Consider the following 71188-nt stretch of genomic DNA (forward strand, 5'->3'; position numbering starts at 1 on the left):
AAATTTCTATTTTCATTTTGCAAAGACTTAATTTCTGAATCTGCACAGGGGGGTTGTGTTCTCTTCACACCCATTATAATGTGCATCGCACTGCCCTTGAGTGGTTCTGGAACCTTGTTTTTCCAGGGCCCCCCTCAACTGCACAATCTTATCCACATCAAAGGTTCCTCCCAAAGGAAATTGCTTGGATGGGTGGTTTCTGGTATCAAAATGCCATTTCTCCAGAAACTTACAACTCCCGGGACCATAATTTTCATGCATGTACCGTGCAGGCATCCCCACTGGAGGTAGAGTGACCTGTTTGCTCTGACCTTTACCCATGGTCCCCCAAACCTAGGTTCTCCTCAATTGGCCAATCTTCTCATCCCTTTAGACCCACGCCAGAGTCGGGACTATACTCTTACCCTTAGCTGAAGCTTTGCACCGGTCCCTGCCACTCGAGATTTCAGTCACTAGGACCTTGGTCCCTCTGTGATGGGCAGCTCCCGTAGATGACGAGTGCCCCTTTGGACTAGACCCACAGAAGTCTCAAGTCTTTTCCCTAAGCTTCAACCAACCCTGATATTCATCTCTTGTATACCTTACTCCTGGGGCTGGGGCCCCGCCTTTGTTTCTCTCAATCAAGAAAGTGTCTGGATTCTTTTGGGATCCTGAGCGGTCTGAGAGGTCTCGATTGAAATCAGCCAAGGAGTGGGTGGGGGGTTTAGCAAAGCAAGGGTCCCTCCTTGAGGCGCCTTAGAAACTCACCTCACTCAGCTGACCGGCGAGATTCCTCCTCGGGTGTTGACAGGACCCCAGGCAAGCCCCCAAGAAAACTGCCCTGGCCCCAACAATCGAAGACACTTTCAGGTACAATACACCTTTATTTTATAGAGAGAAAACTCTGCAGCAGGAGGAGTTTATTTCAATGCGCAGGGAGTGAACTCCTCCCACTGCAGTGTTTTCTCTCTATCAAATAAAGGTGTGTTGTTACCTGAAAGCGTCTTCGATTGTTGGGCCAGGACAGATGCAATAGACTACTCTGGAAGTTATTCAAACAAGCTTTTCCTGAATGACCAGCTATGGTTTTATTGATACAAATTGATTTTAAATATTCTTATCCATTTATATTTTGATCCCCACCCCCGCCTTCAATGTTCACCACTTGGGAAACGTTTTTAGAAGTAGAGTGGTTTATAAATGTTGTAAAAGTATTTATTTGAAGCATTTTTATCCCATGTCTCAGTATGTGTGTATACACACACACACACACACACACACACACACACACAACATTTCATTTCTGTACCACCCAATAGTTGAAGCTCTCTTTGGCTACTGGGTGAAAAAAAGCTTCTGGGGCCCTTACAACTGGCAAAACAAGACAGTCCTTGCCTGCATGTTACAATCTAAAAAAAAAAGAAAAAAAGATGCAACATACAAGGAAAAAGATATGGGAAGGGAAGAGGGAAAAAAATTAAGGCCACAATCCTATCCACACTTACCCAGGAGTAAGTTCTGTTGAAGTCAATGGGGCTTACTCCTGAGTTGACCTGTATAGGATTACAGCCCTAGTAGTCTTGCTTGTTGAATAACAGCATTTTTACCCCACTTTTCAGCCAAAAAAGGCTCCCAGGGTGGCTCACACTTATTTATTTTATTTAAGGTACTTATATACCGCTTAATAGCATGAGGTCTCTAAACAGTTTACATAAGAGATACATAAAAAATATGATATAAACATAATAAATAAGTGAATAATAAGACAGTGCCTGCCCTCAGGCTTACAATCTAAGGGTAGAAGACAACATATGTCCTACTTAGACTAGACCCATTGAAATGAGTGGGACGTAATTTCAGTGGGTCCTGAGTTAGTCATGACTAACTTAAGTACTATTCATTTAAATGGGTCTACTCTAAGTAGGACTTATGTTGGATTTTACCCTGGAAGGTCATTGGGAGGGAGGAGGGGGAAAAAAGGAAGACGCAAAAGTCAGTGATGAAAATTAAATTAAACATCTGAAGGAGAGGGGTTCCAATGATCCTGGAAGTGTCCTCCGTGTTGTTCTCTCTAAGGTCATAGGTTTATGAATGGCTGCTGGTAACGAAAACGAAATATCTGAAGGAGAGGAGGGAAAGTTCTAATGAACCCGGAAATGTGCTCCCTGTAGTTCTCTCTACAGGGTGTAAGTTTATGGAAAGGAGGAGGGGAGAGAGCTGGGCGTGGGTGCGGCCTGTTGCTAGAGCAGCACGCGAGCCGGCCTGCCGGCGGCGTGCTCATACTGTGCGTTGCGTGTTTCCCGGCGTGCTCCGCGCGCGGTCCGTTTCCCCTACTTCCCTCACCTACCCAGCCGCCCTGGGAAGACGCCAAGATGGCGGCTAGCAACTACTACGGGTTCTCCGCCGGGCCCCAATACAGGTACGTGGGGGGCGGAGTCGCCCTGTGGCGGCGTTGAGGGAAGGTGCCCCGCCTTCGCCGCCACGGTCCTGCCCGCGTAGGGGAGGCTCCCACAGCCTTCCCGATCCGTTATTTTCTCAGCCGCCCTTCACAACAACCCTGCCAGGTGGGCCGATTTTGTCAGCTGCTGGAAAGGGTGGTTCTTTTTTTGTGTGGGGTTGGCTGGTTGGTGAGAGGATAGATCGGCCTCCCCCAACCTGGTGCTCTTTATTCAATGGGATGTTCTCAAACTGGAGAGAGGTAACGAGTAGGGTCATAGAATCATAGAATAGTAGGGCTAACGCACCCAGGCAACTCTGCAGGTGTGTTGGGCTATCGCTATCATGCTGGGTGGAGGATAATGGAATTGTACTTTGACACAGCTGGAGGGCCTTAAGATAATTGGCTCAACCAGTTGGGTGCCCTCCTAATGTAATGGCCAGCCAGTATGATGGGAGCTGTAGGCCAATGCACCTGGAGAGCTGCCTGGCCTATCAAGATCACTTCGAATTTTGTTTGTATTAACTATCCCACCCAATTTGGTGTCATCTGCAAATCTGACCAGTGTTCCCTGCACCTCCTCCTCCAAGTCATTAATAAAAATGTTGAAGAGCACTGGGCCCAGGACTGAGCCCTGCGGTACCCTGAAGATTCAATGGGATCTTCTCAAACTGGGGGGAGATAACGAGCGGGGTACTGCCCAGCTCAATCCTGGGCCCAGTGCTCTTCAACATTTTTATTAATGACTTGGAGGAGGAGGTGCAGGGAATGCTGATCACATTTGCAGATGACACAAAATGGGGCGGGATAGTTAATACAAACAAAATTCGAAGTGATCTTGATAGACTGGAGCGCTGGGCAGAAAACAACAGAATGACATTTAATAGAGAGAAATGCCAAGTTCTGCACCTAGGATAAAGAAACCAAATGCACAGTTACAAGATGGGGGATACGTGGCTCAACAACACTACAAGCGAGAAGGATCTGGGAATTGTTGTCGATCACAAGCTGAATATGAGCCAACAATGTGATGTGGCTGCAAAAATAGTAAATGCTGTTTGGGGCTGCATTCATAGAAGCATAGCTTCCAAATCCCAGGAAGTACTAGTTCCTCTCTACTCAACACTGGTTAGGCCTCATCTGGAGTACTGTGTCCAGTTCTGGGCACCACACTTTAAGAAGGATGCAGACAAGCTGGAGAGGGTTCAGAGGAGGGCAACAAAGATGATCAGAGGACTGGAAACAAAGCCCTATGAAGAGAGACTGAAAGAACTGGGCATGTTTATCCTTGAGAAGAGAAGACTGAGGGGAGACAGGATAGCGCTCTTCAAGGACTTGAAAGGTTTTCACAGAGAAGAAGGCCAGGATCTCTTCTTGATCATCCCAGAGTGCAGGACACGGAAGAATGGGCTCAAGTTACAGGAAGCCAGATTCCAGCTGAACATCAGGAAAAATGTCCTGACTGTTGGAGCAATACGACAACGGAACCCATGATGTAGGGAGGTGGTGGGCTGTCCCACACTGGAGGCATTCAAGATGAGGCTGGACAGCCACCTGTCAGGGATGCTCTGACTTGGATTCCTGCATTGAGCAGGGGGTTGGACTCGATGGTCTTGTAGGCCCCTTCCAACCCTACTATTCTGTGATTCTATGACCCTGCTTGTTCCCTCTCCCCATTTTGAGAAGATCCCATTGATAAGCACTCTGAGTCCCATTCTGTAGCCAGCTGTGGATCCACCTGATAGTTGTTTTATCTAGCCCACTTTTAGCTAGTTGCCCACTTTTAGCTAGTTATCTCAGCCCCGCTTTCACCTGCCACACTTGCAGAGAGGAAAAATATTCTATTTATTTATTATTACATATATCCTGCCTTTTTCCCCCAAGAAGGCATACACAATCCTCCTCCTCCTCTCCGTGTTATCCTCACGACAATCCTGTGAGATAGGTTAGGCTGACAGTAACTGGTCCAAAGTCACCCAGTGAGCTTCATTGCCACAGAGGGACTAGACCCCAGATCATCCCAGTCCAATACTCTAACTGGCACACCACACTGGCTTTCTATTTGGCAGTTGTAATGCTAGCCAACCTGACAGGGCTGTTGTGAGAAGAACCAAGATAAAACAGGCAAATGGCCTATAGATGGCTATTTGTCCCCATTCTCCCTTCCCCTGCCATGGGCAGGGAAACAGAGAGGGCTGGGAAAACATGACATTCATAACCCCAACCTACCTGGCAGGGCTGTTGTGAGAATGGCAGAAGCAGACAATGCCTGCTGAATTCTTCCAGCCCTAGCCCAGCTCTCACCTGGAGGGACTCAGGACAGATCAATGACTCTAGCCAATTGGGTGCCCTCCAAATGCAACAGACTACAGCTTCCATCATCCACTGGGCAGCTCTCCAGGTGCATTGGACTACAGCTCCTGTCATGCTGGCTGGGGGAAGATGGGACCCATAGTCCATTACATTTGGAAGGCACCCAATTGGTTGAGCCAATTATCCTGAGGCCCTCCAGCTATGTCAAACCACAACTCCCAATATCCCCCCCCCCCCCCCCAGCATGATGTTGTACTAGTTCCCCTCTACTCAGCACTGGTTAGGCCTCATCTGGAGTACTGTGTCCAGTTCTGGGCACCACACACTAAGAAGGATGCAGACAAACTGGAGAGGGTTCAGAGGAGGGTAATGAAGGTGATCAGGGGACTGGAAGCAAAGGCCTATGAGGAGAGACTGAAAGAACTGGGCATGTTTAGCCTTGAGAAGACTGAGGGGAGACGTGATAGCGGTCTTGAAGTACGTGAAAGGTTGTCACGGAGAGGAAGGCCAGGATCTCTTCTCGATCATCCCAGAGTGCAGGACATGGAAGAATGGGCTCAAGTGACAGGAAGCCAGATTCCAGCTGAACATCAGGAAAACCTTCCTGCCTGTTAGAGCAATGCGACAAGGGAACCCATGACGTAGGGAGGTGGTGGGCTCTCCCACACTGGAGGCGTTCAAGACGAGGCTGGACAGCCATCTGTCAGGGATGCTTTGACTTGGATTCCTGCACTGAGTTAGGGGTTGGACGCGATGGTCTTGTAGGCCCCTTCCAACCCTACTATTCTATGATTCTATGAGAACAAATAATCTCTAGAGCATTTCAGAACACTTGGCTGTGAATTATCTCAGCCCTCCTTTACCACAGTCCTGCTAGGTAGGCCAATTTTATAATGATTATTTTTTTTCCACTCCAATATGACAGATGGAGAAGGTGGTGGGGAGAAAACAAATACTCAAATAGTCTATTCCAGTCTGCTTAACATGTCTTATTTCACCTGTCCTTGCAACAACCCTGTGAGGTAGGCTAGTAATAATTCCCTCCCCCATATTGGAAGTGTGGGCCTGAGAGAACATTTCCTCATCTCTAGCCCATTTCAAGTGTTGAAAATGCATTGTGATCATTATGCCAACCCTCCTCATAACAGCCCTGCCAGGTAGGACAGTATTACAATGATCATTCTCCCCTCTCCCCCATATGGCAGGGGAGAATGATCATTTAAAGTTTTTGAAGGCATGCATTATTTCAGCCATCTGGGCAACAGCCTTGTGAGGTAAGCCAGTATTATAATGATCATTAACACCCCTCCCCCCAATATGGCAGGATTGGAAGGCAGGGGCGCTCAGAGAGGAAATGATGTTTGTTGTCTAGCCCATTTCAGAGTCCTTCATATTCATTATTTCGACAATCCTTACAAGAAATCCTTCAAGGTAAGGCAGTATTATAATCACCCACCAGATTGCATTTTATTTTTATTTTATTTTGCAACTTCTCTGCTTTTCTTTACCAATACATTCCAAGTGGCTGGAAGTAGAAGGGAACTGTGTGTGTTGGAAGCCTGGGGCTGAGAGAACAGACAGTCACATTTGTTTATTTCTTTTAATCTCATTTTGCCAAGCGTTCAAAGCGTGTCGCCATCTCAGCCGTCCTTCCAAATGCCCTGTGAGGTTGAGCAGTAATCCTTGTTGCTATTTCATGAATAATTATAATGATAAGGGGAGAGGTCCCTGCCTGGAGGAGTTTACAATCTAGAAAGCAACACAAGAGAGATGACAGAGAAACGGGGGGGAAACGGAAGCAAGGTAAATGGGGGAAGAATATGACATCCTTTCACTTGCACGTAATGTTGTGTTATTGCAATTATTCCCTGCATTGCCGATGGGGAGAGAATGGATAATTATACATCGTGTATTTCAGGGGTTCAAAGGGCTTTGCATATGTTACCTTGTAATCCTTTCCGTAATGCTTTGAGATAGGCCAGGAAAGGGGCCATAGCTCAGTGGGAGAACCCTTGCTTTGCATGCAGACCATCCCAGGTTCGGTCCCTGGCATCTCTAGGCAGGACTGGGAAAGGCCCCTGTCCGAAACTCCGGGCAGCTGCTGTAAGTGCAGAAAATTCTGAGCTAGATGGATGACTGGTCAGACTTGCTGTAAGGCAACTTCCTGGATTCATAGTTAAATCATTCTTATTCAAGACCATTAGCACTATAATCTTTAGCTTTAGAGGAAGGGCCATAGCTTAGTGGCAGAGCACCTGCTTTTCACTCTGAACATCCTAGGTTCAGTGTCTGGCATTTCCAGGTAGGGTTGGGAAAGACCCCATCTGAAGCCCTCGAGAGCAGGTGCAAGTCAGTGTAAGCAATACCAAGCTAGATGGACCAATGGTTACATTTGATAGAAAGCAGCTTCTGATGTTCACTTTTAATTTATTTATGGGAGATTTAGGCCAGCAGTTTCCCAGGTCACAGTCTTCGTTGCTACAGGAAGACTAATCATATATAGCGCACCGCAAATTGCTGTGCTGACATTAAGTCAGCCCTGCTTACAACACCCCTGCAAAGTAGTCCAGGATTAGAATGGTTGTCCCCCATATTGGTTTCCAACTAGCCAGCCACGCCCTATTCCAGGACACCCCATTCCATTCCAGGTTTCTCCCATCAACAGAAAGCAAAATGTGGCCACTGATCATGCCTGGTTATGACTGGGCTGTTTTGGTAGCCTTTTGTTGTTGTTGTTGTTGCTCCTCCCATAGGTTTCCCCTGCAATATGTTTTTTGTACTTCTGGAAACCTTGGGGTTCCCCTGAGCATGCAGATACCTCCCTCTTGTTCCTCAGTGGGCCTGTTTTGGATGCCGTCTTGTTGGCACGCACCACCTGAGTTCACTATTAGAGGGAGTGCTAAAAGCTACAAGGGTCAAGATCTGTTCAGAAGAGTCCTTCACCCTTCCTGTCCATCCAAGACGGAGGTGCCTGTTGCAGCAGCGTACAAACATGCTTCGTTTCTTTGAAACGGCTGCTTTTTTCCTATGCAAATACATTTGATTACTTCCCATGATTGTTTTAATTGGGTGACAGCCTTATACGGCAAGGTGCTGGGGCATAACACTCTGGTTTCTGATGTGACACCCTTTCCCCTTAATCCTAGTTGTGTGAGGACTGGTGCTGGTGGAAATAAACCTGGGGGCCAGACATAGAAGGCAGCCTGGCTCACAGTATTTGCAGGGTTAGGCCCTGGCCCTGCAGGTGCTCCTAGGTCCTTGAATGCAGACCAGCTGGGAGCCTCAGGGAGCCCTATGAAGAGCTGCTGCTTCCTCTCAAACCTTGCCACAGCAACACGAGTCATTGTGATCACAGCATCGTGGTCCAGTTGCTCATTCCTGATCTTTGCTATGCCTGGCCAGTTCTTGACCCCTGCCTGCTTGGACTCTGCTTTCGCCTCTGCCCCTGCCACACCTTGTTTGGGTCTGACCCTTGCCCAGGGAACCTCTGCTCTCTGCCCACCTCCATTCATTCATTCATTCATTCATTCATTCATTCATTTCTGTGCTGCCCAATAGCTGAAGCTCTCTCCATCCCTCCTGGTCTCAGGCTTCTCGCCCAGGACACCTGCCACCCACGCCTTGGACCTGACAGTTTGCTGTGGCCAAACCTACTCCCTGACCAGGGTTTAGAATGGAGGTGGATCTGACAAACATCCTGCAAACTCTGCAGGCCCAGGTCTCATAATTGCAAGCCAAGGTCCATGCCTTCCATGTGGCTCCTGCAGCCCCGCCCCCAGCACCCCTTCCCCATCAAGCCCCAGCCACTCCCCTGCCTGAACACTTCAGTGGTAAATGGAAGAATCTGCAGGGTTTCATTAATCAATGTCAGCTGTTGTTCCAGATGTGCCCAGAGGCCTACCCTATGCAGCGCAGCCAGGTGTATCTGATGGTGAGCCTATTTTCAGGGGCTGCTCTGGCATGGGCAGATCCGTTGCTGGAGGCCGATGACCCTTGGTTGGGGAACCTGACTGACTTTGTGCAGGCATGTTTGGAGATATAAACTGGGCCCACACAGCAGAGCTGGCCCTCCAGACCCTAAAGCAGGGTCGCCGGATGGTTGCTGAGTATGCTGCCGAGTTCCATTGCTTGGCAGCTGACACGCTGTGGAATGAGGCGGCCCAGTGGTTCCATTTTCGTCTCTGCCTGAACTCTACCATCAAGGATGAGCTGGCCCGAGTAGACCCTCCTGCTACGCTGCCAGCATTCATCACCCTCTGTGTCAACATCGACAATTGCCTAAAGGAAAGGGATGTGGAATGACATGATGGATGAGTCCTGGCAGAACTTCCCCGGTTTGGGTCGGGGACCCAAGACACTGCCCCCCAAACAGAACCCATGCAGGTGGATGGATCCCGGCGCCAGTTGATGGATACTAAGAAGCGGCAGCAGTGAGCCCTGGATCTTTGCCTCTACTGTGGCCAGTGGGGGCATAGAATCATAGAATAGTAGGGCTGGAAGGGGCCCACAAGGCCATCGAGTCCAACCCCCTGCTCAATGCAGGAATCCAAGTCAGAGCATCCCCGACAGATGGCTCTCCAGCCTCGTCTTGAACGCCTCCAGTGTGGGGGAACCCACCGCCTCCCTAGGTCATGGGTTCCATTGTCGTATTGCTCTAACAGTCAGGAAGTTTTTCCTGATGTTCAGCCGGAATCCGGCTTCTTGCAGCTTGAGCCCATTATTCCGTGTCCTGCACTCTGGGATGATCGAGAAGAGATCCTGGCCTTCCTCTCTGGGACAACCTTTCAAGTCTTTGAAGAGCGCTATCATATCTCCCCTCAGTCTTCTCTTCTCAAGGCTCAACATGCCCAGTTCTTTCAGTCTCTCTTCATAGGGCTTTGTTTCCAGTCCCCTGATCATCTTTGTTGCCTTCCTCTGAACCCTCTCCAGTTTGTCTGCATCCTTCTTAAAGTGTGGTGCCCAGAACTGGACACAATACTCCAGATGAGGCCTAACCAGTGCTGAGTAGAGGGGAACTAGTACTTCCTGGGATTTGGAGGCTATGCTTCTATTAATGCAGCCCAAAAGAGCATTGGCCTTTTTTGCAGCCACATCACACTGTTGGCTGATATTCAGCTTGTGATTGACAACAATTCCAAGATCCTTCTCGCTTGTAGTGTTGTTGAGCCACGTATCCCCCATCTTGTAACCGTGCATTTGGTTTCTTTTTCCTAGGTGCAGAACTTGGCATTTCTCCCTATTCAATGTCATTCTGTTGTTTTCTGCCCAGCGCTCCAGTGTATCCAGATCACTTTGAATTTTGTTTCTGTCTTCCAAAGTATTAGCTGTCCTGCCCCATTTTGTGTCATCTGCAAATGTGATCAGCATTCCATGCACCTCCTCCTCCAAGTCATTAATAAAAATGTGGAAGAGCACTGGGCCCAGGACTGAGCCCTGCGGTACCCCGCTCGTTCCCTCTCCCCAGTTTGAGAAGGTCCCATTGATAAGCACTCTTTGAGTCCGATTCTGTAGCCAACTGTGGATCCACCGGAACGTTGTTTCGTCTAGCCCACTTTGAGCTAGTTTGCTCATCAGGATATCACGGGGCACTTTGTCGAAAGTTTTGCTGAAGTCGAGGTATATGATGTCTACAGCATTCCCACGGTCTACAAGGGAGGTTACTTGATCAAAAAATGAGATCAGATTTGTCTGGCAGGACTTGTTTTTCACAAATCCATGTTGGCTTCGAGTAATCACGGCATTGTTGTCAAGGTGCTTACAGACTGATTGCTTTGTCATCTGCTCCAGAATTTTCCCAGGGATTGATGTCAGACTGACTGGTCTGTAGTTCCCAGGTTCCTCCTTTTTACCCTTTTTGAAGATAGGGACAACATTAGCCCTCCTCCAGTCATCGGGCACTTCCCCCGTCCCTAATGATTTCTCAAAGAGAATATACAGCGGTTCTGAGAGTTCTTCTGCCAGTTCCTTCATTACTCTAGGATGCAGTTCATCTGGCTCTGGAGATTGGAACTCATTCAAAGTCATTAGGTGTTCCTTGACCACATGCCTATCGATCTCAAGCTGCAATCCTGCCCCTTCAGCCTGCACTTCGCCTTTGCCAGGGGGGTCATAGACCCTCTTTTGGGAGAAGACTGAGCCAAAGTAGGAATTGAGCACCTCTGCCTTTTCTTTGTCCTCTGTTATCATGTTGCCATCCTTATTTAATAGCTGAACCACCATTTCTTTCCTCTGCCTTTTACTATGCACGTAGCTGAAGAGAGCCTTTTTGTTGTTTTTAGCATCTCTTGCTAACCTCAGCTTGTTCTCAGCTTTAGCCTTCCTGATGCCATCCCTGCAATTCTGTGCTACCTGCCTGTACTCTTCCTTTGTTACTTGGCCTTCTTTCCACTTCCTATATGTGTCCTTTTTTGTTTTCAGGTCATCCCTAAGCTTTTTGTGAAGCCACATTGGCTTCTTCTGTTATCTTCCACCTTTTCTTCTTCTTGGAATTGTTTGTGATTGTGCCTTGAGAATTTCCTTTTTTAGAAGCTCCCACCCATCTTGGACTCCGTTTCTCCTTAGCGTCGCTTGCCATGGGACCCTACTGATCATTGTTCAGAGTTTATGAAAATCAGCTTTCCTAAAATCCAGGGTACGCGTTTGACTACACTCGGCTTTTGCTTCCCTTAGAACCAAGAACTCAAGTGCAACATGGTTGCTTTCCCCCAGAGTTCCTGTAACTGCTACTTTATCTACTAAGTCATCTCTGTTGGTTAGGATCAAGTCAAGGATAGCCGATCCTCTAGTTCCTTCCTCTACTTTCTGTAGGAGGAAGTTATCCACCACACAAGTCAGGAATTTCCTGGAGGGGCGTGTTTTGCAGAATTTGTCTCCCAACAAATATCGGGGAAATTGAAGTCCCCCATTACTACTACATCATGCTTCCTTAAAACATTGGCTATTTGCTTTTCAAAAGTTTCATCCTCGTCTTCTCCTTGGTTAGGTGGCCGGTAGTAGACTCTGACCACCATGTTCTGTTTATTCTTTGCTCCATTTATTTTGATCCAGATGCTCTTGATGGGGCTACCAAGCTCATCCTCCTGTATTTCTGTGCAAAGATATGTATTTTTCACATACGGTGCAACCCCACCTCCCTTTCTGTTCCTCCTGTTCTTTCTGAACAAGTGATATCCTTCCATTGCTGTATTCCAGTCATGAGAGTCATCCCACCAAGTCTCAGTTATACCTATCAGGTCATAATTTCCCTCCTGTATGAAGAGTTCAAGTTTGTTCTGTTTGTTTCCCATACTCTGGGCATTAGTATATAGACATGGAAGACCATGTGCTTCATAGTCTGGCTTTCTTCCTACATGTGTCTGAAGACTATTATTGGGCGCTATCAGAGGTGTTCTTTCCATTGCAGTGCATTATGCCTGCCCTGCTAAAGTCCGGCACCAGGGAAATCAGCCCGCCCCAGCAGCAGTAGGGGGAAGTCTATTGGGGTCCCCTACTTCCAACCCCCATTTTTTGATTCCGTTCCAGCTTCTCCCGCAAGGCAGGCTTATCCAAGTAGAGGCCATGGTAGTCTCTGGGGCCTCCTCCAACTTCATGGACTTGTCCTTTGCGAAGGATTTCCATATCCCTTGTCAAGCCAAGCCCACTCCTGTACCAGTGGAGGGACTCGATGGCTCACCCCTGTCATCTGGGCCTGTCACGCATGAGACGTGCCCCTTGGTGATGCTGGCCACTCCTGGTCATCAGGAACTGTTAACTTGCGACCTCATCAGGACCCCACATTATCCAGTAGTTTGGGGGATTCCATGGTTAACCACGACCGCACCATTTCCTGGAGCCAGCAGGCCCTCAAGTTCGAGTCTCCCATTGCCAGGCGATCTGCTTCCAGTCAGCGCTTCTGTCCCCACCGAGTATGAGAGCAGGGAATCTACAAGCCCTGGGTGCACCTCCACCCATGTTCCATGGTACCACTGTGGGGGAACCCCTGCCCCAAGATCCAGTCACCCTCCCAGCTCAGTACCAAGACCTTGTGGACATTTTTGAGAAGAAGGGGGCTGAGACCCTGCCTCCACATTGGCCCTACGACTGTCCCATCGATCTGCAACCAGGTGTGGAGATTCCATTTGGGCAGATATACTGGCTTGCAGCCCCCGAATTAGAAGCTCTGCAGGAATACCTCCAAGATAACCTGGCTAGGGGGTTTATATGGCCTTCAACTTCCCTAGCTGGAGTCCCAATCTTCTTTGCGAAAAAGAAGGATGGGGGGGTGTTACGTCCCTGCATTGACTACTGGAAGTTAAATGAAGTCACTGTCAAGAACCAGTACCTCCTGCCCCTTATTCCAGAGCTCTTTGAACGACTACAGGGGGGCAAGATTTCCACCTCCACCTCCTCCGCGCTCGAGGGGCATGGAGCAGTGAAAACGGAGCGTTCCTGGGGGCGGGGTGGGCGCAAGCGCTGTTCCGACACTTCTTATGTGTCGGCTGGTGTCTCCCCTGCCCCCTCCGCCTTCCCATGGCTAGACAGCTGAAATCGGCTGTCTAGCCATGAATGCAGGGTGGCTGAAGTTTGGAGGTGGCCGCCTATCCCAATAGGATTGCGCCCTTAGAGGAGTAAAAAGCTCCCACTCGCACATGGCAGGAACGATAGGCACAAATACGGATATAAAGACATTTTCTCTAAAAGCAGAAGCAAAATCGAAGTTACCGAGTACATCAGACACATTATTCACATTCATGCGACTTGCTTGATCTAGATCTTTGTGGCACCTTCACCCCTGAGGGGGCTGACTCAAGTCGACTCTGCCCTTCTTATCTGCTACTGCAAGGCGGGGAAGAAGGACCATGGGCGCTACCGGGCGGCCGTCCGCGGAGCACCACAAATGGTCAGTGTACTGAGGACAAGCAGCCAGTCTCCGCTCCTCTTTTTCAACATCTGGGCCTGATTTCGGAGCTGTGCATCACCTTCAACAGTTGCCATGGGAGACTCGTTTATTGCTGAAAGGCATGAGGCAGCAGCCCTAGCGAGGGCGAGAAGTCTTGCCACTTGAGCAGAAGCACAGTTAGGCAAAAGAGTTTTGTTCTGTTACAAGACGGGGAGCGCAGACAGCATCTCTCTTCAGCGTTCCTTTGACAGGACGCTTCCACAAAGTACACACCATCTACCTTAGTCAGCGGCTCTTCTGACAAGTCTGGACGTGGCTTTGCTAGGTGCTCAGCCACCTCCAAACAATCGTAAGGGATACTTTCAGAAGCATCAGGCAGCAAAGAAGCAGGATTTAGAGTGGAGCAACGCTGCACTGTAACATGACTGCGAGAGAGACGCAAAATGTCATACCTGGAGAGGCGTGACTGAGATAGGTGCTGAGCCTTTGCTTTAAGTGGAAGAGCTGCCACTGGGCGAGGTACACAAGGAGTTAAGGGGGAACGTAACACAGTATTTTCGGAGGCTGGAACAAGGAGGGCAGCGGCTGCAGCATCAGGGAAAGTACCGTAATGTGTTACTGGTCGGTTCTTATCTCTGTTTTTAGGTAAGCACACTACGAGCACAAGAGTCGTTTTTTCTCATAACAGAGGAGAGTGAACGGAATAATCGGGAAGCCCAAGTTGTTTTAGCCCAGCGCTTGTTTTGGAGCAGCGGAAGCAGATTCAGCTTCGCAAGACCCGGGAAGTGGCTCAGGAGTATCTGAATGTACTCCGTCAGGCAGCAAAGACAGTGCGACCAAGCTCACACAGAAGGTCTCTCTGGTCAATAGAAAGAAAAGTTGCAAACCTCTGGGCTCTCTTAGAAGTGCGGGGGAGGAGGGGGAGGTGTGAAGTGTTTCCATCGGCTGGCCAGGCCAGTGGGGACACTTAGTTGTCTTACGCTCAGCTTGGCTACAGAAAAGTGGCAGCAATGCTGGAACGTATTTCTGATGTGCTCTTAGCCTTTCAGTTAAGACGCCGCTCCCCGGGACTTAGTTGACCTTTTTGCCGTCTCAGCACACCAATCCAAGAATGCCTTCCCATTGACCCTGTGCCACCTTGGACCCCGACTCCCAGGCCCCCTTTAAAGGCGCAGTTCTGTCCAAATCAAAGGTCCCAACCAAGGGACATTGTTTGGACGGGTCAAGTCCCATTGGTCCCAAACTTGCAAGTCTTAGGCCCGTAATTCCTGTACATGTACATTGAAGGCGTCCCTTTTGGGGCTGCGGAATTTCTTGGAAGAATCCGACCCCGCCCTCAATTCACGCAGGAAAGCCATCAGGAGGTCTCCACAGGTTGCGAGAAAGGAAGGGCGCTGCCAAATTCCGAGGTACGGTCAGACACCGACTCCCACTGAACCGGAGGCACGGTCAGTCACTCGTGGTCCAGGGAGCTCGTACCACGGCAGGGAGTGAAGGGAAGGTCGGGTCACGCACTGCCACCTCCGTTCATTCAGGAATGATTTATTCAGGAGGTCCGTGCCTTGCCGGCCGGCTCATACCATGGAGGGAAGGAGGAAAACTCACTCTCACAAGGCTCCAGTGACTATAATTTGCCCTGCTCCCTTTTACCTCAATTCATACCAGGCAACTCTCGTTCAGTTCTTTTCCTCAGTCCACACAAGGCAACTCCCATTCACCTGATGCCATGTCCTACGGACCTCTGTACCCCGCCCTCCAGCCTTACCAAGTGCTTAAATTACTGACTATCTCTTTAAAGGCAGTATCTCGTCAGCCGAGGCAGAATCGTCCCATGGGCAGTCCCACACTGAGTCCCAGATGTAGAGGTTTCGAAAGGTCTCTTACCTTGGTGTGTGCATCTGGGATGTTCAGTGAGTGGCGGTCCAAGTTAGTTCGATTCTCCTCAGCATTTGGGATCCAAGTCACGGCACCAAATTGTTAAGGAAATATCCAAGGCAGGTTAGGTTGAGCAGTCAGAAATTTTTTAAAGCCCATCTGTGGGAGAGACAGACGAAACTGTGTCTCACCAAAAAAAGAAAACAGGATGCATTTATACAGACTGAAAGTTGAAGAACAAAGAAAACACACTATGCATGCTCAGAAACCAGTTAGTACTCAGTAACAGTCTTATCCCCCTTCATAGATCACTGCCTTGTTGTGGCAAAGGGGCTTGCGTAATTCAGTGAAGCCATAAGCTATGCCGTGCAGGGCCACCCAAGACGGACAGGTCATGGCGGAGAGTACTGACAAAATGTGGTCCACTGGAGAAGGAAATGGCAACCCACTCCAGTATTCTTGCCAAGAAAACCCCGTGGAATGTATCACAAGGCTAAAGGATATGACGCCGGATGATGAACCCCTCAGGTCGGAAGGTGTCCAATATACTTCTGGGGAAGAGCAGAGGGAATTTCCAAGCAGCGCCAGAAAGAGTGAAGCGGCTGGGCCAAAGCCGAAAGGACACTCAGCTGTGGATGTGTCTGGTGGTGAAAAGAAAATCCGATGCTGTAAAGAACAATATTGTTTAGGAACCTGGAATGTCAGATCAATGAAACAAGGTAAGCTGGAGGTGGTCAAACATGAGATGGCAAGATTGAACATGGACATCTTGGGAATCAGCGAACTAAAATGGACAGGCATGGGCGAATTTAATTCAGGTGACCATCATATCGACTACTGTGGGTAAGAATCCCTTAGAAGAAATGGAGTAGCACTCATAGTCAACAAAAGGGTGGAAAAACAGTACTGGGGTACAATCTTAAAAATGATAGAATGATCTCAGTACGAATCCAAGGCAAACCATTCAACATCACAGTAATTCAAGTCTATGCCCCAACCACTGAGGCCGAAGAAGCTGAGGTTGATCGGTTCTATGAAGACCTACGACACCTTCTAGAACTAACACCAGAAAAAGATGTCCTCTTCATCATAGGGGATTGGAATGCTAAAGCAGGAAGTCAAAGAAATCACCGGGATAACAGGCAAGCATGGCCTTGGTGTACAAAATGAAGCAGGACAAAAGCTAATAGAGTTTTGCCAAGAGAACATGCGGATCATAGCAAACACTCTTTTCCAGCAGCACAAGAGGCGACTGTACACATGGACATCACCAGATGGTCAATATCGAAATCAGATTATGTCCTTTGCAGCCAAAGGTGGAGAAGCTCCATACAGTCAGTCAAAACAAGACCTGGAGCTGACTGTGGCTCAGATCATGAGCTGCTTCTTGCAAAATTTTGGCTGAAATTGAAGAACGTCGGGAAAACCACTAAACCATTCAGCTATGACCTAAATCATATCCCTTATGAATATACAGTGGAGGTGAGGGATAGATTTCAGGGATTAGACCTGATAGACAGAGTGCCTGAGGAACTATGGACGGAGGTCCGTAACATTGTTCAGGAGGCAGCAACGAAATCCATCCCAAAGAAAAAGAAATGCAAGAAATCAAAGTGGCTGTCTGATGAGGCTTTACAAGTAGCTGAGGAAAGAAGGGAAGCAAAAAGCAAGGGAGAAAGGGGAAGATCTATCCAACTGAATGCAGAGTTCCAGAGAATAGCAAGGAGAGACAAGAAGGCCTTCTTAAATGAACAATGCAAAGAAATCGAGGAAAATAACAGAATGGGAAAGACTAGAGATCTCGTCAAGAAAATCGGAGATCTCAAGCGAACATTTTGTGCAAAGACGGGCATGATAAAGGACAAAGAAGGCAGGGACCTAATAGAAGCAGATGAGATTAAGAAGAGGTGGAAAGAATACACAGAAGAACTGTACAGGAAAGATCTTAATGTCCTTGATAGCCATGATAGTGCGGTCACTGAACTTGAGCCGGACATCCTCGAGAGTGAAGTCAAGTGGGCCTTAAAACTATGGCAAACCTAGACAGCATAGTAAGAAGCAGAGACATCACCTTGCCCTCAAAGGTCCGTATAATCAAAGCTATGGTTTTCCCAGTAGTAATGTATGGCTGTGAGAGCTGGACTATAAGGAAGGCTGAGCGCCGAAGAATTGATGCTTTCGAACTGTGGTGCTGGAGAAGACTTTTACGAGTCCCCTGGGCTGCAAGGAGGTCAAATCAGTCCATCCTAAAGGAAATCAACCCTGAGTGCTCATTGGAAGGACAGAGACTGAAGCTGAAGCTCAACTATTTTGGCCACCTAATGCGAAGAGAAAACTCTCTGGAAAAGACCCTGATGCTGGGAAAGACTGAAGGCAAAAGGAGAAGGGGACGGCAGAGGATGAGATGGCTAGATAGCATCACCGATGCAATGAATATGAACTTGAGCACGCTCCGGGAGAGAGCGGAGGACAGGAAGGCCTGGCGTGCTATGGGCCATGGGGTCACGAAGAGTCGGACGCGACTTAATGACTGAACAACAACAACAACAACAGTCTTATCAGTACAGCATCATTATTAGTCTTACTAATCTTTAGGGATGAGTTACTTTGGTGGATAGGAGATCCTGCTTATGAGCAAGTTACAATTACCTTCTCATGGTCAGACACACACTCTCTCAATTCCATTAGGCACCTCGCCTGAACGAAACTACTTACAGGGCCTAGTCAGGCCTACCTTCACAGTTGTTCTCGGTCGTTTCGGCTCCTCATGGGGAAAAAAAGAAGAGAAAATTCCAGATGAGGCTTTTATCCAGCAGTAGCCCTGCATCATTCAAGGAATTTTACAGGGTGTTTAGGACCATCAGCCTGTTCTGGATCGGGCTGCACTCTTCATGAAGGAGGAGGTTCATAGCTTGGGTGTTCTCCTGGAGCCATCATTGTCACTTGAGGCTCAGGTGGCCTCAGTGTTACAGAATGCCTTCTATCAGCTTCAGCTGGCAGCCCAGCTACGCCCCTTTCTGGGCGGGGATAACCTGGCTTCAGTAGTCTATGCTTTGGTGACTTTCAGGTAGGATTACCGCAGTGCACTCCATGTGGGGCTGTCCTTGAAGACTGCTTGGCTGTTGCAGCTTGTGCAAATGTGGTGGCCAGATTAATAGCGGAGACCAGACGGTCTGAGCACGTAACACTGACTCTGGCCTGCTTGCGCTGGCTGCCTGTACATTTCTGAGCCCAATTCAAGGTGCTGGTTTTGACTTATCAAGCCTTACATGGCTGGGGACCAGAATACCTGACAGAGTGCCTCTCCTGGTATGAACTTACCCATACACTGTGATGAACATCTGTGGATCTCCTCAGAGTGCCTCCTCCAAGGGAGGTTCAGAGGATGGCAATGAGGGAGAGGGCTTTCTCAGTGGTGCCCCCCCCCCCCCAAACGCTATGGAATGCTCTCCCCAGTGAGCTCATCTTTGACTTTCTGGCGGCAAAGGCGTATTTCTTCAGAGAGGCCTTTGACCTGATAAGCCAGCTGTTGTGGCTGCTGCAAATATTGTAGTCTGGTCAACTGGCTTGTTTTTTATTGGTTGCATTGACTTCATTGATGTTTTACCTACTTGTTTTTATGTTTGCTGTTTTGTATTTGATTTTGTCTACTCCTTTTTCTTTTAATCCTCCTTCCATCTTCTTTTTCAGTGCCCAGCATGCTCCAGCTTACTCCCACCCTCCCACAGCTGCAGGCTACACTGTCCAGCAGATGCCGGGGGTGGACCACACTGTAGCACTTGCCTATACCCCATCTGTGCAGGCTGCCAGGCCAGTGGCATCTGCTGGCTACGGAGGCTACCAGCCCCCCTCAACGCAAGACTATGGTTATGGGACACAGCAACCAGAGCTTGCCCCCCAACCTGCTGTCGCACAGAACTATCAGGTAGCTGACCAGGTTCCCTACGTTGGTCACTTTGTTTGTTTAAGGCAGGGGTGGGGATCCTCTTTCAGTCCAAGGGCTGAATTCAGTTTCAGAGAACCTCTCGGGGGCCATATTCCAGTGGTGGGCAGGGCCAAAGGTAAAAGGAGGTGGAGCCAAAAGCACAGCCCCCCCCCCCCCAGTTACTTACTGCTAGTAACTAAGTCTAAGGAGAGGAATTTCTGTGTGTATTTAAAGATTTTTAGTTTTCCAAAACAAGATTAAACAAACCAACAGAAAAGAAAATAATAATTTTAAAAAAGAAGCACATTGGATTTAAATCTAGTTATTGACGGAGAATAGTACATTTAACATATATGTATATTTTTCCCTTTGCCTTACAAACCAAGGTACAGGTGGAATCCATAGGCTGCTTGGAATTTTTCTTTAATCTGTTATGGTGAAGAACTATAGTCTGTTAAACTCACAGTCTGAGGAAAGGCTTTGACAAATGCTGCTGTGCATGTCCCTGATTAGTATATAAAGTAAAATCTTGCCATATTTTATAAAACTCGCATGTTTTGACTTTGCCTTCAGCTAGTTACAGTTGGTATGTCCATTTTTCTGCCATGGCTTGTTGCCACAGTTCCTTATACCAAGATTTCAGTGTTAGAAGTTCTTCAGTTTTCCAGCTTTTAGCTATGACTCTTTGGGCTGCCATCAGCATGAACGCAATTAAGCCCTTAGATGTCACCATATTAGTAGAGCCAATGCTGATGTGTGATGCTTGCCATTTCTGAGAATAGGATGTTCCAAAACTGTGACACAACAGGACATGCCCATCAGATATGGATGTATAAACCTTGCTGATTACAATTTCTTTAGGAGAGGAATTTCAACCTTTTAGACAAAACCATGGAGAATAAAGCTATCGATGGCTTTACCCTTGGTTTAGAGGCTTAAGAACATAAGAGCTGCGCTGAATCAGACCAAAGGCCTCCCTGGTCCAACGTTCTGGTTCCAGAGTGGCCAACCAGATACCCCAATGGGAAGCCCACAAGCATGACATGAGTATAATTACACACACACCCCGCTTGTGTCCCCCAGCAACTGGTAGTAAGAGGCATATTGCCTCCAGTACTGGAGGTAATACATCACCATCATGAGTAGTAGCCATTGATAGCTTTATTCTCCATGGTTTTGTCTAGTCCCCCGCTGTATTGAACTGGGGTCCTGATTCCGTCAGGTCCCAGTCAAATTAGATGCTTTTGGATTACCAAGATGAAACGAAGCCACTTGCACAAATGGATGATGGTTCGTTGATAGAAAATAGATGCAGAATAAATATGCAGAGAAAGCTCACACCTCTCATCAGCCAATGAAGCTGCCCCAGCTGAAGTGTCTGTCTGGGCCTGCAAGACAGGCAAGAAGTTGCTCCCCCAGGACTGGCTAAAGTTCTCCAGGCTGGCAGCACTGTTGCCCCTTGGAGTGAGACCAAAGAACAAAGCCTGTGGGTTGGATTTTATAAGAGCCTCGTGTGGCGCAGAGTGGTAGGCGGCAGTATTGCAACCAAAACTCTCCCCACGACCTGAGTTCGATCCCAGCGGAAGCCAGGTCTTGGGTAGCCGGCTCGGGTCGACTCAGCCTTCCATCCTTCCGAGGTCGGTAAAATGAGTACCCAGCTTGCTGGGGGAAAGGTAGTCACGACTGGGGAAGGCAATGGCAAACCACCACGCTACAGTCTTCCATGAAAACGCCAGCGCAAGCGGCATCCCTCTAGGGGTCAGCAATGACTCGGTGCTTGCACAGGAGGAACCTTTCCTTTCCTGGATTTTATAGGTTTCTTCTCCCTCCAAGCTCAGGAGCTGACAGGGAGAAGGGGGGCTTCTCCTTCCCTTGGGAAGAGAAACTTATCACTCAGGAGCTGAAATCACCCAGCTGGGCAAAACAGCTTCAAGGTGAAACTGTAGATTACTGGCCTGCTTGAAAGGGCTTCTTAATTAACTATAAAGCTGCCGGCTAGGCTAAACTACACAGGTCTCTAGGTGGCTGCCAATTTATTTATGTATTTATTATTATTAAATTTATTAATCGCCCATCTGGCTGGTCACCCAGCCACTCTGGGCGATGTACAACATACAATAAAACAGTTTAAAACAATAACATTCTACAATAAAAACATTTTCTAAAATACCCTAACCCACCCCAAATGCCCGCCTGAACAACCACGTTTTTAATGCATGACGAAAGCTCATTAAAGAGGGGGCATGATGGAGTTCCCTAGGGAGGGAGTTCCACAGAGTGGGGGCCACCACAGAGAAGGCCCTCTCCCTCGTCCCCACCAGTCTAGCTGTCCTGGCTGATGGGACAGAGAGAAGGCCATCCAAGGCTGATCTTGTTAAGCGGCCTGTCTGGTGTTGCTGGAGGCGCTCCTTAAGATAGGCTGGGCCGGAACCATATAGGGTTTTAAAGGTCAAAACCAACACCTTGAATTTGGCCTGGAAAATAACTGGTAACCAGTGCAACTCCTTCAGCACTGGAGTGATGTGATCTCACCGGTGGCTGCCTTTAATCAGGCGAGCCGCCGCATTCTGTACCAGCTGCAGTTTCCGAACCGTCTTCAAGGGTAACCCCACGTAGAGCACATTACAGTAGTCTAAACGAGAGGAGACCAGGGCATGTTCTACCGATTGGAGCAGATGGTCGGGAAGGAAGGGGCGCAGCCGCCGTATCAGATGGAGTTGATACAGCGCTGTCCGGCTCACAGCTGACACCTGAGCCTCCATGGACAGCTGGGAGTCCAAAATGACCCCCAGGCTGCGGACCTGGTCTTTCAAGGGTAGCCGTACCCCATTCAACACCAGGTCAACATCCCCCAGCCTCCTCTTGTCTCCCACCAAAAGTACCTCGGTCTTGTCAAGGTTCAGCTTCAGCTTATTCCTCCCCATCCAGCCACTCACCGTCTCCAGACATTTGGACAGGGATTCTACGGCCAACCTTGGTGAAGATTTGAATGAGAGGTAGAGCTGCGTGTCATCCGCATATTGATGACACTGCACCTGAAAACTCCTGATGATAGCCCCCAGCGGCTTCACAAAGATGTTAAATAGCATCGGGGAGAGGATGGAACCCTGTGGCACCCCACAAGTGAGTGGCCACGGGTCCGAAACCTCCTCTCCCAGTGCTACCCTCTGGTACCTGCCAGAGAGGAAGGACCGGAACCACCGCAATACGGTGTCTCCAGTGCCCAACCCCTCCAGGCGGTCCAGGAGGATACCGTGGTCAATGGTATCAAAAGCCGCTGAGAGGTCGAGGAGAACAAGGAAGGAGCATTCACCCCTATCCAGAGCCCTCCTCATATCATCTACCAAGGCGACCAAGGCTGTTTCTGTCCCATGCCCAAGCCTGGAGCCCGACTGAAATGGGTCTAGATAATCAGTTTCTTCCAAGTGTGCCTTCAACTGCACTGCCACCACCCGCTCAATCACCTTGCCCCAAAATGGCAGATTTGAGACTGGGCGAAAGTTGTTCAGAACTTGAGGATCCAAGGAGGGCTTCTTTAAGAGTGGTCTTATCACTGCCTCCTTGAGGGCTGATGGCATCACTCCCTCCTCAAGGGAGGCGTTCACCACCGCCCTGATCCCTTCACCCAGTCTCTCTCTGCATCCCATAATGAGCCAAGATGGTCAAGGATCAAGTAAGCAGGTGGTCGGCCTTACAGATGAAAGCACCTTGTGTACTTCATCAGGAGGAAGAAGCTGGAACCGATCCCACAAAACCGGTTTGCCACAGGCTGCCTCTTGCTCACTAACTGTATCCACAGCGTGCAGAGTAACATACCTAATCCGATCAATTTTATCTGCAAAGTGCCTTGCCAAGGCCTCACAGGAGGCCTTAGAATGCTCCAGTGGTTCCGGAGGCACAGGACTGACCAGGCTCCGGGCCACTTGGAACAGCCTCCTGGGACAGCACTCTGCAGACACGATGGAGGCAGCATAATATTACTTTTTTGCTGCCTTCACCGCCCCGTGATAGGCTGAAGATACAGCTCTAGCCTGTGTCTGATCGTCTTTGGAGCGAGACTTCCGCCACCGGCGCTCTAGCCATCTCACCTCCTGTTTCAGAACTCGTAACCGTGGATTGAACCATGGTGCAGTCCGAGCCCTGTTCAGGGGGAGAGGGTGTTTCGGAGGCACCTGATCTAATGCCCCAGTGATTGCGGCATTCCAGCCACCCACCAGGGTCTCGACCAAGTGGCCGTTGGCGTGCCCCAGAGAATCCCCAAGCGCGTTCAGGAATCCATTTGGATCCATAAGACGCCTGGGGCGGACCATTTTAATGGGTCCTCCACCCCTGCAGAGGGGTTGTGGAACTGAGAAGTCCAATGTCACCAGATAGTGATCTGACCATGACAAGGGGGTGGTGGATATACCCCCGACTTCCAGATCACTCCCCGCTTCTCTAGAAACAAACACAAGGTCTAGTGCATGACAGGCTACATGGGTGGGCCCAGTTAGAATATGGTGCAGCTCCCAGGAGGCCATGGTCTCCATGAAGTCCCGAGGTGCTCCTGTGAGGATGGCCTCCGAATGTACGTTGAAGTCCCCCAACACCAGTAAGTTAGGGGACTGCACACGCACATCAGAGACCACCTCAAGCACCTCGGCCAGGGAGTCAGTCGTGCAGCGGGGTGGACGGTACACAAGCAGAATCCCCAGACTGCCCTTCGGGCCCGACCTCCAGTACATGCACTCAGCAACCTTGGTCTCCCGGAGAGGGGGCCTGGTGAAGACCAAGGACTCCCGGTAGATAACAGCCACTCCCCCTCCCCTATCCCCAGCCCTCGGGTGCTGTGCATACGAAAATCCAGCTGGACACATGGCTGCAAGGGGTGGAGCAGCAGCCTCGGCCAGCCAGGTCTCCGTAATACATGCCAGGTCTGCGCCCTCATCCAGGATCATGTCATGGATGAGGGAGGTTTTCTGGGTAACAGACCTGGCATTGCAGAGCAGCAAACGAAGGCCACAAGATGGGGTCACGCCTCCCCCAACCATCCTTTGGCTCTGGACAGGCCCGGAGCAGGGGACAGATATTGCACATCTTTCCCTCGTTCCCCTTACCTGGCATGGCCTGCCCCTAGCGCTCCGCCAGCGCCTGCTGCCCAGCCTTGGTATGTTCTGGCCCCCAACGCTCCCCCCACTGCCTCCATAAGATGGACACATGCCCCCTCCCTCCCGCCGATCAGGCAGGCTACCCACCCCTAAAAACACAACAAAATCCCCAAGAAAAAAACAAAACAAAACAAACAAACAAAAACAGTTAAATCCCCTTAAAAATAATGCCAGGCAGGAGTCCACAGGGAAGGCCTGGTGGTGGTGGTGGTGGTGGTGGTGGTGGTGGCGGCGACAGGCCCAGCAGCAGCAGGCACGCCTCTTCCCCGGTGGTGGCAGCTTCTCCTGCAGGCCCTGGCTCTCCCAGGCCACCTCAGCCAGCCAGCTTATGTAGCCCCTCCAGGGAGGGGCAGGTGGAGCAGCACAGCTGGCTCTGTACCTGGGGGCCTGGTCCTGCAGGGACTGGCGGTCTGCCAGGCAGAAGTCTACAGGGAAGGCCTGGTGGTGGTGGCGGCGGCAGCAGCAGCAGGCACGCCTCTTCCCCTGTGGTGGTGGTGGCTTCTCCTGCAGGCCCTGGCCCTGGCAATGGCATATAGGAATGCTGTGAAGTCCACCTTATTGCTCACCAACAAACTCACTGCACCTGTTTAGAATCGTCCAAGTTGGTGGCCATTAGTACATCTTGTAGCAGTGAGTTCCATAGTTTAGCTCTGTGCTGTGTATTTTCTTTTGCCTGTCCTGAATCTCCCACCAATCAGCTTCATGCAACGACCCTAGGTTCTCGTATTATGAGAAAAACGTCCCCTGTTAGCTTTCTCCAGGCTGTTGGAAATGCTTTTGAGGTCTTCATAGAGCAACCAAAACTAGGACCGCATTCTTCTCTAGTTTTGATCCCCAAAATAGAAGGTCAGACATTCTAAATCACATTCCAGGTGATGTAGAGCCATTAGGAAAATTTCCAGAAAACCATAGCTATTGTCTTAACTGCTGGCACAAGCCTCTTTGGTCTAATGACTAAAACAAACCCGAGAGCTACAGATTCTGTGCAGACATGTTCAAGGTCTCCTTGCTGTCCTCTGCTCATTTCCGTGTTTTCGTTTCAGCAGGATGGCTACAGTTATGGCCGATCACCGACCACCAGTGGCTACGAGGCCAAACCGTATTACCAAGAGGTGGCCACACCATCACAACACGTGGCCACGGAGTCGTACTACCACTCAAGTGAGTTAGTAATTTATGGTGCTGGCATGTTCAGAGGCTGGCGGGAGCGTTTGGTAAGTGGAGTCACCAATAAAAGAGGAGGGGGGACGGGTTGAGGAAGGTTTGGGAAGCTGAGCTGGCATGGTGATTTGTGTGTGTGTGAGTCTTGAGCCAAGGGTGGGCAGAGTTCAGGCTTGCAAGTTGTCCTTTGGTTATTGCTATAACCATGAGATCCACCAATCAGAGTCTGGGTCGAAAGACATACTCTTGGAATTAAAGAATACTGAGCCCAGGAGTTGGCTTCAAGTACCAGAACTGAATGGAGCTCCCAGTCCTTCCAACAGCCACTCCTGGTTATGCCAAGCTTTCTTCATTTCAACAAGATAATTTAGGGTGGTAGTGGTGAGGGCATTTTGTTGCTGCTGTTATTAAACAATTGGAAGTCGGAAATCCTGGTTGATTTGTTTTATTTACTCTACCTCTTTACTGCTTGAAACCCTAAGATCTCTAAGCGGTTTATAGAAACAATATAAAAACCAATGTAAAAATAATACAGGAAAAACATTCGAAGGGGAAAAACAGTAGAACAGAGCAGTCTCATAGTCTGTTACAAGTCAGAGAAATCCTGAGTCAACACATACGCCTTCCAGAGGTGTTTAAAGCTCGCCTCCGTTTCCACTTCTCAGACTGCACATAGGAGAGTGTTCCACAGGGTGGGTGCCACTACTAAGAAGGCCTGCTTGTTGCCTGGCAGTACACTGTTGGTCGTGGGATGACCAATAAAGCCTTGGAAGATCTCAGGGATCGATTTGGCATATAGAGGGAAAGACTATCATCTATGTATCCTGGTCCCAGTTTAGGGCTTTGAACATCAGCAGCAAAACCTTGAGCATGCTAGCTACTGCAGATCACTCAAATTTACCAGTACACACAGGGTTACCTTCTTCCAACCCCTGTGTTAAACTGCTGAGATGTCTCCTGTATACATACGTAGCAGTGGGACTTAGGTCTGGGTAGATCAGCCTTCCCCAACCTCCCATAATTTCCAGCCAGGATGCTAACTGGGAATTATGGGAGTTGCAGTCCAAAACATCTGGAAGGTGCCAGGTTGGGGTACGTAGAGGATTGCACTGTAAGTCAGGAAAACAGCTCTTGAGCTGTGGGCTGCAGCTGAAAGGCTTTTCAGTGCCACAGAATTACATTGCTTTTAAGTTGGTTCAAGTGTCAGAGACCCTCTCAAAAAAACTGGTGAAGCATAATTTTCTGAAACTGGTGAAAATTCTCCTAGAGGCCCTGCTCCAAACGGACCGGGCAGAGGTTCCTCAGTTGCAAGCCATAAGAATTAAAGTGTGTTTGACACTGGTTTAGATATGCCATGACAGCCCCTCCTCTTGGGGCCGAGGACAGGTGAACGCAGTCAAGCTGAGCTCTTCCTTTGGAGGAAAGGGTGCTGCAGGTACAACTTGCTAGGCTCCATTGAATCGCGAGCAGCCCACCTCCTGCCGGCATTTAGCTGCAGTTCTCTGTCCTTTGTAGACTCCCAGAGCGGCTATAGCCAGCCCGCGGCAGCATACAGTCAGAGCCAGCCCCAGAAGCAAGTGACGCCTGTCAAGTTGGTGCAGGCTGTGAATGCTTCCTCATCCAACTTCAACACTTACCCGATCGCCATGACGGGCCAGCAGAACGTCCCAGCTCCCTCTGTCCAATCGTACACCCCCTCCTCCTCCTACTCCTCTTCCTCGTACAACTCCTCTCCTGCTTCCTACTCTGGTAAGAGCTTTACAGAGGCATCTCTCTCCCTGCCACCCCTGCCTGCCTTTCCTTACTCCGTGTCCTGCTATGGCTGGTTCCAGCTCAGCTTAGGGCCAGCTATGGGGCAAATCTGTTAGCAAGTCAGCAGATATGCAAAAGGATCAAACAGCATTTTATCAGTCCAGCAAGGGGTCAGTTCAGAGCAGGAGAAGTCAGCAAGCAGGCAAAGGTCAAGAGCACAACTTTACCAATCAAACATAAATGCAGTCCAGAGTCTAGTAGGAGTCCAAGGTCAGCAGCACAGAAGATCAGTTAGGAAGCAAGGCTTCAAAGCACTGGAGCTATTAGAAAGACATTGTTCCACCAGCTAGCAAGTTCCAGCTGAAAGCTCATATAGCCAGAGCTTCCAGAGCCCCACCCAGGACTCAGCTGCATCACACCAGAGGCTTGTGTAAGAAGTCCTCCTCGTGAGGAGTCCGTTACTCGTGAGGAGCCTTCCTTTGTAGCGGGCACTCCTCACAGGAGTTCCTCTGGCCTACATCTTGAGATGCCACCACTCTTGGGGAGTTAGGTGGTTGTTTGGCCTCTGCCTCCGAGATGGAGTCCCCCGCCTCTTGTGGGGATGGACCAAGGGCCTGGGCTCCTCCTGGTCTTCTGATATGGAACGTTCTGCGGTGTTCTTTGTCTCTGCGAGCTCTGGCTCCTCTTCTGAGGAGGAGTCCTCCAGCAGGGGCATGATATTTTGCTTTGCTCAAGAAGAAAAATTGCATCAGTGGGAACTGCTTCCCTTTCTCTCTCCTGTCCCCAGGGTCAAACTACTCCAGCTACGATGCCACTGTGTACACAGTGGCCAATGCTTCGTACTACCAGCCCCCTCAGCAGCCGCTAGTGCCGCAGCAGCTGCCGCCACAGCAGCCTCCCCAGCAGCAGCTGAAGGCCATAGGGGGCTCCCTGTGGAGCGGCAGTGGGGCCAACTCCACCGTGGGCTGTGGCTACAACAAGAAGCCCCAGTTTCCCATCAAGCCGCTGAAGCCCAAAGGCCCCCCGAAACAGCCCCAGCTTCACTATTGCGAGATCTGCAAGATCAGCTGTGCTGGTCCCCAGGTGAGCCTTTGCGCTTTATTTAATTATTTGAAGCCATTATGCCCTGCTCTCCCTCCGGAAGGGCTCCCAGATCAGTTGAGGAATCAATAAAAACGAGACAGTGTCTGCCCTCAGGCTTATGATCTAGAAAAGACACAACATGAAAGGAAAAGGACAGGGAGGGCAAAGGAAAACAGAGATCGTACAGAACTTATCATGAGTGACTATAATGCAGATGTAATACTGTAATCTGGAAATGTTGGATTTTAGTCTGTAAGGCCACAAAAGTTATCAACCTACCGATATATATAGCAGGCTGACAAACTTAAATACACAAAAAGTAAAAGGGATTGGAGACAAGGTGTTGGACTGCAAGTCCCATCAACACTGACCATTGGCCATGCTGGCTGTGGCTGATGGGAATTGGAGTCAACACCTGGAAGGCCACCAGTTCCACACACAATACTGAGCTAGATGGAGCAGCAGTCTCACTTGGTATAAAGTAGCTTCCTGTGTTCCTATAGAGTCCCTTCCAAAGGCTGCTTTGCTGGACATTTGGGTCTGAGTTCTCCCTGAGATGGTCAGCCTGGGCTGTACCACTTCAGTCTGCAGGTTGTGGGGGCTTGCAGGATTCAAATGGTCCTCTGCACAAACAAACAAAAATCCCCACACCCAGAAAACTAGCATCTCAGGGAGAAGGATCCTGAACTAACCTTCCTGAGATGCTAGTTTTCTGGTCTGTGTGGTGGGGTCAGTCTCCGCTCTTACATGCTTTAGGCCATAAAAGTGTTACAGGATTGATCCTGCCATTCCTCTCCCCCTGCTCTGCCCCTAGACTTACCGGGAGCACTTAGAAGGCCAAAAGCACAAGAAGAAGGAGGCCACCCTGAAGACAGGGAGCCAGGCTGGCGGGAGCGGCCCTCGTGGGGTCCAGACCCAGCTGCACTGCGAGCTCTGCGATGTCTCTTGCACAGGAGCAGATGCCTATGTGGCCCACATCCGAGGAGCAAAGCACCAGAAGGTAGGGGATTACAGGGGGAAGCCAGGAAAAAGCCACAGGGTCAGGCATCTGATTAGAGCATTGCTATAGAAACCTGCCCCTTTCATGGATCGCTGCCTTGTTGTGGCGAAGGGGCTTGTGTAACTCAGTCCATGGGGTCACGAAGAGTCAGACACGACTGAACGACTGAACAACAACAATAGAAACCTGCAGGAGCGAATGGAAAACAGAAGTCTGAAGGGGGTGTACCACGACGTCATTGTCAATGCTAATGAAAAAGTCCCAGGGCTTTGCCCCTGCGAGCCCTGCCCACACTAAGCCACTACATCAGTCACCACCTCTCCCAAGATCTACAGACACTGCCGAAAGAAACGGGGGCTTCAGAAACTGCAGACTTCTTCATCTTTTGCACGTCCAGATCTGTTCCTGGGCTGAATCTCCGGGTCTGGCTGGCATCCGAGCACTTTCCTTCAGGGCAGTCCTGTCCTCCAGAGACTCCCGGATCCCACTCCTCTTTAGCTGCCCCTCCTTTAGGGCCTGTCCCTGCCGCATCCTTCACTCAAGGTGACTTTTCATGGCTGTGTTCCAGGTTCTCAAGCTGCACACCAAGCTGGGCAAACCCATCCCATCTGTTGAGCCCATGCTGGTCAGCGTCTTGTCGGGCCCCGCCAATGGCTCAGCTGGCAAGCAAGCACTCCACGCCCTGTCCACACCGGCTTTTGGGACGGCCAACAGCACCATCAGCATGAGCAAGGCGGCGCCTGTGAAGAAACCCCTTGCGGCAAAGCTCACCCTTACAGGTACACCTTGCAGAAAGGGCCGGCGGGGGGGAGGTTACAGCAGCTGGGATTGTTTAGCTTGGAAAAGAGGCGAGGAAGGGGAGACAGCATAGAGGTGCACAAAATGATGCATGGTGTGGAGAAAGAGGAGAAGGAAGAAAGTGGAGCATCTCCCCTATGAAGGAAGGTTACCACAGCTGGGATTGTTTAGCCAGGAAAAAAGGAGGGTGAGGGGAGACATGAGAGAGGTGTGCAAAGTTATGCCTGGTGTGGAGAGGGAGACGTTTATCTCCCTCTTTCATAATACTAGAACCCAATGGGGTCATCCCATGAAGCTGACTGGTGGGAGATTCAGGACAGATAAAACAAAGTCCTCCTTTGCACAGTGCAGAGTTAAACTCTGGAATTTTCTACCTCAAGATGTAGTGATTAGCACTAATTTGGGTGGCTTCAAAGGAGGGTTAGACAAATTCCTGGCGGAAAAGGCTATCAATGGCTACTAGTCCTGATGGCTCTATGTTACCTCCAGTCTCAGAGGCAGTCTGGCTATGTGCACGAGTTGCTAGGGAACACGGGCAGGAGGGTGCTGTTGCACTGGTGTCCTGCCTGTCGGTTTCCTGTGTGTAGCTGGTTAGCCACTGTGAATAGAATGCTGGACTAGATGGGCCCTTGATCTGATCCAGCAGGGTTCTTCTGATGTCCTTATGGCAAGCTGGCTCAGAGTCCTGGTGCCTGAAAGCCAGCCCAAACAGAGAGGTGTTCTGGTGCGGGTGGGTGAGGTGGTGGAGTCCAGAGGGAGGGAGAGTGGACAGATGTAAATCTGGCTGCGTGTGGGAGACACTCTAGAACAGCCTTTCCTAACCTGGTGCCCTCCGGATGGTGTTGGACTGCAGCATCCATCATCCCCAGCTATTACGGCCATGGTTGGGGAAGGCTGCCATAGAATGTAGTGTTGGAGGGGACCTTGGGGGTCATCTAGTCGAACCCCCAGCTCACAGTCAGCATTTTCCAGCTGCAGCATCCTAGAGGGATGGGCCTCTGATTAAACACCTACAACCCACTACCTGTGAAGGCCGCCAGTTGCACGATTGATCAGCTATTATCATTGGAATGTTTCTCTGGAAGTTTAGCTGAACTCTGCTCCCCTGCATTTATGATTATGATGATTGCAATTTTTTTGCAATTTCCACCTGTTCGTTTTGAGGCCTGCCCTCTAGAGCCACGAAGGCCAAATCTGTTCCATTTTTTAAATGCTTCCCCACATATTAAAAAAGAGACATTTCTGCAAGTCAAAATGATGACAACGAAAGCAAGCACACATCGGGGAGAGAGGTTCTAGCCCACCTCTTTTCTAAGTGCTAATCTTCTGCTTGGAGAGTTTGTTTGTTTAATATAGGAGGGCATTAAAAAAGCTGATTCCCCTGCCCATCTGTAGTCTGAAGTGGTGCAGTCCTTTCTTACCCCCTCATTCTGCTGCAGATGTGAGTGGGTGAGCCTCACTCAGTGACAGGGGGTGGGGGTGGTGTTGACAACAAGTCCCTCTTCCTCTAGCCGATTGGTCGCTAGCGAGGCAGACACTCCCCCCCCCCCTTTGTGGCCAATCGAGAGCTAAGGCTCATGAGCGGCGTGTCTCTTTTCCCATTCAGGTGCAAACAAGCTTCAGGCGACGAGCACAAAGCAGGACGAAGCGAAGGGGACTCAAGCCCAAGTGGTGGAACCGCTCCCGCTCGACGGCTCCGGGGACAGCCTGGGAGATCTCCTGGACGTACAGCCTGTGGGTCATGATTATGTGGAAGAAGTAAGGCAGGGGCCCCTTTGAAGGCCTTTTACTGTTTTATTCATTCATTCATTTATTTATTTATTTATTTATTTATTTATTCATTTCATTTCATTTCTATACCGCCCAATAGCCGAAGCTCTCTGGGCGGTTCACAAAAATTAAAACCAAACAACACACAATAAAACAATTTAAAATATATAGAACATTAAAACCACAATATAACAATACAACCACAATAAAACCTAGCAGCAGTACAGGAGTTTAAAATACAGATTTAAAACAGCAAAGATAAAAATTTAGAAAGCTAAAATGCCTGGGAAAATAAAAAGGTCTTCACCTGGCGCCGAAAGGAGTACAATGTAGGCGCCAGGCGAACGGGCCTGTTGGAGCGGTTACCTTTAAAATCCTGGGAGCGTCTTCTATTAAGAAACCTTGGTGTGAATTTTGGGGAGCAGGACGCTATCCTAATACGGTAGAATGAGTGGGACCAGCAACAGAATGTTGCAGTGGATGCTTCTGTTCAGGGCTCCAGCCAGCCCTTCCTTCCAAGCAGGGCATTTCATTCATCTCCCTCCACTTCTATGTTTTCCAACAGTCACTCTCTCCATTTGTTGGCTACTGAACATGCTCAGTCCTCATTGGGCTGTGTTTGTGGGGGGTGGGAGCTGTTTCCCCCTTACCTTTTTAAATATTTTTTGTACTTCTCTAAACATCAGGGTTCCCCTAGGCATGCTGAAACCACCCCCTTGTGTCTCAGTGGCTCCATTTTGGCTTCTATGCTGTTGGCACTCACCACCTGAGTTCGCCATTAGAAGGAGAGTTTGGCACCAGGGTTTTGTCCTCACCTAATCCAAGGGTGATTCTTCCCACAATTGCTACTGGTTGAATTGAATAGCAAAGCAATTTTTTAAAAGAAGTATTTGTAGAGGTTGTGGATGGCTCTTACACTGGTTCCTGGCTGGTGGTCATATGATTCCCAAGCTAGCCAGATTTGTAGTTAAGGGATTAAGATGTCTAAGTTAAAATCAATATGCCAAGAAATTGAGAACGGTCATAATACTCTGAGTGATCCATAGTATTTCTGAGACCTGGCAAACGGCACAGTTGTTCTGTCATTCTGGCTGGGCTCCACAGGACCGCCGGCAGTATAAAGACGGACCAGTTGACGTGATGTGAGAAGTCCAGCCAAGCCCTCCGACAACCCCCCTTTTCCATTTGGCGGCTGTCATTTTGTGCACCCCCACGTTCTGGAGCAGACAAATGAGACTTGGCAAGGCTGTGCCGGGGCCCCTTGGCACCCTTCCGCTTCCATGTCTTCCTCTTCCCCTGAGGGTCTGGCAAGATGGGGGGCTTGCAGTACCTGGTTTCTTTCACATTGTGCTAGAGTGAGGTGGCTGAGCTGATTTTTGGCCTAGCCGCGGTGGAGCTTTCCTGCTCTAGCCTGGATGAAAAGATGCTACTGGGGCAGGGGCTGTTGGTGATGCTTCCTCCTCCTCCTCCTCCTCCCCAGGTTCACAACGACAAAGGCAAGATGGTTCGCTTCCACTGCAAGCTTTGCGAGTGCAGCTTCAACGACCCCAATGCCAAGGACATGCACCTTAAGGGACGCCGACACCGGCTGCAGTACAAGGTACAACCTCCAGGGGGCTTGGAGAGGCCGCCCTTTTTAGGTCAAGTCTGTTAAGGCGATGCTCCCAACCAAACGCAGGCGACCACGCTGGGGTGGATGAACACCTGGCAGGCTGCCTACATTTAGTTTTGGGCCCGGCGTTGGCACCACTGCATCCCCTGACAACTGCTGGGGTGTTAATACCCTGGCAGGGCCCACTGGTTACATGTACCCTGGGCCCCCCTTTAATTCTCCCAATGCTCCCATCAGTGCCGGACAACTTGCTCTGGGAGCTGCCATTTTATTTTCCCACAGTGCCCCTGATGTAGCATTGTTCTAGGGCAGGAGTATTGAACCTCTTTCAGCCCAAGGGCTGAATTTGATTTTGAAGAAGCTCTTGGGGGCTGCATTCCACTGGTGGGCGGAGCTGAAGGCAAAAGAGGCAGGGGACAAAATACCCAACGAACCATCAGATTTTAGCTTCCAGCTCTTCCTGCCAGTAACTAAGCCTTAGGAGAGGTATTTCAACCTTGTAGAACTGGGGTGGGGGGATGCAGAAGCTGGAAACCACCAAATGATTGGCAGCTGGGGGCAAGGGGGCGGGGCCATCTAATGAACCCCGGAGGGCCAGATTCAACACCCCTGCTCTAGGGCATTGAGGGAAATGGAGGACTTCAGCACCCCTGCTCTAGGGCATTGAGGGAAATTGAAATGGCAGCTGCCAGACCCAGCTGCTCCGAGCACGGTGCTGCCACTGCCCCCAAATAAGCCAGTCAGGCCACACACACATAAGAGGCGGCCCACCAGAGAGGGCACTTCACCGAGGGTCCCCCCTCAAACTTGGAGCCAGCCCTCTTTTGGCTTGGTGGGTTTCAACTCCGCAAGTCTAATTTTTTGAAGCGCAGCCCATCTCCAAAGGGTGCAGCATGAAAGCTGGGAGAAGCAGGGTTTGGATGTGCACTTGCTGTGGAGGGCATTGGGCTCCAGCAGTCCCTCAGTATTTCTGTTTCCCAATGATCTATCTGGGTTTTTGGGCAGGGGGTCTTTCCCAACCCTACTCAGACATGCCGGGGATTGAGCCTGGGGCCTTCTGTGTCCAAAGCAAGGCTCTACCACTTGAGCTACAGCCCTTTGCCTAAAAAATAAGGTCCTCTCCATTGTCAAGGGCTGATTTTAAAAAGAAACGTTGGAATCTGCCTTATATGCTGAGTCAGATCCTTGGTCCATAGTGTTCTGAACTCTCTGCACTGACTGGCTGCGTCTCTCCAGGGTTTCAGACATGGGTCTTTCCCAGGTCTACCTGGAGATGCTGCCCTTTCTTATGATCTCATCCAATGTAGAGAAACAACTACTTCAACATTATTGGATTCATCTCTTTGGTGAACAACAACTTGGGGGGTTCATGCTAACTTCTGTGTTACCTTGTCTCTATAAAATTCTGTTGGTTAACCTTTTTAAAAAATTCTTACAGTTTGTATCAATCTGTTGTCTTATGCTGGTTATATTTTTGTTTTTGTTTTTACACTGCCTGCTTTACACCCTTGCCTGAGTCAGTGCGGAGATGATCCTGAGCTAGACAGCATGGTTTGACTCGGTGTAAGCTCGCTTGCTCTGTTCCTACTAGCCTAATGCTGACAAAAACTCTTACAGAAGAAAGTCAACCCCGACCTCCTGGTAGAGATCAAGCCCAGCAACCGAGCTCGGAAGATGCATGAGGAGAAGCTGAAGAAGTTGCAACTCCGGGCCCTGGTGAAGAGACGGCGGGAGGAAGAGCAGCGCTGGCACCTGGAAATGAGGCAAGTCTTCCTTCTCCTCCACCCCGCACCCCCCAGGGGAGGAATGCACAAATCTGAAATAGACTGGGGTATTGCTGGTTCTGCGCTTCTTTCTTTCTTTAAAATATTTCTTGGCCACCTTTCAGGGCAGAAGCTCTCCCAAGGCAGCGTACAGCAATAAAGCACATAAAACTGATACGATATTAAGAGCAATAAAGACATGATTAAAAACAGTAAGAACACGATAAAAGCAGCAATAAAAAAACAATAACAACAGAAATGAAACCACCCATAGAAGAACAAAACCAGTACTAAAAACAGCAGTCATATCATAGAATCATAGAACAGTGGGGTTGGAAGGGGCCTATAAGACCGTCAAGTCCAGCCCCCTGCTCAGTGCAGGAATCCAAGTCAGAGCATCCCCGACTTATGGCTGTCCAGCCTCATCTTGAATGCCTCCAGTGTGGGAGAGCCCACCGCCTCATGTTGTATTGCTCTAACAGTCAGGAAGATTTTCGTGATGTTCAGCCAGAATCTGGCTTCCTGTCACTTGAGCCCGTTATTCTGTGTCCTGCACTCTGGGATGATCGAGAAGAGATCCTGGCCTTCCTCTCTGTGACAACCTTTCAAGTCCTTGAAGAGCGCTATCATATCCCCTCAGTCTTCTCTTCTCAAGGCTCAACATGCCCAGTTCTTTCAGTCTGTCCTCGTAGGGCTTTGTTTCCAGTCCCCTGATCATCCCCATTGCCCTCCTCTGTGAACCCTCTCCAGTTTGTCTGCATCCTCCTTCAAGTGTGGTGCCCAGAACTGGCCACAGTACTCAAGAGGAGGCCTAACCAGTGCTGAATAGAGGGGAACTAGTGCTTCATGTGATTTGGAAGCTATACTTCTATTAATGCAGCTCAAAAGAGCATTTGCCTTTTTTGCAGCCACATCACACCTTCGGCTCATATTCAGCTTGCGATCTACAACAATTCCAAGATCCTTCTCGCTTATAGGGTTGTTGAGCCACGTATCCCCCATCTTGTAAACTCCATCTTGGTTTCTTTTTCCTAGGTGCAGAACTTGGCATTGATCCCTATTAGATGTCATTCTGTTGTTTTCTGCCCAGCGCTCCAGCCTATCAACACATTCTTCCTAGCCTTTGTGAGGTGCAACCCGTCCCTTGCCAGCAGCCCATCTTCCAGGAAGTATAGCCCGTGGTCCCAGAATCCAGATCTCTCGTGTCGGCACCACCTTCGTAGCCAGTCATTCACCCGGAGTATTTCCCTTTCCCTTACTATCCCTCTTCTAACTTCTGAAAGGATGGATGAGAAAACTATCCGGGCCCCAAAGTTCTGGAGTTTCCTTCCCACAGCTTCGAAGTCTGACGTGATTTCTTCGTAGCTCCGCTTGGCGGTATCATTTGTTCCCACGTGGATGAGAAGAAAGGGATACCTGTCAGTGGGCTTTATGAGGGCAGGCAACCCTTCCGTCACGTCTCTAATCCGTCCTCCTGGGAGACGGCACACCTGGCAAGTCCACGGGTCTTTGCGACATACTTGGGTTTCGATCCCATGCAGCAGGAGTCTCCCACAACGGCTACTCTTCTCTTGTTGTTGTAGGCCTTGGTTCCTTTGCCTCTGCTTGACTGGCCTTCAGCCTCTTGCTTGCTCTCCTGCGGGGTCCCCTGTCCTCCAGTCTCACCCTCGAGTACCTGGAAACGGTTCCATAGTTCCACTGCCTCCACGGGTGCAGAGTGGCATCTAGTTCTTCTCCTGTCACCCTTTTCCATGGAGTATCCTCTACTGCGTTTTTCCTCACCTCAGCAGTTCCCTCTTCTGCCTTAGCTTGCTGTTGCTCTTCTAGCTCCTGTACTTCGCTTTGCTGTTGCAGTTCCACCGTTCTGTCCAAGAACTCTTCGTGTTCTCATATTCCCTGGAGGGTCACCGCTCCAGTCCTCTTACTTTCTCTTCCAGCAGCGTGATCAACCTGCACCTGTTGCAGGTGTAGGCCATGTTGATCTCGGGCAAGAAAACAAACATTGCACACACCTTGCAGGTCACCACCACTGGAGAGTCTTGTCCTCCCATAGTCTATTCCCTTTATGCTTCTAGCTTTCTGATGGTACTGGGACAGCCTGTGCTTTGTCCTCTATTCACTGGAGGTTAACAACAGAGTCCCACTGGTATGGAAGCATGTGTTACAAGAAAAAGAATTTCTAAAAAATTGTTAGGGGCCTCCCCCGTGACCTCCCCGGGCCAACTCCTGCTTGCTCCCCCTGTCCGCTCGCTCTCTGGGAGCTTGCTTGCTTGTATAGCCCCTAGACCAGCTGGGGAAGCTTCCCCTGCTCTGCTCAGCTAGGAGGCGGGAAACAGACTGAAACTCCCCTGCCCACACGGCTGCTGGGAGTACTCAGGCCACGCCCCCTCAATTCAGTTGGAGCTCTCAGGAGCACATGGTGAGCACATGGCAGCTCAGAATGGAAAGCACAGACCCCTGGGCTTACTCCAGCCCACTCACCGCTTTGCCTTTGTCTCCTCTTCCACTGCAACTCCCCTGCCAAATTCCTGTTTGCTCTCCCTGTTCGCTTGCTGTAATCGCTCTCTCTCTTTGGGAGCTTGCTTGTTTGCTTGCAGGAGAAGGCCAGAGCAATGTAATATGTTTTCAAGGCCTTCTTAAAAGTTTGTAGTGATGGACCATAGCAAACCCCCGATGGCAACTTATTCCAGAGGTGTGGGGCCACTGCAGAGAAGGCCCTCTCACCACCTAACTGCTGTCACAGATGGGCAACTGAGAAAGGCCTCTCTTTCTGATCTTAAAGTGCAGGCTGGCTGTTGCAAGTGAAGGCGGTCCTTCAAGTAATTTGGTCCCAAACCGTTTAAGGCTTTAAAGGTCAAAACCAGCACTTCAAATTGGGCTCAGAAACACACCCAGCCCAACATTTGTTTATTAGCAATATTTATATTTTATTTGCAAAATTTATTGGCAGCAGAGCAGCTTTATCAAATACTTGAGCGTGGGCAATGGCCTGGGATGATGGGAATTGTAGTCCCAACATCTGGAGGGCCACTGGCAGTTCTCCACCCCTGAAACAGAGGACGCCTTCAAATAGAGCAGCCTTTGCCATGCTGGCTGAAAATGATGGGAGCTGGGAAGGCTGGCGTAGGCAGTGCTGGGCTGAATGGACAGACAGCTTCTGATGTTCTTAATTCTAACCTACCTCACAGGCTTGTTGTGAGGATAAAATGGAGAGGAGGAGGGCCATGTTAGCCTCCTTGGGTCTCTTGCAAGAGGGGAAAAGGCGGGATATAAATGTAGTAGTAGTAGTGGTAGTAGTAATAATAATAAATGTGTGTCAGGAAGATGGAGTCCAAACCCCACTGAGTGGCAGTTTGCTCTCTTTTTCTCATGATGGGACAGCCACTGGAGCGATATACTGCTTCTCATTTTAAACAAATCCTGAAGCAGTTGACCAAAAAAATAAAAACAGTCAACACCCCCAGACACACACACACACACACACACACACACACACATCCTGAGGTTGTTATAAAGATAGCTCGTGGCTGAGGGAAAGCCGAAGTAAAAGATACATTTTCAGTAGACGTCTAAAACACGCCTGCGTTGAGGCCTGGCCCACTGCAAAGGGGAAACTGTTCCACAGGGCAAATGCCACTGCAGAGAAGGCCTGCCTCCATGTCGTCACCAAACGGAAATCTGTAGGCCATGACACCGGCATCGGGCTCTCCCCTGAACATCGTAGTGGCCTGGGAGGAGGGAGAAATTACTTGAGGTAACCTGGTCCTGAGTTGAATAGGGCTTAAACCTTGCTTGGAGAAAACTGGTAGCCAGTGTAGCTTCTTTAGCACAGGCGTAGTAAGTGGGCGGGAAGGCATTCCTGCTACTGCATTCTGCACTAGCTGCAGCTACCAAACCAGTCTTAAGGGTAGCCCCACATAGAGCGCGATACAAGGATCCAATCTCAAGGAGATGTTGGGTTCTAACAGGTTGATGATTTCACAATCTATGTTGGGAAAAAGATAGGGTGGGGAAATAAGAGGCCATTTTATGACTATTCGTAATAAGCAATAAAAATTATTTGGCACTATCAGTGCCCTAGGGTTGGGGGCAGCGCAGACCAGTCCCTTGGAGCTTTCAGTCCAAAATAGAAGGTGAGGAATCAACAGCAGGAAGCAGGATGAGGCAGAGAGCCCGGTCCAGTCACTGGTTCAGGAAATTTTTGCACAGTTGGTTGCTAATCCTAGTCGATGCTACCACTAGGCTCTGCCTATTGTCGTCTGTTTCCCAGTGAGAGGGGCAGTGACCTGCCTGCTGGGTCAGGGTGCTCTGATACTGTCTGAATTTGCCGTTTTTCTCACCTGCTCCATTCTTATCCAGGCACTACGAGGAGGAGATGTACTGGCGGCGGGTAGAGGAAGAGCAGCTGTACTGGGAGGAACGGTGGCGGCGGCATTTGGCAACTGACTGGCACCCTCCATCCCTCATGGGCAGGCCTGGGGTACCCATCCCCCCTCTCTTGGTGGGTACCCTGTTTCAGACTCCCTTCCTTCAAGCCCTGCTCCTGGTGCAGTCTGCTCCCTATGAAGCTAGCAAGCAAGATAACTGTGGGCCTGATTCGGATGTAACGCTAAACCATGGTTTAGCACTACACAATCTCAGGCTTACACGCTTCCCCTGGCACCTCCACAAGGAGGTTGGAAGCACTCGCTCCGTGGTTTTAACCCTCATGCAGTGGTCATCAGAAATATACACAAACATGTTTGTGGGGCCCTGGACTACCCCGAAGCCATTTTCCAATGTGTCCTGGGGTGGTAAAATACCCCCATGACCAGAAATGTGTCTGTGGTGTCATAAGAAGTATGTTATGAACTCAAAATACTAAAAAAATATCATAAACTTTAGGTAACACTTCTATTATTAAGAACTAACTTTTTGGGGTGTTGCGGGGTATTTTTCTACCCCCATAACAAATCTGTCTCTGGTGAGGTAAATGTTCCCCAATGAAATCCCATGGTTTGTGCCAACCTACTGACACCCAGAATACTTAAGCCAGCTTCCCTAGACTGGTTTCCTTTGGAAAACCCATGGGACATTTTTATGCCCGCAGTACTTCGCCTGGTTTTTGGGACATACAGTAAAGGTGTCCCAATGGCAGAATGAATGGATTCTTGGGATATTTTCTATCTCCCGTTGAGGATTTTCTCCAGAAAGAAAACAGTACGAGTCTGAAATTCGGGGACATTATGACAACATTTTATTATACGGTCACAGACCATTTGGGACACAAAGTAATCCTCAAAATAAAATACTTAAGACCAACCCCCCCAACAATTCAACAATTATTTAGAATATTTAAAACTTAAATACAATTAACATAGTATATTAAAACATCATCAGCCAGTTGTTACATACGTGTCTGGAGAATGACCTTACAAATTTTAACAGCAGAAAATAAAAATTTTGCAACCACTTCTGTTACATGCTTATTAGTATCAGCCAATAAGTAAATCAAATACCAGTCAGAGGATCTTCCAGGGAATTTATTTACAATAGGTGTAATAAGTCTTATTCGCTCATCTCTATAGAAATTACAGAAAAGGAGTATATGCGATAAAGACTCTCCTGCTTCATCTCCACATAAACAAAGACGATTTGTATAAGTGATCCCCTGGAAGCGACTGTCCAATACAGCAGAAGCAATTGCATTAAACCTGGCTTTAGAAAAGATGTTGCAATATTTGTTGTTGTTGTTGTTCAGTCGTGACCTACTCTTTGTGACCCCATGGACCATAGCACGCCAGCCCTTCCTGTCCTGCGCTCTCTCCCGGAGCGTGCTCAAGTTCATATTCATTGCATCGGTGATGCTATCTAGCCATCTCATCCTCTGCCGTCCCCTTCTCCTTTTGCCTTCAGTCTTTCCCAGCATCAGGGTCTTTTCCAGGGAGTTTTCTCTTCGCATTAGGTGGCCAAAATAGTTGAGCTTCAGCTTCAGTCTCTGTCCTTCCAATGAGCACTCAGGGTTGATTTCCTTTAGGATGGACTGATTTGACCTCCTTGCAGTCCAGGGGACTCGTAAGAGTCTTCTCCAGCACCACAGTTCGAAAGCATCTATTCTTCGGCGCTCAGCCTTCCTTATAGTCCAGCTCTCACAGCCATACATTACTACTGGGAAAACCATAGCTTTGATTAGACGGACCTTTGTCAGCAAGGTGATGTCTCTGCTTCTTACTATGCTGTCCAGGTTTGCCATAGCTTTCCTCCCCAGGAGCAAGCGTCTTTTAATTTCATGGCTGCAGTCACCGTCTGCTGTGATCTTGGAGCCCAAGAAAGTAAAATCTGTCACTGCTTCCATTTCTTCCCCTTCCATATGCCAGGAAGTGATGGGGCCAGATGCCATGATCTTCGTTTTTTTAATGTTGAGTTTCAAACCAGCTTTTGCACTCTCCTCTTTCACCCTCCACAAGAGGCTCTTGAGATCCTCTTCGCTTTCTGCCATTAGGGTGGTATTGTCTGCATATCTGAGGTTGTTGATAATTCTCCCAGCAGTCTTAATTCCGACCTCTGATTCATCCAACCCGGCATTTCTCATGATGTACTCTGCATATAAGTTAAATAAGCAGGGTGACAATATGCAGCCTTGTCGTACACCTTTCCCAATTTTGAACCACTAGGTTGTTCCATGTCTGGTTCTTACTGTTGCTTCTTGACCCTCGTACAGGTTTCTCAGGAGACAGGTAAGGTGGTCTGGTACTCCCATCACTTTAAGAATTTGCCACAGTTTGTTGTGATCCACACAATCAAAGGCTTTAGCATAGTCAATGAAGCAGAAATAGACGTTTTTGTGGAATTCTCTTGCTTTCTCCATGATCCAGCGAATGTTGGCGATTTGATCTCTAGTTCTTCTGCCTCTTCGAAACCCAGCTTGTACTTCCGGTAGTTCTCGGTTTGCATACTGCTGAAGCCTAGCTTGTAGGATTTTGAGCATCACCTTGCTGGCATGTGAAATGAGCGCAATTGTGCGGTAGTTTGAACACTCTTTGGCGTTGCCCTTCTTTGGAATTGGAATGTAAACTGACCTTTTCCAGTCTTGCGGCCATTGTTGAGTGTGCCAAATTTGTTGGCATATTGAATGCAGCACTTTAACAGCATCATCTTTTAGGATTTTAAATAGCTCAGCTGGAAGACTGTCATCTCCGCTAGCTTTGTTGTTAGTAATGCTTCCTAAGGCCCACTTGACTTGACTCTCGAGGATGTCCGGCTCAAGTTCAGTGACTGCACTATCATGGCTATCAGGGACATTCAGATCTTTCCTGTATAGTTCTTCTGTGTATTCTTTCCACCTCTTCTTAATCTCATCTGCATCTGTTAGGTCCCTGCCTTCTTTGTCCTTTATCATGCCCATCTTTTCACAAAACGTTCCCTTGAGATCTCCAATTTTCTTGAAGAGATCTCTAGTCTTTCCTATTCTGTTGTTTTCCTCAATTTCTTTGCATTGTTCATTGAAGAAGGCCTTTTTGTCTCTCCTTGCTATTCTCTGGAACTCTGCATTCAGCTGGATAGATCTTCCCCTTTCTCCCTTGCTTTTCGCTTCCCTTCTTTCCTCAGCTACTTGTAAAGCCTCATCAGACAGCCACTTCGCTTTCTTGCATTTCTTCTGCTTTGGGATGGATTTCATTGCTGCCTCCTGAACAATGTTACGGACCTCCGTCCATAGTTCCTCAGGCACTCTGTCTATCAGGTCTAATCCCTGAAATCTATTCCTCACCTCCACTGTATATTCATAAGGGATATGATTTAGGTCATACCTGAATGGTTTAGTGGTTTTCCCGACGTTCTTCAATGTAAGCTGAAATTTTGCAGCAAGAAGCTCATGATCTGAGCCACAGTCAGCTCCAGGTCTTGTTTTGACTGACTGTATAGAGCTTCTCCATCTTTGGCTGCAAAGGACATCATCAATCTGATTTCGATATTGACCATCTGGTGATGTCCATGTGTACAGTCGCCTCTTGTGCTGTTGGAAAAGAGTGTTTGCTATGATCAGCGTGTTCTCTTGGCAAAACTCTATTAGCCTTTGTCCTGCTTCATTTTGTACACCAAGGCCATGCCTGCCTCTTATCCCAGTGATTTCTTGACTTCCTACTTTAGCATTCCAATCCCCTATGATGAAGAGGACATCTTTTTTTGGTGTTGTCTTGTAGGTCTTCATAGAACCGATCAACCTCAGCTTCTTCGGCCTCAGTGGTTGGGGCATAGACTTGAATTACTGTGATGTTGAATGGTTTGCCTTGGATTCATACTGAGATCATTCTATCATTTTTAAGATTGTACCCCAGTACTGCTTTTCCCACCCTTTTGTTGACTATGAGTGCTACTCCATTTCTTCTAAGGGATTCTTGCCCACAATAGTAGATATGATGGTCACCTGAATTAAATTCGCCCATGCCTGTCCATTTTAGTTCACTGATTCCCAAGATGTCGATGTTCAATCTTGCCATCTCATGTTTGACCACCTCCAGCTTACCTTGATTCATTGATCTGACATTCCAGGTTCCTAAACAATATTGTTCTTTACAGCATCGGATTTTCTTTTCACCACCAGACACATCCACAGCTGAGTGTCCTTTTGGCTTTGGCCCAGCCGCTTCACTCTTTCTGGCGCTACTTGGAAATACCCTCTGCTCTTTCCCAGTAGTATATTGGACACCTTCCGACCTGAGGGGCTCATCTTCCGGCGTCATCTCTTTTAGCCTTGTGATACGTTCCATGGGGTTTTCATGGCAGGAGTACTGGAGTGGGTTGCCATTTCCTTCTCCAGTGGACCATGTTTTGTCAGAACTCTCCTCCATGACCTGTCCGTCTTGGGTGGCCCTGCACGGCATAGCTTATGGCTTCACTGAGTTATGCAAGCCCCTTTGCCACAACGAGGCAGTGATCCATGAAGGGGGTTGCAATATTTAGGAATGGTCAAATTTACAAGGTATTTTGCACAACTCTTCATGTCAAATGTCAAGCCTAGGTGAACTGGAGAACAAGTAGTATGGGCAGCAGATAAGGAATATTGGGTATCCATGTCTTTCATCCGGAGCTCAAGTATAGATTTTGCTTGAGAAATATCTTGGGTGGAAAGAAAGCTATCAAAAAACCCAACATCTGTAATTTGCCTCTGATAGCTTTAGACCACTGGCTGGTGTAATTGTCTTCCCAGAGAAGGGGCACATATCCTAGTTTGGAATTTGCATAAACAAGTTTTAGCCAGTATCTAAATGCCCAATGCCAAGCAATACATTTCACTGATGAAAACCCAGCCTTGAGCCTTAAAACTGCTGATGGCACACAATTAGGTGCACCAAAGAGTCGACACAAAAAAGATGAAAGTATTTGTTCTAAGGCAGAGGAAAACCCTAAGATCCAAACTGGAACTCCAAATAGTAATTGTGGCAGCACCTTAGCCTTAAATACTCTGAGTGCAGCAGGAATAAACTGTCCTCTAGTATTAAAAAAACAAACTATGGCTTTAGTACTATTCGATGCTGATTGTATAGCAGAAGTCCGGTGAGCCACCCAAGAACCAGAAGATTGAAAGACAGTCCCCAAATATCTAAACTGCCTAACTTGTTCTATGGTCTGGCCACCTATAACCCATTCAGATTCAGAGAAAGGCTTTTGGTAAAAACCATAATCTTGGTTTTACTAAAATTAATAGCACATTTTCTTTACAATAGCCTATAAATGCTCTCAGCATTCGTTTCAAGCCAACTTTAGTAAAAGAAAGGAGAACAGTATCATATGCATATAAAAATATGGGAATGCTAACTGTGGCCATTGTGGAGGTCAGAAAACAGCCATGTCATGGAAAGACTATGTTGTAGGTCTACTTCTCTGTAAATTCTGCAATGAAAAGTGCATTTGGGGTGCCCTGTTAAGCCACCGCATTTTAGCAGGGTTAAACTAACCGCAGTTTGTTGTTATGTCCAAACTGAGGTTAGCTTAAATTATGGTTTATGATTTATTGTTTCCATAAACCACAATGTGACCCCAGGCTGCAGAATCTCAGGTCCGGGATCACAATCCAGCCCTCCAGGGTTCCCCAGAACCCCCTGCCCCCATCCTGCACCCCCACCACTTTTCCACAACCACTGATCATTTTGGTGGTTTCCCAGCTTTTGTGCAGAGTTTTCCCCATCCTAAGGCTTAGTTACTGGCAGTAAGCACTTTAAGCTAACATATGGTGGTCTTCTTTGGACTTGCTTTTGGCTTTTTGCCTTTGGCCTTGCCCCCTTTTGCCTTTGTCCCCACCCACTTCTGGAATGCAGCCCCCGAGAGCTTCTCTGGAATGGAATGTGGTCCTTGGGCCGGAAGAGATTCTGCAGTCTGAGTTTAAACTAACCACACTTACTGGTTCAGGCATAACAGAAAACTGTGGTTAGTCTAAACCAGGGAGCTGGTTCTTCCAGGCTTCTTGTGGACATGTCAGGACTGGGGAGGGAGGAATGTGCAATCCCAAGGTTCATCCAGGCTCGTTTACATAGAGCTAAATTATGCCCGGTTCATACATCGCAGCAACCCAGGTTTTTTTTTTTAAACCCTACATTACCGTGAATGAGCCAGCATGCTAGCTAGCTCACTCGGCTAGGTGGCTCCCGTTGTCAGCAGAAACAACTAAACAACCCAGGGATGGAACATTGGTTGGCAGAACCTTCCCTCACCTGACGCCCTCCAGATACGTTGGACTGCAGCTCCCAGCATCCCCCAGCCAGGCTGGTTTAGCGTGACATCCAAACCCAGAACTCAGGCTTGTCTCTTTCCTGGCAAGCCAGAGTCAGAACCCAGGGCAGGTTCGGGTTGGCTTTTTGGCAAGGATAGAGAGTGGCCTCAGCACCCACTGTCCTTCCTGCTCTACCCCTCTTTCCTGGGGTCTACCCTCCCCACACCCCATATTATTCCTCACCTGGCTTGAAATATTTGGGATTTTGTACAGCTGTGCCTTTGTTAATAGTAATAGGTCTAATTGAGCAACATTTTCTCCTTCCTTCCTTCCTTCCTTCCTTCCTTCCTTCCTTCCTTCCTTCCTTCCTTTCCTCCCTCCAGATTGATAGTTAAAGTCTGTCCATTTTATCTCTCTCAGCCCGCCCAGCAACCAAACTCCTCTGACGACCGCCACATCATGTCAAAGCACTCCAGTATCTACCCGACGGAAGAGGAGCTCCAGGCCATTCAGAAAGTCGTGTCTCACTCCGAGCGTGCCCTGAGGCTCGTCTCGGATTGGCTGACGGAGCAGGAAATGGGGAAGGAGGAAGGGAGTAAAGAGAAAAGGTAATGGCTGATGCGTTACCCCCAGGGATGTTGAGTGGGGGCCTTGCAAGCTCCTCTTGTGTTGGTCTGATCCTTCCCTTTTTCCTCACTTGTTCACTCTCCGGTGGTGTGTGCGGTGCCAGCTTTCCGCAGCCAGCCAGCAAGCCCATTCCCTTGTGGAAGATGGTGAACAGGGAAAAGTGGTCTCCTGGTTGTCCGAGGCTGCCTCCCGGTGGAAGCCCCTATCATAGCCATCACTTCAGCCACACATAGCCCTACCCCTCCATTGTCCATTAATAATAGCAATAAAAAAATAATAATAGTTGTTCTAATTGTCCTACATAATCTCACAGTATGGACTACCAGCAGACCAGGCTCTCTTCCCTGCGACTGTGAGGTAAATTAGGATGAAAGAGGGCAACTGGCTCAAAATCATCCAGGGAGCTTCAAAGGGATTTGAACACGGATCCTTCTGAGTTCCTGTCCAATGCTCTAACCATGAGGCCACGCCGGCTCTCAGTTAGTTCATCCCTTTTTAAAGCCTCATCTGTCACCTGCTGTCACAGCATTCTGTGGCAGTAAACTGCATAGGCTGGCTGAAGGAGTTCTTCATTTGGCTGTGGATGGTTCCTCTTAGTTACTAGAGGGGCAGCAGTGGTGGGGTCATGCATTGACACCCCAAACTTAGTTGGTGAACTTGAGCAACCCAGGAATTATCTGGCCCCTTTGTTTTGGGGATCAGAGAGGCAGTCTGTAAGTCCTTGCTCAGAACCCTCCTGGTGCTTTAATTTGCCTGTGCCATGTAGCTAAGAACATAAGAAGATGAGGGATCCATCTAGTCCAGCATTCTGTTCACACAGGGGCCAACCAGCTGTCCACAGAAAACCCACAAGCAGGACACAAATGCAACAGCATCCTCCCGCCCATGTTCCCCAGCAACTGGTGTACATAGGCTTACTGCTTCTGATACTAGAGGTAGCATAGAGCCATCATGAGTAGTAGCCATTGATAAACTTCTTCTCCAGGAATTTTCCCTTTCCTTATTTATTCCTGCCTCTCCCTTCAACAGGAAAACAGATGACGCACCCCGGGTTCTGAAAGGGGTCATGAGAGTTGGCGTCCTAGCGAAAGGGCTGCTTCTCCGGGGAGACAGGAACGTCCGCCTGATCCTGCTGTCAGCCCAGAAGCCCACGCTGGCCCTCCTCCAGAGCATCACTGAGGAGCTGCCCAAGCAGTTGGGGGTACAGCCAGGCCTCTCATCACTTCATGCTGCCAATGTTGGCTTGGGTCACCTTTTTGAGGGATGTCCACATGTGCGTGTTTATATGTGGCAATTTACAGAATTGCCCTTGTAAAGACAGGTCCCTGTGAGCATTATGCTGCAAAATGGATAGTGAGGAAAACAGTGGAAGGTAGAAGAGAGTGGCTGGGTTCACATAACACAACAAGCCAGAGTACAAGTTGAGTGTGGGTTGTCGTTGAACTGTGGGTTATTGTGTTGTGTGAACCCAGCTGCGCTAACAAACCATAATAACCACGAACTACCCATGAGGAGAACCCATGCTTTGTCGTTGGGTTGTGAACTCTGGGTTGTTTGTGGTTAACAAATCATGGTTTGCTAGTGTGGCTGAGTTCACACAATAACCCACAGTTCAGTGACAACCCATACTCAACCCATACTCTGGCTTGTCGTGTTGTGTGAAGCCGGTCAGTGTAAGCCAATGTGTGTGCTTAAACCTTGGTTAGAGGTGGGGATAGAGATTAAGGAGCGAAGCAAAAGGCACCACTGAAAAGGTGGATTTTGAGGAAGCGTTTGAAGGGGAAGGGAGAAAGGCACTGTCGTTTTAAGTGTTCTGAGAGGGAGTTCCAGGTATAGGGCAGAAAGGAGGAGTGGGTGGAGTCATTCAAGAGACTGAGGACAATAGAGTTTGGAAGGGAAGTTTGGGGCCTGGGATGTATAGGGAGATGAGGGCAGAAAGAAAGGGTGCGACCAGCCTGTGGAGGGCTTTGAAGGGAATGGAAAGCCATTCTAGGGGCTTGAGTTCCAAAACAGCTGGAAGAGAGAAGAGAGGACTGGCTTGCAACAGGGAGGCAGCAAGAAGGAGGACAGTGCGAGATTTGAGGCAGGAGATAATCCAAGCAGAACCAGTCTGTGTGTGCAGACATGGAGCCAAAAACAGGTGCCCTGCAAAGCTTTCTGTGGAATAACACAGGAAGTGCTCAGAAGGGCCCTGCTTCTGCTCTTGCAGTTTGGTCTGGCCAGTTCAGATTGGACAGTCTCCCTCAAGAGAGAGATTGGAAGGGGCTGGGGGCTGTGACTGGAAGCGCTATGAGTTTTAGGCAGGATTCCTGACCCTCTTGAATGGGGGGTGGGGGGTAAACAAACACCAAAAACCCAGAGTGGGGTTCCCACCCAGAGGCTGACCAGGATGTGTCCACTTCTCGTTTTTCTCCAGAAGGTGACGAGTGATGATTATGAAGTCGTGTCCAACTCTGAGGAAGCCAACGTCGTGATTGGCTCCTGCAAAGAGCCCAAAATGCAGGTCATGGTTTCACTCACATCCCCTCTGATGAGGAAAGAGGTTCCCACAGACCCAGGCGAGTCTCCAAATGTGGGAATGCTACTTGTTGCAGCATTGAACCTTTATTTTTATTTTTTCTTCTGGGGAGTGGCAGGAATATTAGCCTTTGGGCAGACCTCTGACTCACCTTGGAGAGGTGGAGAGCCAGTGCATCAACTTGGCTTATCTTCTGTTTGGTTTGATCTGAGATCCCACTCACCCTCTCTTTCTTTCACTCTCTCTTTCTGCCCTTTTAAGAAGCACCTTCAGAACCTCAGCTCAACTCCTCAGAGATCTTGAGCCAAGATAAATGTCTGGAGTCCCTGGCTGCTCTTCGCCACGCCAAGTGGTTCCAGGTACAAAATTCAAAGCTTCTCCAAGCAGGTCTGAATGCATGGTGCCAGCAAGGCAGGTAGATGAGGGAAGAGGGTGCAGCTTCCGGATCCACAATCTTGTCATCTTTCTTTCAATAGAGACATGCCCCGCTAAGATAGGGCTGTTGCAATGACCTTTTCTGCGCTGCTCTCGCAAATCCCGCTCACTTTCCCCCTTCCCTTGATTGTTTGGTGGTTACTTGGCTTTGGTGCAGTTTTCCCCACCATTCTAGAAGGTTGAAATGTCTCTCTTAAGGCTTCATTACAGGCAGAAGAAGCCTTAAGCTGGTATATTTGGTGTTTTGGCCCCACCCTTACTCCCTTCGGCTCCACCCACCACTGGAATGCAGCCCTCAAGACCTTCTCTTAATTGGAATTTGGTCCTTGGGGTGGAAGAGGTTCTGCAGCCTTGGCTTGAATGATCCAATCATTCCTGAAGCAAGAGAGGCAGCAGAAGCCAAGGGTTCTTGGGAGTGGGGAAACCCAGAATGGTGAGTCATGCAGCTGCCTCTGGGTGGGGCATTTCAAGCTCACAGAAAGCCCATATTTCATTTCTTGTGGCCCACTCTTTAGGGAATGACTAGTTCAGTTTTGTTTTTTTTTATCTTGGGGGCTGTTTGCAGTGGTTTCTTCTGGAACATTGATCTGAGACGAAGGTGTACTGTTTTGTTTCGTTGTTTGTTTCTCTCCCCGCAAAGGCCCGAGCCAACGGCCTGCAGTCATGCGTGATCATCATCAGGGTTTTGCGGGACCTCTGCCAGCGTGTGCCAACATGGGGTGCTCTTCCAGATTGGGTAAGGAGGCGGGAAAGGGTCCGAATCCCCAGGAGTGAGCATGCACTGCTGCTACGCTCCTTCTAATTAGTGAACTCAGGTGGTTGAATGTCAGCAGGGAATAGAGCTGAATTTGGCCCACCGGGAAGCCAAATGGGGGAAGCATTGTCATGCTTGGGGAACCCATGACGTTTGTTGTGTGAGCCGCCTTGAGAAGATTTTGTTATAGGGCGGCATGTAAATATCATAAATAATTGCAGAGGTACCAAAATAAGACCCGGGTGGGGGGCAAGCATCTATAGAGGATTAAGCATGCTCAAGAATGGTTGAAAATCCAGTGCAGAAAAGGGCAACTGAAATGATCCAGGGGCCGGAGCAAGTCCCCTATGAGGGAAGGTTGCAACAGCTGGGCTTGTTTAGCTTGGAAAAAGGCAAGTAAGGGGAGACATGATAGAGGTCTACAAAATTATGCATGGTATGGAGAATGGATAAGGAGACATTTTTCTCCCTCTCTTCTAATTCTAGAACCCGGTGGGGTCACCCCATGAAGCTGATTGGTGGGAGATTCAGGACAGATAAAAGGAGGGACAGCGTAGTTAAACTATGGAATTCGCTACCACAGGATGTAGTGATGGCTACCAATTTGGATGGCTTTAAAAGGGGGTTACACAAGTTCCTGGAGGAAAAGGCTATCTATGGCTGCTAGTCCTGATGGCTATGTGCCACCTCCAGTATCAGAGGCAGTATTCCTATGTACACCAGTTGCTGGGGAACATGGGTGGGAGGGTGCTGTTGCACTTGTGTCCTGCTTGTGGGCTTCCCATTGGGGCAGCTGGTCAGCCGCTGTGTGAACAGAATGGTGGACTAGATGCACCCTTGGTCTGATCCAGCGGGGCTCTTCTTATGTTCTTATTGCGCCCTTTGGAGATTAGGTGGGACCTTTTAAGTGGTGACACCCTGATTGTGGGACTCCTCAGCTGGCACTATCTACTCTTTTTCAAATGCTTGAGTGATGCGAGCATGCCTATTGGCTGCTTGCACTATGGCTGGTGCAGTTAGATTTGCTTTGTTTTTCGCTCATTGCTTTCTGTCATTCCCCCCCCCCCCCCCCGGTGTATTTTAAAGTAATAAATTCCGTGGCAAGCTACCGCAGATACCTCAGGTTGGCTCCAGACTTCAGGCAGTGGTACTTAGTTGTCCTTGAAACCCCTATGGCTTAACTTGCATCTCCATTTGTCCCACTGATTTCATTGGCAGCTGGGTTTAACTAATGTAGCCTGGATCTGCACTGTTGTGTGGAAGGACAAGAAAGACGTTTAATAAATAATTTCTCCGGGAATCTCTGTGTGTCCTTAAAGACAGCCTTAATTTTATTGCTTTCTGTAAGTGGCCTAAATCTCCTTTCTTGTCTCCCACCACCTTCTTACCCCGGACAGGCCATGGAGCTCCTAGTTGAAAGAGTTCTGACTAGCTCCACAGGGCCTTTGGGTCCAGGAGAGGCGCTGCGGCGAGTCCTGGAATGCATTGCGACTGGAATGCTCTTGGCAGGTCAGTTTTGTGCTGGTGGATAAGCAGAATTTCTCTGCTCCAAAATCTAACACACACACACTCCCCGGGCTGGTCCTCCCCTTAAATTGTGATCGACCAATTTCCCCATTTTCTGAGACCCAAATTGGGGCTCCAGATTCAGAGGCTAAAATCCAGCGTTTTGCATTTTGGTGTCCAAAGTTTTCGGTCTGACACTGTCTCAAAAATGTGGCCCATTCGAATTGGAGGAAAATTTGTTCACTGTTTCTCCTTTGCTGAGCAGCTCCCAGCCACCAGGGGGCGCTGGCTTAGTCACAGCCAAGCCCAAAGGTTTTTTCCCTAGATACAGCCAAGCATTTGCTGAACCCAATATCCTTTTTCATGAAGTTGCTCTAAATGTGCTTCTGAAAAAGGACTTCCCTGGTGCTGTAGCTTTGAAATCATAGATTTGTGCAGGGCTGTGTGGATTCTGCTCAGGTGAGAATCTTTGCTTTCACCTTTAAAAAAAAAGTTTCTAACCCTTATGACTCTGGAGAGAACTTGTGTGCAGCAGCTGCTGAAGTCAGAGAAGTAGTGTGCTGGGGCAGGGAGGTTGGTGTGTGAGTGAGGGGGAGAGGGAGATGAGCGTGCTCAAAAGTACTCATAGCTTAAGAGTTTTATTTTATTTAGTACATTTCTGATCCACCCAATAACTAATGTTCTCTCTGGGTAGATTACAACCAGTTTAAGAAACTAAAACACCATTTTAAAACACAGTTAAAAATATCAAATACAATACAAATATTTAAGAGAATAAGATACAATATAATGCAAAATAATCACCAGCACAGGAATTGTTACAACAACCATAATAATATAGGACTACAGTCATGGCCAGAAATATTGGAACAAGGATAACTGTTTTGGCAGTTGGCCTCTGTCCACCACCCCATCAAAGTTGAAAGGAAACACACCCAGATGGGAGCGAAGTCAGGACTTCCAGCTGTAATGCAAGGGGTTTGGCAAAAGTGGGGCACTGACCATTCAGGAAGGACAGCCAGTGGCACGCACACACCCCCGTCGTTGGGGGCTCATAAGTAATGGAACGAATGGCTGGCAAGCAGCTGCATGGCCAGGGGCGGCCTGTTTCCTGGGTGCCCCATGACCAAGCAAGCGGACAAAAGGCCTGGAGGTGGTTCTGAGGGTTACATTTGCATCTGGTAGCTGTTCACTGGAACCCCAACACGAGGCCCAAAGAGGTGTCCATGCGAGTGAAGGGGGCCATCATGAGGCCGAGGAAACAACATAAACCCATCAGAGAGAGAGCAAAAGCAGTGGGAGTGGCCAACACAGCAGTGTGGAGCATCCTGGAAAAGAGGGACTTAACTGGCAAGCTCAGCAACAGCAAAAGGCCTGGCAGACCACGGAAGACAACTAAAGCGGATGACCCCAGAACGCTGCTCATGGTGAAGAGGAGCCCTTTCACAACACTTAGCCAGGTCAAGAATGCTCTTGCGGAGGTAGGCATGTCACCGTCAACATCTGCAGTCAAGAGACGGCTTTATGAAGGCTAAATACAGAGGCTTCACAACAAGGCGCAAACCACTGGTCACGCTCAAGAACAGACAGGCCAGATTAGCCTTTGCCAGCAAACACCTAAAAAGGCCTGCCCAGTTCTGGAATAAGATTCTTTGGACTGAGGAACCAAGATTACCTTGTACCAGAATGATGGGAAGAGAAAAGTATGGAGAAGGAAAGGATCCAAGCATGCCACATCATCTGTCAACCATGGTGGAGGCAGTGTTATGGCCTGGGCATGTATGGCGGCCAACGGAGCCGGGTCACTGGTGTTTATTGAGGACCTGACTGCTGATAAAAGCAGCAGGACGAATTCTGAAGTGCATAGGGCTATACTGTCTGCTCAGATTCAGCCGAATGCTGCCAAACGGATAGGACGCCGCTTCATATCGCAGATGGATGATGACCCAAAACATACAGCAAAAGCTGCCCATGAGTTTCCATGGCCAAGTCAGTCACCTGATCTCCACCCAGTAGAGCATGCTTTTCACCTACTGAAGACAAGACTAAAGGCAGAAAGACCCACAAACAAGCAGCAGCTGAAGGCAGCTGCAGTGAAGGCCTGGCAAAGCATCGCGAGGGAGGAAACTCAGCATTGGGTCATGTCCATGGGTTCCAGGCTTCAGGCAGTCATTGACTGCAAAGGATTTTCACCCAGGTATTAAAGGCGATCTTTAAGTTTGAAACGACGTTGGCTTGTTCCGTTACTTATGAGCCACCAAGGATGGGGGTGCGTGCATGCCACTGGCTGTCCTTCCTGAATGGTTAGTGCCCCACTTTTGCCAAACCCCTTGAATTACAGCTGTGAGTCCTGACTTTGCTCCCATCTGGGTGTGTTTCCTTTCAACTTCGATGTGGTGGTGTACAGAAGCCAACTGCCAAAACAGTTATCCTTTCTCCAATATTTCTGGCTCTGACTGTATGTCTCTAAAATGCCTGGGAGAAAAGAAAGGTCTTTGCTTGGTGCTGAAAAGATAACAGTGTACGTGCCAGGCAAACCTCTTTCAAGAGTTTCTTCCAGAAGTGGGGGGCCACCACTGAGAAGGCCCTCTCTCTTGTAGCCATCTGCCTTGCTTTCTTTGGTGGGGGCACCCGAAGGACGGCCTCTGAAGATGACCCAAGAGTCCGAGCAGGTACATGCAGGAGAAGACGCACGTTTTGGTACTCTGGTCCCAAACCGTCTAGGGCGTTAAAGGAGGCAACCCCCCCCCCAACTGGTCATAACTAATTGAGGCTCGCTCCTTGGGATTTTTAAGCCCAAAGCAACGGTGGGCAACTTAGGGGGCAGGGTCTTGGGGCCATTTTTGTCCCTGGGCAGCACTCCTGCCTCTGGTGCTGCATGTTGCCCACCTCTGCCCTCAAGTTGTGTGTCTTTGTTCAAAATAAAGAAACTGAATAAGCCAGCTGCAGGAACGCTCCTTGCAGGGTGGGGAGACCAGTGTCCAGTTGCTAAAGAGCATTTGGGGGACATGCCCGTACTCCTCACCCGCCACATGTAAACTGTTGTTATAATCCCTCCTTCCCTTCAGATGGCCCAGGGCTTCAAGACCCCTGTGAGAAGGAACCCGTTGATGCCTTGCGGAGCATGGCCCGCCAGCAGCGGGAGGACGTCACGGCAAGCAGCCAGGTGGGTGGCAACACGCCCCCCCCCCGACTGACAGGCAGAAATGTGGATCCTTCACGTCTGATGTTAGAGAACAGCCTTCCCCAACACCGGCGCCCTCCGGCTGCGTTGGACAACCAATCCCATCATCCCCAGCCATGCCTGGGTGGGGGACGATGGTGATTGTGGTCCAGGTTGGGGAAGGCTGCTGAAGAATGTCAACTGGGGCATGTAGGAATGATTAAGGGTTTTTCCCTGGCGCTCTGCTTGTGTTCAAGCAGCATGAAAGAAGATTTCAGGTCATTCAAGCTCTTGCGCACAGCGTAATGTGTACCCACATCCCCTGTGCCAAGGGAGGAGAACCTCAAGCCCAGGGAACAAATTTTCCCCTCTGGGGTACCCCAGAAGTCCATCTCACCTTCCCCTCCCCCCACCAATCATTTGGTGGTTTCCTGGTTGAAATGCCTCCCCGAAGGCTTAGTTACTGGCAAGAAGAGCTTTGTGCTACAGTAGGCTGGTATCTTTTAGTATTTTGGCCTCACCCCGTTTGCCTTTGGCCTCGCCCACCACTGGAATGCGGCCCCCAAGAGTTTCTTTGAAATGGAATTTGGTCCTCGGGCTGAAAGAGGTTCCCCACCGGTTTTATGCTGTGTGGTGTATGTCTCAGGTTATTCGCACTCTCCCAGGAATGATCCTGCCCTTGACTGTGGAGCGTTCATTTGAACGGCCCTTGTGCTTGGGGTCAGGTGCTTAGCGACTCTCAGCCAGGTGGTGTTCTACCATTGCTTTGCCATGAGTGCAAATTGCAAGTGGGCACTCCTCCTTGTTCTCTTGATATTAACTAGGGCCAGCACACAAAGAAATGTGAAACGTGTTCTGTCACCCCAGGGGCACTCTAGGCCCTATGTTTTGTTGTTGCTGGTTGGGGTTGTATTCCTTTGTTTGTTTTAACAGCAGCCCCCAACATTTCATGGGAAACAGTTTTTGGAAAGGGGGCGGGGGGGCTCGGCTGTCCAAACAGATGGATTTGGCTGTTCAAAAGAAAAAGCCCCAGAAATTAGTGCAAGTCCCTTGCATGAGTTGAAGCAGGTCTTTGGGCACAAATCCTAACCCCAGGTCTCCTCTCCTCCCCCAGCATGCCTTGCGGATGCTTGCTTTCCACCAGATCCACAAAGTCCTTGGTATGGAACCCTTACCGTTGCTGAAAAGTTGGCCTGGCGCACACAGCCGGAAACGGCAATGGGACATGGACAAGGTGACAGAGGGCGAGGAGGACAGGAAGAAGAAAAAGAAAGTGGACGATGAAGATGAGGACGGGGCCTGACCACTGTTGCAGGATTGGCTGAGAGGATGTTCACATGGTGTTACTTTTTTATATATATATATATAAATATAAATATAAATATAAATATATATATATATATATATATATATAATGAGTTGCTGTTTAGTCTAAAATTTTGGTAATTTTAGTTCTTTTTTTCCTCCACTTTAAAAAAACAAACATACTGTAGATTGTTTTAATACTGTGCTTCAGTCATTAAAGGGATTCCATCATTCCATAAGAGTAGCATTGTTTCTGCATCCAGAGATGTACGCTACTACCATTTCCCATCCAAAACCAATCCGCTCTTGCAGCTTGACATTTCAAACAGCCAAACCTCCAAGTCTTGTATTTTTCCTAAGCTTTCAAAATATGTCTCATGTAACATCGAGGGAAGGGCAAGCTTCTTTGGTCTAGCATTTGACAAAGTGCTGCGGCGCAAGTTGCTCTGCTCCCAGGCCTGAGCTGGGCAGAATCCTTGGTCTGGCTTCAGATAGAACTGTGTATAAGAAACACAGAGTAGCTCCCCCCAAAAGAGCAGTTGCCCTGTAATGTGTAGTGCAGGGGTTCTCAACATTTTTTGAGGGGTGAACACATTGGGAATTTCGAGAGAACGTTGTGGGCACCCTCACAAAATGGCTACCATGAGGCAGGGCTTGCCCATTCATAAAATGGCTGCCATGGTGGGCATGGCCGGTCACAAAACACTCATTTCCCAGAAGGCAAACTGGTGAGACTAAAAGAAAAAGTACCTGAGCTGCAAATCATTGAGGGGCAGAACTCCACTTTGCAGCATGCCAGTCCCCACTCCCCCCATTAAAATAATATTTTTAAAATGTTAAGAAATAAAATAAAAGTCAGATTTGCCTGGAGGGCACTAAGAGAGGAGACTGCGGGCACATTAGTACCTGCAGGTGCCACCTTGGAGACCCCAGATGCAGTGCATGTATCCTGTATCATGTTGCCATCATGCTGTGCTGTCCTCCTTGCTCTTGCTCCAGCTTTGGGGACTCCCAGGAAAAGTGCCTTCCAGTGGGCCCCCTCCTAAATCAGGAGGCTTTCCCTTATGGGATTACGTGGTGGTGGGTGACCAGCCAGCAGTTAGGAGCCTAGCCCCTTCTGCACCGACAGGTTTCTGGACACTTCGCGGGTAGCCCTGTGTAGAGGTCCACCCCACATGGACTCTCAGGCAGCCTTAGGCAGTTTCTGCACCTTGTGAACCACCTGCCATTGCCAACCATGATTAGGCTCCATCCCTTGTTCTAAAGCTTTGCTCCTTGAACCTCAGGAGACTGGGCACCTACACCACCCAAGAGGATTAACATCTCAGGGTGAGGGATGACAACCAAAGAGGGGCATGCTGTTTTGCTTCTTGGCTCTGTTCGGTGGGGACTCATTGCGGTTGGCTCCACACTTATGTCTGTCAGGCAACAACTCTACAGGCCCCGCCCCTCCTGCATTTCAGGGCATGAGACTCAGGATGACCATATATGTGGATCCTACAAACATTTTAATAAAAGGCGTCTCCAAAAAAAGTAAAAGCAGGGCAGCCAGTGGCCAGAGACCGGTAACCAACAGGAGCGTTACGATGCGGCCTAAAATTATTTCCACCTGGATAGAAGCTCAGTCTCTCTCCCTTTAGCAAGACTCCTGGTTCAGCAGTTCAGACCACAAATCCTTTCTTGACCTAAAAATGCATCTAGGTTTTAGGAACACAGAAAGCTACCTTACACCGAGTCACACACTTGGTCCATCTAGCCCAGTATTATTGACACTGACTGGCAGCAGTTCTCCAGGAGCTGAGGCAGGGGTTTTTCCTGCCCTACCTGGAGATACCTGGGATTGAATCTGGAACCTTCTTCATGCAAAGCAGTGGCTCTACGACTTAGCTATAGCCCTTCCCCTAACAATAAAGTAGGGTTCTAGTCCTCATTCTTTTGAATAAATGGCAGATTTAAATAAGAACCATAGGAAGTCCCTTCTAGTGAGTCACATCTAACTCAGTATTGTCCATACTGATTGGCTACAGCTCTCCAGGGTTTCAGACGGAGGTGTGTTTTTTTTAACTCTTTTGGAACTACACTTCCCCCCCCCCACACACCCCGGAACTGCGTATTTTGTGTCTGGTTTCATGGTGTGTGTGTGGTGTGTATTATTTTTATATATATATATATATATATATATATATATATATATATATATATATATATATATATATATGTATGTATATATATATATATATATATATATGTATATATATGTATATATATATGTATGTGTATATATATATATATATATATATATATATACATATATATACATATATACATATATATACATATATATATATATATATATATACATATATACATATATATACATATATATATATATATATATACATATATATATATATATATACACATACATACATACATACATACATACATATATATAATACACACCACACACACACCATGAAACCAGACACACACACACCATGAAACCAGACAAACCTATGTTGTGCTACCTGTGAACATGTTTTTTTTTATATATATATATATATATATATATATATATATATATATATATATATATATATATATATAAAAAATAAAAAAAAAACATGTTCACAGGTAGCACAACATAGGAAGCTACCTTCTACCAAATCAGACTAGCCTAGTCTGGTATTGTCAACATTGACTGGCGGCGGCAGCAGCTCCAGGATTTCAGAGAGGAGTCTTTCCCAGCCCTCTGAAGATTGAACCTGGGATTGAACCTGTGACCTTCTGCATCCAAAGCAGGTTCTCTATCAACGTACAATGGTCCTTCCCTTAAAATAATCAAGATTCCAGTCCTCATGGTTCTGAATAAAGGGACATTTTAAATGTGAACACAAGCAGCTGCCTTATGTTGAATCAGACCTAGTATGTCTAGCTCAGGGTTTGGGGTTTTCTGCCCCCAAAATCAAATTGTGTGGTGAGGAAAAACAGGCCATCAACCAGCATCCTTTGGATGCTTTGGGGTTCTTCCAGATCGCAAGCCTGGATATGCCGTGACCATTACCCCTGGTAGCAGACAGGGCTAAACATCCCTGCTGAAAGTCACTTGGTCACATCCAAACAAAGATTAGTAAATGAGCACAGGCGAGTGTGTGTGTGTGTGTGTGTGTGTGTGTGTGTGTGTACCTGTGGGGAGAGGTGACTTGCCACAATCCCCAGCTTGTCTCCTGTCCAGATTTTCGACCCTTGATTGAGTCTTTTGGCCTAATCTACTTGTGTCTCTCTTCAGAGCTCGATTCTGGCACCTCTGTAACCCCAAGATACTCATGTGACTCTTATTGCCACTGGCACATGCAGTGGGGAAAGGGAGGTAGGATTGGAAAGTCTTGAAGCTGAAATGCCCAAGCCTTGGGCCAGCTTGATGGCTGGGGCGGGGTGTCACCACCACCCCTTTCTAGGGGCCCTTCTCAGGACATTTTTTCTTTTATTTCAATATTTGAATGCCACTGTTCAGGGCAAAAAAGAGCCTGGCAACTCATGCCTCTCAACATCATAAAAACCATGACAACATATCAAGCACCTCGTAAAAGATTTGAAACTAAAGCAGTGGGGAGAAAAAGCACACAACTAGGGATGTCAGAGAAATTGGCAACGGATTCAAATGAGATCGGATTTCTATGAAGCCGACCTGTGGATGCCACAGCAGACTGGCTTTTCAGAGTCACATGGATTCTGTGGACTTGCAGACTGACTTTTCACTCTTGGTGGGGATTTGCACACATTTGCATTAGTGTTAATTTGCATTAACATGCGCATTAGCACAAGTGCACATTAGTGGTAATGTGCATTTGCACTAATGCGCACTAGTGCTAATGCACAGTGGTGCTAATGTGGATTAATGCAAGTAGAACAAAATTCTGGTAAAAGAAAATTCCGATTCTGTCAATGAGCGGATGACGGAACGAAAGACACCTGACAATCTGTGACACACAGATGAAATAGATTTAACAAAATCCATATATCCCTACACACAATCCAATTCAGACTAGCAAATCCATATGGGTGTATCATGCCCAGTCCCATCAGCCCCAGTCAGCACAGCCCACATTCAGGGATGATGGGAGTTATAGTCCAAGATATCTGGAGGGCACCAGGTTGCAGACGGCACCATTTTAACTTAGTCATATCAGAAGCCAAGCGGTTTAGAAAGAAAATGAACCAGGCATGGTCAATTAAAAACAGGTTGGAACAGAAAGGTCTCAAAGCCCCATTTTAAAAAGAAGCTAATGACAAGGCCAAATGTAAATCCTGTGGGAGGGGCCACCACTGAAAAAGCTGCATGTCTTGTGCCTGCAAACCTGACGGATCTTAACGTTGGGCCCATGACCTGAGTCACTGTGGCCAGTTGGCTCCAGGCAGGATAGGGGTGCAAATGATACATCAAACAACCTGGACCCAAAACTTTTAGGGCAGCAATGGGGGAACTTCTTCCAGCCCGAGGGCCAAATTCCATTTCAGAGAAGATCTTCAGAGAAGATCTCACTACCATTCTGGTGGTGGCCAGGGCAAAGGCAAAAGAGGCGTGGCCAAAGGGAGTGGGGCCAAAAAGATCCAAATACCAGCATATTGTATTTAAAAGCTCTTCAGAGAGGCATTTCAACCTTTTAGAATGGAGGGAAACCGCACAAAAGCCAGGAAACCACCAAACAATTGGTGGTTGGGAGAAAGGGGGTGGGACCAGAGAAGGGGTGGGGCCAATTGGGCAATCCCAGAGGGGTGGATTTGGCCCCTGGGCCTGAGGTTATATACCCGTTTTAGGCTTTAAAGGTAACCACCAGCACTTGTGTGGCTCCCACAACCCCTTCACCCCCTTGCAGGGCTCCTGTACTTTTAGTATCTGTGTAGAAGAGGGAAACTGGGGCAGATCTGGGTTTCTGAACCCACTTTTGGCCCTAAATTAACAGTGTTGGGAAAATCCTGCCTACCCCGCCTCTCCAGTTTGCAACCACTGCTTTTGAATAGCACCTGCAGGGCTACAGGGCTAAGAAGTCTTACGGCACACCGTTATGTGCTGGGTAATCGATGCCAAGCATCCAGAACCTCCAATACAGGCTATCGGATCATCTGTTTGCAGTCCTTTTGTTGAGTCAAATATCCATAAAGTAACATTTTAATTTTATGACGGTGAACAAGGAATGCCTAGGGCCTTTGTGTCCAACAGAATACCGGAAGGCAGGAACACACAGGGCTACTTCGTGTGGGCAATTGGGCCGAGTCCTGGCTCCATGCTTTTCCTTCCATCTGTGTAAGTCATGAAGACTAGAAACTTCCTGTTTTCAACCGCAACAAAATTAACGCAAGCTTGAACGTTCAGGAAAGGGCATTTGGAACATCCCTTAACAGGAGCCCATGGGCCCTGCAGGAGCCCATGGGCCCTGCTGCAGATACAGCACTGGTCTTTTCTGTGGAGAGCAGGAGGCCAGACAGCGTCTCCTTGACACGTTTACTCCGCACGTACAGCAAAGCTTAAGGTAAGCAACGGCCACAAGAGGTTGAAGGGTGCTCAGTTGGCTAATGCTTGCCTATTTTAGAGAGGTGTGTTCTTCCTGGATCTTCCTAGATCTTCTGTTGCCAGTGAGCTAAACTGGTTGAACCCTTTTAAAATATACTGCAGGATTGGTGAATGGGACCAGGTGGGTGGAAAATGCTGTTTTAGTTCTCTCGCTTTCTGTGTGCGTATGTAAAGTTGACTTTGCAATCTGACAGGTACAAAAGAAAAAGGAAAAACAAGATTAATTTTGAACAGGTGAATAGATGTGAATAGGTCCGTCTGCACAAGGTTGGAGAGTCTTGCAAACAGAAGCATCCAAGACCATCCAAAAATCCAGGAAGCCAGGATCCCCAAACAGCAGGCCCTCTTTGGACAACCCCACGCCTCCACCCCCGCCAAAGTGTGGGTTGCTCCTGCAAGCTGCAGTGCAAACTACGGGGTAGATTAGCATGGAATCAGCATGTCCAGGCCATGACCACAGTCAGGTCCTACCAGGCTAACAACCATATTGTTATCAGGACTTACCAGGTGCCACCTTCCTACCCCACCCCAGTACCATTTGGCTCCAACCCTATTCTTCCAGGCTCCACCCTTTACTGTTCAGCCTCTGCCCCTGAATCACAGTGTCTGAACCTAACCCTAGAACCCTATCCTCTTTCAGGCACATTTAATTTTGGAGAAGCTGCCAGGGGCCACAGTCCACTGGTGTGCAGGGCCAAAGACAAGGGGGCAGCATATTGTACCGGCATATTGTTGCTTATAGCTTTTACTGCCAGTCATTCACCCTTAGGAGAAGCATTTCAACCTTTTAGAATGGGGGAAATCCTGCAGGATTTCCCCCATTCTAGGAAATGGTTTTCCTAGCTTTCTAGGAAAGCTAGAACCATTCTAGGAAATGGTTTTCCTAGCTTTCTAGGAAAGCTAGGAAACCGGCAAACGATCAGTGGCTGGGGGAAAGGCGGTGGGAGCATGGCTTTCTGGGAAATGTCAGCAGGCTGGATTGGCCCCTGGGCCTGAGGTTCCCTGCCCATGCCCGGGGCAGAAGACCTTTGTGGATGTACATAGAGGTGAAACTACCACAAGTTAAGGGGATGTGGCCACCTCAAGATGTGGTATGTCAGTGCCACGAAGGACTGGAAGAAGGGGAGGCAGGTGGATCTGCTCTACCATGGGCCGTGTCCAATCTCCTTGTCTGAGTGAGCTTTCCTGCTCCTATTAAGGCTCTAGCCCTCATGATGATGAAATAAAGAAACACACCAGAAATCTGCTTTCCCTCCCCTTCTTCTGCCAAACATTGCTAAGGATTAAAAACAGTGCAATGGGGTTAGGCAGATGTGTATGCTTTAGCAGGCAGAGTGTGGGGGTTCCTAATTACCGGGTTTTGTGTTCTGATGTGGAACTGATATGTTAGAAATGGGAGGATGTGGAGAAAAAGAGATTCAGTCCACAGTTTGTGAGATTGACCCAGTAATTTGAGGAGAAATAGTTTTGTGAAAAACCAAAGTCGTCTCCCCTGCTCCCCCCCGGCCAACTTTGGTTCTCTGAATCACCCCCCACCAACAGTCAGTTGGCATGCAGTAGTGGCTGAGCATGTCAGACTTTATTGGGCAGTTTGGGGGAGTCCCCCATCCCCCCTTTTTGTTTTTCTATACTGATTTGGTATTTCCGCCAACCTTGGGGTTCCCCTATGACTGCTGATACATCTGTTTTGTTTGTGGGTGGCGCCACTTTGGCTACAAAAGGATTGGCATGTGCAGCTTGAACATTGGAAATAGACGGTTGGTTGGTTGGTTGGTTGGTTGGTTGGTTGGTTGGCTGGCTGGCTGGCTGGCTGGCTGGCTGGCTGGCTGGCTGGCTGGTTGGTTGGTTGGTTGGTTGAAGATGACTAAAACCTGGATTACGAAGAAACTTTCAATAACCAGAGAGCTTCAGCTATTGGGTGGTATAGAAATAAATTAAATAAATAAACAAACAAACAAAATATAAACTTTGGTATATAGATTGATACCTAAAGGAAGAGAAATCCTTCCTTGGACAATAGGGGCAAATGACCTGAGAGAGAGAAAAATTAAGGTGTGAAGATGCCAGTGGACTCATTGGTGAAGGAACAATGTTATATACACCCATCTGCTAATCATTTGGGTAGCACATATAAGGCTCCATCTTGAAGTATAGGTCTATATTACAACATGTAAGGAATATGTTTATTTATTTCTATACCGCCCAATAGCTGAAGCTGTCTGGGCGGTTCACAAAAATTAAAACCAAACAGCACACACACAAAAATATATAGAACACTAGCTGATATACCCGGCATTGCCCGAGATGTAATTTTGTCATACGCACTATATGTTTGAAACACATTGAGGTAGGTTTACGCTTCTTGGAAAGGCCCCATAAGAAAGGTGAAAAGTTGAATCCACCAGACTTGATTAAAAAAGCACAACAATTATAATGAGCAGATTGAATAAAAAACACTACTACAAATGCAAGAGACTGAATCTGTAAGCACTACTACAATATAATCCACACTGAATCTCATACCACTATTAAAATGTTCAACAGAGGCTCCCTTGCTGGATATTGCAGGAACAGGGGAGAGAAACTAAACGCTCTCCACAGTCAGAAAAGAAACCACGAGTAAAGGGGAGGGAGCAAATGGCAGCCAGCCAATCCAAGGTGAAGGAAGTCAGAGTGAATGGGAGAGAGACCAATAGAAAGAAAGATGGCCAATAGGGTGACTGGTAGCTGAAATCAGAAACCTGGCCTGCACCAGGACTGAGAGGGCGTACTTTTTAGTAAGGGGAAGTATACACAGAGCAATAATGCAGCCCAGTGACTCCTGTCATAGACTCCGGCAAGTGAGAATGTGAACTAAAAGCAGCAGCAACTCTAGGGCCCAGATGGCAGGCTCAGTGGCCCCAGCAGTGTGATTAGGCCCAGGGCAGCCCCCCCTTATGCCCTGCATTACAGACGGCCCTGCAGCCAGCCACAAACCCACAAACCCACACACAATTTTTGACTTTTATATATACAGAAGATTAAAACCACAATATAACAATACAACCACAATAAAACCTAGCAGCAGTGCAGGGATTTAAAATACAGATTTAAAACAGCAATGCTAAAAGTCTAAAATGCTAAAATGCCTGGGAGAATAAAAAGGGCTTCATCTGGCACCGGAAGGAATACAGTGTAGGTGCCAGGCGAACCTCACTAGGGAGCTCATTCCACAGCCGGGGTGCCGCAGCAGAGAAAGCCCTCCTCCTAGTGTTAGAAACTCGTTTGTCCAACCATGACCTGTAAAATAACTTCGTGACACACGTTCAAGCAGCCCTCTATGTTTATTAAGCACATTTGCATAGGTGGGTGTCCTAGCTGAATAGGCACACCTGACAATCAAAGCACACAGTTTTTATTCTATTTCCCCGGCCACTGAGTCCCTCTGTAGTAAAAATGTAACCTAAAAGCCATTGTATGTGTCTTAAGCAGCATGTAGTACTGTAAGAGCTGCGCATGCCTGGAATGAGCAGACAGTAACCCTAAGATAAGGTTGCTAGGCAAACCGCTGGCAACCCATCAAAAGTAACACACTGGCTGAGGAATGCAAGCTGAGTGATAAAACTGTAGCACGGGGGTTGCCTAGGGTCCACTCTGCTTTGAGCATGAGGTCCTCTGTCGAACTGTTTGCAAACAGTAAAATCGAGTTGGACCCGGCCTGAAGTTGACTCTCCTCTTTGGGGCAAATTGGACTAGCCTCCCGGGGGTGACACTAGCATTTTGTGCAACAATTTGGCGAGCAGTCAGGAGTCCCTTGGACCACCCTGGGGTCAAACGACAGAACCGGCGAAGGTGCCTGTGGGGCGCGCCGGACCGCCTTTGAGGTCTGCCACGGCACCAGAGAACGGGGGTCGGGACACCCAGGAGGTTAAAGGCGTGGACTCCATTGATTGAGTCAACCAGGCTGAACGGGTCTGAAGAGACAGCACTAGGGCGCTGGGCAGAGTAAGTATTTGATTTCCCTTCTGTCTTTCTGTTTGAGTTGCCTTCGGAGCGTCTGAGGTTTGTCAGACTCCGTGTAAGCATCGGAGGTTTTTCAGGCTCCGTGTATGGTTTCAAATAGAGGTAGGCACAATGGGATCGGGTAGCTCCCGTTTAGAAAACTCTGCCACTCCCTTGGGATGCATGCTAAAGAACTTTAGCAAAGTCAAAGATAATTATGGCACTAAGATGTCGAAAGGCAAGCTGGTTACACTCTGTCATTTGGAATGGCCATCATTTGGAGTCAACTGGCCAGATATCGGCTCCTTTAATGAGGCCACAATTAGAAAAGTGCACGTTATAGTTGTAAATGATGGGCACTGGGATCAGTATCCCTACATAGACTCATGGTTGAGTTGCGCTTTGAGCAACCCTTCCTGGGTGAAACAATGTAAAGGAGAGATGTGCAAACAAATGCTGGCTGCAGACCCTCGGAGAAAGAAGGGAGGGAAGGGAAAGCCAATCTTAGAGGGAGAAGACGAGATAGACTTGGCACAAGGTTTGAGGGGGCAGGATCGTGATCGTGCAATCCCGCCTCAACCTCCAGTAGAAAGTACCCCAACGGTGGCCACAGCCTCTCAACCCCGGCCACCCAGGCCCACATCGCAAAGTCTCTCTCAACCGCCGCCCTATGATGGAGAGTATAACATGACTCCCTTGTGCCCTGCCGACTCCTCCTCTGACCAAGTCCCAAGACAAGTGGCCCAACCCGACTCACCAAGACCCCTGCGGGATCCATCCCAGTTAGCAATACATTTTTCTCCTCTGGCTGAGCCTAGGGCTACCCGAAACCCGCACCCTAAATACCAGTGCCCGATGTGAGAGGTAATGACAGGGGAGGGGCAGACTGCATTTGTATATGTGCCCTTCAGCACCGCTGATCTGTTCAATTGGAAAAATCAGAATCCTTCCTTTAGAGAAGATCCTGATAAGATGCAAAGTTTATTTCGATCTGTGGGGCAGATGCATCGTCCCACATGGGCAGCTGTGCAGATGTGCAGATGATGTTGCAAACCCTACTAACGTCTGAGGAAAGGCGCCTAGTGCAAGGCACCGCTAATAGGATCGCTGAGGAGCGAGTAGCGGGAACTACTAGGGACCCCCATGAATTATGCCCCCAAGTAGACCCTGAGTGGCGTCCCAACGACCCCAGGGACTGAGAGCGGAGTCAGGACTATTTGGGAATAATAGCGGAGGCATTGGGGAGGGCTGTGCCATGTGTGACTAACTTTTCCAAATTGTATGAAGTCCGCCAAGAGAAGGATGAAAATCCCTCTGTGTTCCTAGGACGGTTGTTTGATGCATTTAGGAAGTTTAGTGACCTAGATCCTGAAGCCCCAGAAAACCAACCCATGGTAAATACAATGTTCATAGGGCAAGCAGCACCAGATATAAGAAAGAAACTGCAGAAAGTTGAAGGAGCCGTGGGCAAGCCACTCTCCGAGCTGGTAGAGATTGCATATAAAGTGTATGGCAACTGAGAGCAAGTAACAGAAAAAAAGGAGACAAAACGCAGCGAAAAGGAGCTGGCAATGCTAGCAGCTGCCTTGAGTGGCAGCACAGGATGCATAGAGCCTCAGCAGAGGCAAGGGGGGGGGCAGAAGAAGGGAAAGGGCCGCCCGAGGTTTGACGAATGTGCATATTGCCGAGAGGGGACACTGGAAGAAGGATTGCCCGCTGAGAAGGCAGAGAGAAGAGTCAGGGACAGGGACGCCAATTGAGAGCAGACTTCTCTGAGGAATGTAGCTGAAGGAGACCGGGATCTAAAGCCACCACCCTACGAGTAAGTACTCGGGAAGATCCCATGGTAAAGATAAGGGTCGGTGGCAGAGACTATGAGGCTCTGGTAGATACTGGAGCCACCTTTTCCATGATCCCTGCAAAACCCCCCCTCGCCGAAGAAAGCGGACGGCACGTGACAATAGAAGGAATTGAAGGAAGAAAGGCTAGATTGCCTGTATGTGAGCCCCTCCTCACAAAGATCGGAGACAATAGACTAGAACATGCCTTTGTGGTTTCGCCCACGTGTCTGGTTGCCCTTCTGGGGCGGGACTTGCTAACGAAGCTGCAAGCTGAGATCGTCTTTCGTGGGGATCAGATTGTAGTACAGCTACCAGTGAAGCAGAGCTCAAATTACCAGATGGCCCTCCAGGCAACTGAAACTGTGTCAAAGGCCAAGGGGATTGAGCTCTTAGAGAATGTTGACCCGTGTGTATGGGCAGATGGAACCCCAGCTAGGGCAAAGTATGTAACGCCGATCAAAATTCCCCTAAAGGAGGGAGAGCTGCCTGTGTGCGTGAAACAGTATCCTTTGAAGAGAGCTACTCGTGCAGGCTTAAAACCGCTTATTGAAAAGTTTAAGAAGTATGGCTGGCTAGTAGAGGGCTCATCCCCCTTTAACACCCCAATATTGGGGTTGCTCAAACCAAACAGCGCCTCCTACAGGCTGGTGCAAGATCTAAGAGCCATAAACAAGAAAGTTTTAGTGGATCATTCCCCGGGTTCCGAACCCCCACACCATTTTGACCCAAGTCCCAGCGAATGCAAGGGTGTTTTCCGTCCTAGACTTAAAAGATGCTTTCTCCTCTATCCCACTGCACAAAGATAGCCAGAAAATATTTGCATTCGAATGGGAAGACCCAGATACTTATCATAAAACTCAATTGTTATGGGCTGTGTTGCCCCAAGGGCTCGTTTCAGCCCCCCACATTTTTGGATTAGCATTGCAGAAGGATTTGGAGCAGTGGAGAGACAAGCACCAGGAGGTGGCGCTGTTGCAATATGTTGATGACCTGTTGATAGCGAGCCCTAGCATGCAAACGGGGAAGAGGGCAACAGAGTCCTTGCTGAACACCTTGGGAGAAAGGGGGTACAAAGTATCACGAGAGAAGGCTCAAATATGCCAACCAAAGGTCACTTTCTTAGGCTATGAAATTGAAATGGGAACAAGAGCCCTGAGCAAAGATCGAATTCAAGCTATACAAAATATGCCTGCTCCTAAAAGCCCAAAGGAGCTACGAGCCTTTCTGGGTCTGACGGGGTTTTGCAGAATGTGGATTCCTGATTATGGGGGAAAGGCGAAGCCCCTGTATGAGTCTCTTACCAAAGAGGGCCTCGCAAGTTGGAAATGGACCAAAGAAAATCAGCATGCATTTGAACTATTAAAGACTGCCCTCTCACAACCTCCACCACTCATGATTCCAAATGGGCGCAAGCCCTATAGACTGTACGTGCATGAGAACAAGGGAGTTGCCTCGGGAGTCTTGACTCAACCAGTGGGCCCGACATGGAGGCCTGTGGGCTACTACTCCAAGGTCCTGGACCCTGTAGCAAAAGGGTGGCCAGCATGTCTGAGAGCCGTTGCGGCCACTGCCACCCTTGTAGAGGAGGCACAAAAGATTGTCATGGGAGCTAACATGGAGATACACACCCCACATGGAGTGCCCCAAATCCTCGGAGCAGAGGGAGGAAAGTTTTTAAATCCTTCCAGACAATCTAGATATGAGATCTTTTTGTTATCTAATCCAGGCCTCACCTATAAGCACACCACTGCCCTGAATCCAGCCACCCTTCTGCCAGAACCAGGACCCCCATATCATGATTGTTTAGAAGTGTTAACTCAAACAGTATTGATTCGACCCAACTTGACAGATGACCCGCTTGAAAATCCAGAAGAAGAGTTCTTTGTAGATGGCTCAAGCAACGTAATCGATGGCACACGACATACAGGATGCGCCATGGTACCACTGACTGAAACTATGTGGAAAGAGAAACTCCCCGCAAGTTGGTCAGCACAAGCAGCAGAGCTCACTGCCTTGACACGTGCACTAGAATTGGGGAAGGATAAAAGAGTGAACATATTTACAGACTCACGCTATGCCTTTGCCACCGTACATGCCCATGGACTACTGTGGAAAGAACGTGGGTTCATCACAGCCTCTGGACAGAAGATTGCAAATGGACCGCAGATTGTGGCACTACTGGAGGCTCTCCAACTGCCAAAGGAGGTAGCCGTGGTGCACGTAAAAGCACACGGCAGAGCCGCAGATGAGCACCAGAAAAGGGGAAATGCGAAGGCCAACATGGCAGCCAAAGAAGCAGCACAGATGGGAGGAGAAGCAGTGTTTCAAGGCTTAGCCCATGAGATACCCCTCCGCTTGGAAGACTACAAAGCAAAATACACCCAGGCTGATGACAAAGCTGCCAAGGAAAACAAGGCCACAAAAAATCCCCAAGGGTGGTGGATAGTCCCAGGAGGAAAAGTCATGCTACCCTGATGGCTGGCAGAAGAAGTGGTAAAACAACTTCATGCGAAGACCCACATGGGAGGCACCGCAATGGGAGACTTACTAGTTCGACAGGTTGTGGCACTGGGACTGTATGTAGAAGCCCAACGAGTCGCAGCAAGATGCCCCACCTGCCAGAAGGTAAATCCAAAAGGGGCCCGAAATTTCAGAAAAGTTTGGGAAAAACTGAAATTAGAGAACATGTTATTGCCTTGCAGTCTGTTTTGTCATCCCTTCACAGGTTTGCTGCACCATTCCAGAGCCTACCGCTGGATGCTCCGATCCACAACTTCCAGCCGGGGGACCAGGTGCTGCTCCAAAAGTGGAAAAAGGGCCCCCTAACCGAGAGGTGGGAGGGACCATACCAGGTGTTGTTGGTAACCCATACAGCTGTCAAGCTCAGCGGCAATGACAGGTGAACTCACTTCCAGAATAAAAAGGTATAACCAAGGTGAGGACACCAGCTCCCAGGGCATGGTCACTCCGGAAGCTGACCTCCTCTCGGAAGAAGAAGCCTGCAAGCAGCGGGATAAAGACAACTGGCATAGTCATCCTATTTCAGAACTGAAATTAAGATTATGTAAAACAAGGACCAAAGATTAAGTATGCAGCAGCTGTGTCTGTTAGTAATAATCCTAAGGCTAAATCTAGCTGTAGGAGAAAACAGCATGCTGTTTCTAGCCGAAGCTGTAGCCAGATACTGGAACCTCTCGAACTGCTGGGTCTGCATACAGGCCGAGAATGAGGGAAAGGTAAGCACATGGATCCCTCATCCTCTGAACCTGACTGAATTAGTACACACCGATTATAGAATACATAAAC

The 71188-nt window shown here is 48.6% G+C and overlaps 1 protein-coding gene across 3 annotated transcripts; it reads left to right on the plus strand.

Moving 5' to 3' along the window:
- Positions 1–2263: 2263 nt before the first annotated feature.
- LOC146334116 (zinc finger RNA-binding protein 2-like) lies at positions 2264–57481 on the plus strand. 3 transcript variants are annotated; one of them, XM_084825188.1, is made up of 19 exons: positions 2264–2398; positions 19173–19407; positions 25598–25715; positions 27231–27464; positions 28255–28550; positions 29365–29550; positions 30119–30329; positions 31955–32106; positions 33599–33718; positions 35348–35493; positions 39853–39994; positions 46601–46788; positions 47837–48008; positions 49224–49365; positions 49587–49684; positions 50401–50496; positions 51912–52023; positions 55089–55186; positions 56298–57481. In XM_084825188.1, exons 1-19 carry the CDS (start codon positions 2352–2354, stop codon positions 56484–56486), a joined length of 2982 nt encoding a protein of 993 aa, XP_084681314.1. In that variant the 5' UTR covers positions 2264–2351; the 3' UTR covers positions 56487–57481. The 3 variants fall into 3 exon arrangements, with proteins under 3 accessions (XP_084681314.1, XP_084681315.1, XP_084681316.1); XM_084825189.1 differs by having other exon boundaries at positions 2265–2398; positions 25601–25715; positions 56298–57480; XM_084825190.1 differs by lacking the exon at positions 27231–27464 and having other exon boundaries at positions 2267–2398; positions 56298–57480.
- Positions 57482–71188: the final 13707 nt, after the last annotated feature.

Source organism: Heloderma suspectum, chromosome W (genome assembly GCF_057233095.1).
Source record: "Heloderma suspectum isolate Gila_16-S chromosome W, 16-S_ref, whole genome shotgun sequence".
Classification (NCBI taxonomy): Eukaryota; Metazoa; Chordata; class Lepidosauria; order Squamata; family Helodermatidae; genus Heloderma; species Heloderma suspectum.

What these genes read in the sequence shown, in the direction of transcription:
- LOC146334116 (XM_084825188.1), top strand. Translation starts at nt 2,352, where the DNA reads ATGGCGGCTAGCAACTACTACGGGTTCTCCGCCGGGCCCCAATACAG. An exon ending in TCAGCTGTGCTGGTCCCCAG is followed by an intron (nt 28,551 to 29,364) that starts GTGAGCCTTTGC and finishes CTCTGCCCCTAG; the next exon opens with ACTTACCGGGAGCACTTAGA. An exon ending in ACGTCACGGCAAGCAGCCAG is followed by an intron (nt 55,187 to 56,297) that starts GTGGGTGGCAAC and finishes CTCCTCCCCCAG; the next exon opens with CATGCCTTGCGGATGCTTGC.